At 38.2% G+C, this 72,089-nt stretch overlaps 2 protein-coding genes across 3 annotated transcripts; both read left to right on the top strand.

The window, feature by feature from the left end:
- The first annotated feature begins 22,161 nt into the window (after positions 1–22,161).
- LOC149199434 (uncharacterized) lies at positions 22,162–26,403 on the top strand. 2 transcript variants are annotated; one of them, XM_089402429.1, is made up of 4 exons: positions 22,162–22,851; positions 22,960–24,057; positions 24,193–24,540; positions 24,643–26,403. In XM_089402429.1, the coding sequence occupies exons 2-4, from the start codon at positions 23,794–23,796 to the stop codon at positions 26,014–26,016; spliced, it is 1,986 nt and encodes a 661-aa protein (XP_089258555.1). In that variant the 5' UTR covers positions 22,162–22,851; positions 22,960–23,793; the 3' UTR covers positions 26,017–26,403. The 2 variants fall into 2 exon arrangements, with proteins under 2 accessions (XP_089258555.1, XP_089258556.1); XM_089402430.1 differs by lacking the exon at positions 22,162–22,851 and having other exon boundaries at positions 22,880–24,057.
- On the top strand, positions 22,353–23,326 carry LOC149199435 (disease resistance protein Roq1-like). The gene is made up of 3 exons (XM_089400572.1): positions 22,353–22,574; positions 22,712–22,851; positions 22,960–23,326. The coding sequence occupies exons 1-3, from the start codon at positions 22,353–22,355 to the stop codon at positions 23,324–23,326; spliced, it is 729 nt and encodes a 242-aa protein (XP_089256698.1).
- Positions 26,404–72,089: the final 45,686 nt, after the last annotated feature.

Raw genomic sequence — 72,089 nt, forward strand, 5'->3', positions numbered from 1 at the left:
CGAGACCCTCATACAATGTTATGCTCTTAACCTGCAAAATAATACTCAAATACAGAATATGCGAAGAAAAAGATACCCAGAACACAGAATAGCAATGATTTTATTATTCAGAGAGCAATGTTCACATGCCTCTTCGAGGGGGCAACCTCCAATAGAGCAGAGCTCGATTACAAAAATAAGACACAATGCTCCTCGCAGGGAGTCTCTATCCTTTATATATGACTCATACATGTAATACCACGGGCCAATACCGTGGGTTTTATTAATACCATCTATCTAATACTACGGCCCATTTGCAACTAACTGTGGTCCCGTCATTAATTGCAGGTTAACCACTTACAAATATTAATATGGGCTTTATTGACTCTTGACTATGACGTGATCCCATGACATAAATAAGGGGGTTAGGGTGGGACCCTAACATGCCCTCCCCCTTAAGACTAGCCTTGTCCTCAAGGCTGAAGCTGCGGAAACTGTTGAAGAATAGTGGCTGGTTCCCAAGTTGCATCTTCCGGAGAGGTGTCTTTCCATTTGACGAGGACTTCCTTAATCATGCGGCCGCGCAGGTGCTTGTCTCGTGTATCTAGAACCTGTTCGGGTTGAAGCCAGATTGACCCTTCTTTGTCCAATTCAGGTAGACTGGTTTGAACTCGGTAATTGTTCCCAATCACTTTCTTGAGGCACGATACATGGAAAACTGGATGGATTTTTGCCGTAGGTGGCAAAGCCAACTTGTAAGCCACTTCTCCAATGCGCTGAAGTACTTGGAATGGTCCGTAGAATTTTGGAGAGAGCTTTTGACAACCCTTGTCTTTGAGTGATGTTTGCTTATATGGTTGCAGCCTCAAAAAGACCTGATCCCCTTCTTGAAATTGGCACTCTGAGCGATGTTGGTCGGCCTGTTGCTTCATGCGGTTCTGAGCTTGATGAAGATTCTCTCTAAGATGGGCGAGCATGGTTGCGTGGTGTTGTAGGAGTTGATCCACTGCTTGTACTTTGGAGCACCCCTTGAGATAAGAAGTAGGGGAAGACGGAAGTTGACCATAGACTGCTTCATAGGGAATCATTTTGGTGGTGGCATGATAGTTGGTATTATACCACCATTCAGCCAGAGGTAACCACTGTACCCAAAGGTGTTGCTTTTTTGAAGTGAAACACCTAAGGTAGGTTTCTAGACATTTTTTGATGGCTTCAGTTTGACCATCTGTTTGCGGATGATATGAAGTACTGAGTTTGAGTTGAGTGCCTTGTATTCTGAAGAGTTCCTGCCAAAAATTACTGGTGAAGATCGGGTCGCGGTCGGACACAATAGAAGTGGGCATGCCATGCAATTTGAAGATCTGATCCATGAAAGATTGAGCAACCAAAGTTGGTGTAAACGGGTGGGGTAGGGCGCAGAAATGAGCATACTTCGACAGTCGGTCCACCACCACCATGATGACTGACTTGTTCCCTGACTTTGGAAGACCTGTAATGAAATCCATAGAAACCTCCGTCCAAATTGATGCCGGAATGGGCAATGGTTGTAATGAGCCTGGTGTGTTGACGGTTTCCCCTTTGTGGCGTTGACAGACATCACATTCTGCTACGAAAGTAAGGATGTCCTGTTTCATGCCTGTCCAAAAAAATGATCTTCTGGTGCGAGCATACGTCTTCTGAAAGCCCGAATGTCCTGCAATGGGAGATGAGTGCAATTCTGCCAAAATGCGACTTTTGAGGGTGGATGTTGGTGATATTACAACTCTGTCCTTGTAGCGAAGAATATCATTCTGCCACGAGTAGCCCTTGTTGGAATTAGGATCTACCTGCAATTGAGAAATGAGTTGGGAGAGCCCAGGGTGTGAAAACCATTCCCTGCGAGCCTCTTCAATCCAGTCTGGAATGGGGAGGGAAATTGTGAGCAGAGTACTTTCCTCCTCAAATTGGCGAGATAATGCATCTGATACACTGTTATCTTTCCCTTTCTTTTAAATGATCTCATAATCATATCCCAGCATTTTGGCTAACCATTTATTTTGTTGTGGGGAGGATAGGCATTGCTCCAAAAAATATTTAAGACTGTGATGATCTGTGCGGATTTGGAAACGTCGCCCCAATAAGTAAGGTCGCCAGGTCTCGACTGCATGTAAGATGGCCATCATTTACTTCTCGTAGGTAGATTGGCCCGGATTCCTCCCACTGAGTTGTTGGCTTGTGAAGGCCAATGGTCGCCCTTCCTGCATTAAGACCACCCCAATACCTGTACCCGAAGCATCACATTCAATGACAAAGGATTTGGTGAAGTCAGGTAGTGCTAAGACTGGAGTGGAACACATGGCATTTTTTAGAGCGGTAAATGCCTGTTGTGCTTCCTCGTTCCAGAAGAAGGAATTTTTCTTTAGGAGTTGAGTGAGGGGCTTCGCTATGCGGCCATAGTTGCGGATAAATTTACGATAATAGCCTGTGAGACCCAAAAATCCTCTCAAGCTCTTCAAGGTCTTAGGTTGAGGCCATTCTTGCATTGCCTGGATCTTTTTGGGGTCCACCTTGACACCTTCACGCCCCACAATGTGGCCCAAATACTCAACTTCTTCCATGCCAAACGAACACTTAGACATCTTGAAAAATAATTTATGCTTGTGGAGCAGTTGCAAGAGTAGATATACATGCTGAAGATGTGCCGCCCAAGTGCCACTATAGATGAGGATGTCATCGAAGAAGACAAGGACAAATTTTCTGAGATATGGTTTGAGAATGTGATTCATAAGGCTCTGAAAAGTAGAGGGGGCATTACAGAGACCAAATGGCATGACCAGGAACTCATAATGGCCTTCATGAGTTCTGAAAGCCGTCTTGGGAATGTCGACTTCCTTCATGCGAATTTGGTGGTAGCCTGAGCGAAGATCCAACTTAGTGAAGAATTGAGCCCCATTGAGTTCGTCCAGCAAATCGTCAACCACCGGGATGAGAAATTTATCTTTGACTGTCAACTTATTGAGGGCCCTGAAGTCGGGACACATCCGCCACTTCCCATCTTTCTTGAGGACCATGACCACTGGGGATGAATAAGGACTAATGCTGGGACGAATGACACCTGCTTCCAACAATTCCTTGATGATTTTTTCTATTTCATTCTTTTGGGTGAAAGGATATCTGTATGGCCGCACATTTGGGGGTTGGGCCCCTGGAACCAAGATGATGCTATGATCATGTTCCCCTCGCGAGGGTGGAAGCTCATGAGGCTTGTCAAAGACCGTCCGATGGTTATTTAAAATCTGTTGCATCTTAGGATGAATTGGTAGAGACAGGGTTTCGACTACCTGGATGGCATTAAATTGAGCGACCACTCCATGATGGCCCTTTTTTAACAATTTTTCCATCCTATGCGAGCTGATGATAGAGGGGGCTCCCGCCTGGAGTCCACGGAGGGTATGTGTGGAGTTGTTCTGCTTAAAACTCATATATAACTCCTGGAAATCCATTGTGATTGGCCCAAGAGTGCAGAGCCATTCAGCGCCTAGGACAATGTCGCAACCCCCCATGTGTATGGCAAACATGTGGGTTTTCAACTGATAATCCCCCATTTGAAGTTTGACATTTTCACAGCGGCCTTCACATTTCATTGTGCCCCCATCTGCAATTTGGACTTGGAAGTTAGAGACTGCCTGTACAAAACAATGCACTGCTTCTGCGATTTTTTGATGGATGAAATTATGGGTACTTCCACTATCAATCAAGACTACTACTGGGCGATGTTTAAGAAAACCCCTGATTTTGAGAGTTTGAGGGGAAGAAATTCCTGCCAATGCATTTAGCGAAATAACTGGTTCGTCAGATACAATCTCCTTTTGGTTGTCTTCTTCGATCGACTCCGGTTCCTCAAGTGGTCGATCTTCCTCGGTGGAGCTGTAGTCAGTGGCATCTATTTGAAAAATCTTGGGCTCCTTGCATTTATGACCCGGGAATATTTTTCATCACAATAGTAACATAGTCCTTGCTTCCTTCTTTCGGCCATTTCCGCAGGTGACACCTTTTGAATCTTAAGTGTCTGAGTGATGTTGGGAGCCTGTGGGGCACGACCTTTAGCGGGGAAATTGGGGCGGCTGTATTGGGTTTCTAATGCACGTTCCACCTTACGAGCTACCTGGCAAGCCTCTGTCCACGTGGGAGGGTGGTGGAGTAGAACTTGAGCTTTGATGGCTTCTTTAAGACCACTGATAAAACATTTCGTGTAGAACTCATCTGTGAGACCCTTAGTGTGGAAGGCTAAGGCTTCAAAAGCGGTAATATATTCTTCCAGTGTACCCGTTTGTCGGAGCTTAGTGAGACGCCCCAAAAAAGAGTCTTCCTGTTCAAAGCGATTTCGAAGAGCTTTGGTAAATTGGTCCCAATTCTGAAAAGGTCCATTGCAACGCTGATGCCATTCCCCCCATTGCCATCGTTCATTGTCCAAGTACATGGTCCCCACCATAAGCTTAGTCCAATCATCTAGGATATGATTCAATTTGAAATACTGCTCCATTTGTGCTAGCCATGCGGACGTGTGAGAACCGTCAAATTTATGCATATCCAACTTGGGAGGTCGCTGACTGGGTGGTGGATGGGTGTGCCAGACGTGAGGAGAGTGGCTCGACTCACCCTCATGGTATTCATGGCCATTATACGCCTCCTCGTGGGCTGGTTCCTTGCCCTTCGAGAGTGCTTGCTGTACCTGGAGACTTAGTCCGCTAATCTCACGTTGGAGGGAGCTCATATTTGCTTCAAGTTTGTCCAGCCTTTCATTGGCCATCGCTTGAGCTCTAGTTTCTACCATACACCAACTTGATGAAAAAATTGGGACCGCCTAAATTTTTTTTTACTAATAAATTGAATGGTACCACCTTGCTCAGCTCGTCGTCCTGATGCTGATGGGCTAGATCACCAATAAGCGCCTCGGAAGATCTCAGACTTTTTTTTTTGGAAAACTCCTAACGGAGTTTTACTCCTTGATCAATACTGCAGTCGCCAAATCCTCAAAATGTCAATGCTGCCAAAAGTCCTGCGAAAAGTATACCCCGGTATAGGAACCCTTCACAACAACTCCGATCTGGTGGATCTGAGAGATCTGAATGGTGGAACAACTGCTGCTGCGGATCTGATGGAGCTGCGGGACTGATGTCTGCTGCTGCGGCACGTCTTTGCACACGCGGATCTGGAATAGATGATGTGTGATCCCCCGATAGAAAAGGGAACTATGGTCTAGAGGAGTGTCAGGTGCTACAGATCGCAATATACATAAGGGTCTGACAGTAGTACTCGGCCCAATGTTTCATGGCTCTAACTAAGGAGGATCGACCGTACCCTTAGCCATACAACCCGACTACCCTATCGTACGGGCGAGTAATCTCTCCGAGTGCTGTTCTCGTTGTACTGTAGCCACAAGACGGCCGAAGGTTTATCTATGGCGAGGTTTCAAGGGAGCCTAAGGGGCTTCCTATATACACAGAGGGTACGTGGAAGACAGTCCGTGCGCGGTTCTGTCTAATGCGCTACTGCTCGAAGGGGTACCCACAGGGGTTACAAGGGAGTCTAACAGACGTGACCACCTCTTGTATTTCCTGCGTGCATGCCTCCCCAAATCCGCAGGTTTATGCGCTTAACGACAGATCCCGTGGTTTAAAGACGCCGTGGTTTAAAGACGTCTCTAGCCAATTTTTTTTTGCTAAAAATTGGAGATCCCACCGAGCCCTGGAAAGTGCTCTGATACCACTTGTTATGCTCTTAACCTGCAAAATAATACTCAAATACAGAATATGCGAAGAAAAAGATACCGAGAACACAGAATAGCAATGATTTTATTATTCAGAGAGCATTGTTCACATGCCTCTTCGAGGGGGAAACCTCCAATAGAGCAGAGCTCGATTACAAAAATAAGACAAAATGCTCCTCGCAGGGAGTCTCTATCCTTTATATATGACTCATACATGCAATACCACGGGCCAATACCGTGGGTTTTATTAATACCATCTATCTAATACTATGACCCATTTGCAACTAACTGTGGTCCCGTCATTAATTGCGGGTTAACCACTTACAAATATTAATATGGGCTTTATTGACTCTTGAATATGACGTGATCCCATGACATAAATAAGGGGGTTAGGGTGGGACCCTAACATACAATCTCACCTCTTTCTCATCATCATCTAGAGATATTCCTTCCTCTGGCTTGCAAATAACTTCATCTGCTTCTCCTACTTCTTCAAGCATTTTCCTCTGAACAATTTTGCCTGTGACATCTTCAATTCTTATCCTTGACTCAAAGAATTTGAGTTCCTTTGTCCATAAGGCAATCTCCTTTTTCTTCCACCTCATCTATAATGAGTGCCAAATCACCTTCTTTCCTTTTAGTGGAAAGGTCCATCCTCTTTTCTGGTCTTCTGGTTCTTGTAGCAGCTCTGTCAATATCTCCAATCTTGCTTTCATGTCAACAAGTTGCTTGTCAAGCTCCTCTTGACTCATCCTCTTCATGCCTTTTGTCTTGGCATCCTTTCCTCTATAGTGGCTTTCTTCAGAACCTCTGCAATGATCTTCCATCATCTTTGTCTTCATCTTCTCTTCATGAGCTCCTCACTCTACTGCAACAGCAAGTCCTCCTTACTACAATCTTACCTCACTAAGCTCTCCTCACTCAGTCTTTTGGTAAGCATGGTCCTCTATCTGGAACCTTCTCTTGAGCAACATCTTTGCTCCTTCTAGGCTTCTGCAAGCTCTCACTCTCCCTTGTCAGGTTCACTACCACTTCAGAGTGCTATCTTTGCTCTGATTTTCCCTTTGTCGGCTACTGAAAACCTTCAATCACAGTTTATCAACTCAGTTAAAAGAAAATATCATCATTCATATATATATATATCTTTTATGATCCATGCAGGATCATGTCCATCTGCATTTTGCATGGATTGTCTCAAATTATTTGCTTTCTGCAAATTCTTTCTTTGAGAGTAAAACTCTTCTCCTCTCTGTTCTGCTATGTGTTCAGATTTAAAATCTCCCTTGAGAATGAAATTCTCAGCTCTCTCTCCTATCTTTCATCTCTATTATCTTTGATCTCTATTTTCCTTGGCCAGTTGCCCTCTGCAACTTTTCCTTGGGAGTATTAATCACATCCTATCTTTGCTATCTTACTTCCTTGCTACTGTCAACTTCTGCCCTTTTCTAAGACCTGCTTTCTCCCTGTGCAACCTTTGAACCCTTGCACACAAAACACGATTGTTTGTCTTTTTGTCCTGCCAGTCTTTCTGATTACTAGCTCTGTCACCTTGGCTGGTCACACTCTTCTTTCTTCGCACGTAAAAACTCCTTTCCGCAAGAAATATTTTCCCGCTCTGATACCAAAAATGATGCCAAGCCTATGGCTTGGTACCTTAGGATCGAAACAGGTGTATCTGATACTCATTTGCTGCTACAACCGTCACTTCTAATTCGGTCTTGTATCTAATTTAAACCCTGCATACATATCAACTCCTCATCAAATAAACCCTTGGCCCTACTACAATCAATGTTTCACTGATCCCGCACACCAATGATATGGTATCAGCCTTTGCGAATACGCCCAGGTTTCCTCTTAGCTTGGCAAAGTTTGGAAAAGCATGCTTGGCCCAGAGGTTGGTCAAGAAACCCCAAATGCGAGCCTGAGTACCTCAGTTTCAAAAATTGCTCTCAGCACGACCTCAAACAACCTACCAATTTGTGCCCTGGTCTAATAATTCGACTGCTTTTCCAGACTGCGGCAACCGCTTTGATTCCTCAGATGGATTCAGAGGTCCATGGCATTCCTTTGTCTCGCTTTGCGTAAGGCGCTGCATCCAACTATGTACCCCCAAATGAGGGCCACCATAGTGACCAACAATACAATATCGACCACTCTCTAGTCTATTTTCAGGTTTTCCAACAGCCCCAGTTTACAGGAATTGCAACTGTAGCACAACTGTGTCTGGTCGTTATTCTAGAGCAAGTAATCAAAATCCGCACCTTGGTTTATGGGGCTTATCCAATATGTTGGATTCACAAATGTATATCCACATTCTGTTGGCAGTTTATAACATCCAGACTGCAACCACAAGACAATATCGAAACACACTAATACGTTGGAAATTAATTTCTGTGCATATATATAAATCGATACATAATTACAAAATGAGACTCATTGTGTCTACTCAGCTTGATCTTCTAATTTAATGGCCTCTGATCCATCATATGCCCTAGGATTACAAAACAATAACTAAAATCTAATCTCTCCCCCCCTCTATTACATTCTTCGAATATATCTTCTATACCCAGGATTCTGAAACGGTTATGATTCAGTTCCACCTTTTCCTCAACTAGATCTTGATATCCCCAATGACCCACAAACCTCTAACTAACACCTAAATTAGTATTTCTTATCCCTACAAAATCTCACCAAACTAGATCTAATCAGGTTCTCAAACATTCGAGAACACTTACAATTCAAAACCTATTAATAACTTATAAAAAATACATTTAATCAACCCTAGGAAACCAACTTCCTAGTAATACGAGCAACCCCCTAAGTTAACATAGATATAATTTGGTACTTGAGCCAATGCTCTTGCATCACACATGTCATTTCAAGGGTGTAGCTTGTTATCACTAGAGTCTTTTGGCCATGTCCTTCTTTACCTTTTTTCATGAATTACTTTATTTTTAATATTTAGGCCTTTTTACATTTCTCTCTTAACATTATTATTTTATTACTTCATGTCCATTTAAAATAATCAACATAAATTTCAAAGTAAATAAATGACAATTTATTATCAAATTCTTGGCTTTCTTCATTGTGAACTTGATTATTTGTCATTGTCTACCCATATTATGTTTTGGAGTTTTCTAGTGGTTTTTTCTTAGAATCCTACAAGGATTGTTTTGAATCACAACTTTGAGCTGTAAAGTCTCCACAATATGAGTGTTCCAAGAGTTTTTCAAGATGTTGAATCGATATATGTAGTAAAAAACTCATGTTAAATAACAAAATATCATGATTTAATCAAAAACATTTTGTGGGATTTCATCCCAAAACTTCAAAAAGTATAATAGTTAGAGAATGTCTTATTATTTACTATTTATGTCCAGAACAATATGTCTGGACCACCTTTCCTGAACAAATATTATTTTAATATTTCTTTCATTCCCACTTCCAAACTATATATTATTTTAATATTCACCTTATGTTGGTGCAAATATCTTTTTCACAACACTTTTCACTGCCATTACTTACACTTCCACAATTTTCCAGTGATAACCAATTTGCACCAACATTTTTTTGCATTGCGCAAATTACATAGTCCATACTGCGTCTATTTTCTAACTATGCAAGTCGAGGGTGTAGGTTTTGAAGAACTTTCCCACAAAGATGTACTCCCTCATGGATCATCCAACAAAGACTTACCTTTACATGGATCATTCTACAAAGACATACTTAGTATAATTTCTAAGGTGGAGGAGACTTATCATAGTATTAAAACAATAATATGGATATCTTTATGTTAATGAAGTAAGTAATTATTATTGCCATGAAAGGATAAAGTAAGAGCTTATCTCATAAGCATAAATTCCACAGAAACTCTCACATGATAAAACAATAAATTTATATCTAAACATAATTCCTTCTTTTAGGCAATGGATAACTCTTGCCCACCAAAAATATAGGAGAAACAATAAAATTTCTATCAAATGAGGGAGAATGTCTCAACAAATACCTATTAAAATATTTCTATGCGAAATACATCAAATTTGATCAACTCTTCCAATTAGATAATTGATGAGAAATTAAGGCTAATACTTTATTTTACATTTTATATTCATCTATGTAACTTTACTCCTATCTAGGTGAAAGAGAATACAAATTACACCACCAAGAATTCTAGAGACATTTAAGCATCATGTTACATCTAGTGCTTGCATACATGATAATTTTGAGGTTGGAGAATCCAAAAAAAGGCTCTTACACTTTGTGACAACTAAAAACTCTTTAAGTTTTCCAACTTAAACATGTATTATGTGCCATGGTTGTACCAACAACTACATGCTATACATTAATTTTATAATAGATTTATAGGCTTCATGATTTCATTGATTATTTCTTTAATGAGTTATTCAGATGTTCTATGAAGACTTTTCTAATCGAATCTTCAATATGATACATTGATATTTCTAGGATTTCTCTTGTTTTAAGAATAAATTACATATTTATATTCAATTTCCTTCCAAATTCAATATTCAACTATTCACCTAAGATCAAATTACAACTCAGCACTAGTTATAAAACACTAAATAACAATGTAATTTCATTAATAGACAAAGGTTTATACACTTATTTGAACAAAAGTAGTATGTTGGAAACTGAAGAAGCTAGAGCCACTCTCTACACAACTGTAGGAACAACTAGACTACAAATTTCTTTCCACTAGCCACCATTGAGCTAGATTTGATGGCTTAGGAGGAATCTTATCTCAGAGTTCTATAGATGGAAATTAGGTTAAAGGACATGAAGGATACTCTCCTTCATACACAAAGATTCCTAGGTTGTCTTTCAACCACAGAGCCAGGTCTTGTTATCTCTCATCATGTGACCAATTTGGATCTACAGAGCATAAGGGAGCCATTTTTAGTGTTTTTGTGCATATATTAAACAATATTTCTTAACATTTTCATTTGGAATTCTAGCTTAGGTTGATAAATTCATCATTGAATTCCATCACTAATCCGGTAGTCCATAATTTCACATAGGTTTGTGTGACTTAGATGATTCTTTGTAACCCCCAAGCAAAGGCACATTTTCAACCCACATGTGTTTTTGGTTTTTATTCAAAAGTTCTAATGGTTCACTGGCATACACCTCTCTCTCTCTCTCTCTCTCTCTCTTGCACACATTTCACTTACACTACTCACCACTATCCTCTACCCTGCTCTGCCCCACACATGCTCCCAACATGAGAATTTGGGGTTCCTTCTTGACCCATGTGGTCCCTTAGAAGTCTCCACATTGGGTATGGAGCCCCTACTCCTAGAGTAGCTTAGTAAGACTTCCATAATTCCTTCCCACAATTTCTAGTAGTTGGGTGGTTCAGATATCAAACCATAATTTTAGTACATTGAATTTAGGTAAGGTAGGAAACTTCCTAGATCCCCCTTACAACCGTTAACTCGAGCACTAAGAGTCATGCTAGGTGGTCTCTTCTTTAGTTTTAGCAATATATTTAATAAAAAATAATATTTACATCAAATGAATTTTGTTAAAATACCCACATTGACCATTCTAGCATTATCTATCTTAATTACATATCACAAAACATGGGTTTTAAAAAAGGGTATATATGTGCTCACCCTTAACTCCATCTTTTTCAACTATGAGTTTTATTTCCATTTTTATAAGTTCTAGATTTATTATATGTCTACACTATATTATCATATCTTATCTTAAGACAAACCTAGTGTCCTACAAGGCAAAGTCCTAGTTACTTTTTCCTACAAGGCAGATTCATCTAGTTACTTTGTTGAACTTGATTTGTTACTCTATGTCTTAAATGCTTTGTATGTTCTAGTTTCCCAACTAACAGGTAAGATTACTATTTTTCTGAGCTCTTTAATTAAGGGGGTGTTTTGAACTCATCTCTCAACACTCATTGGTCTGGTTTTCTCAAGGAGGTAAATCAACCATGTAGCCTCTATACTTTTGTTCTAATTATATATTTCATGTTTCAAAATAAAATAGAAATGAAGCTCTTAAAGAAATAATAATAATAATAATTCATTTAAGTGTAGTTTGTGTGCTCATTTTACTATGAAGGCATATAGTTACTACCCTAGTATTTTTTGTGAAATTTACATCATAATAACTTATGTTAAACTTAAATCTAGTAGAGTTATGATAGTTGGTATTATGAATCACTATTCAATGTAGAAGAATATGAAAATTCTCAACTAAATATGAATAGTCATCTAGATTTTAAGATACCTCTTAAAAGATGAATTTAAATGCCATAATTCATGTACTTAAATGTGTATTTATATGAACTATTTTGGGGTGGTTGAGTTTGAATTTTTTTGAAACATTTATTTGTGATTGTTAGCTTAGAAAAAAAAAAAAAAAAAAAAAAATTAGAAATGAAAATTTATCTTAAAATATAAAAACCTTAACAAAGCTTACTAATTCTTAATATACAAATTCTAAAATACTTCAAATTATTTTAATAAAAATATTTAAAATTTTAATAATTTTATATAACTTTTATAAAAAAATTACAATTTTAAAAATAAATTAATTTCAAAATCTCTATTCTAACTATTTCTCAAATATGGTTACTATTCAATTATAAATATTCTTCCTCAAATAAATAATAATTTAATAATACAAAATAACATATCTTAATAAATTAGGTTTTCAATATTCCCGGTGAAGGGGTGTATTTCCTATTAATTTCTTTGATCCTTAATGTAAAGAAATGGGTGTATTCCCCGTTAATTTTTTCTAAGCAACCTGTTAATGCAACACTTTTTAATTGGAAAATTTGTAATCATATTAATTTGGTTGACCTGTGTGAGGGCTTGTCAGTTGTGAAGCTGTAGTCCATAAGATTCATGCTTTTTTCGAGTTCACCATTTTGTCGGCTTCTGCCTTTTACGCGTATCCTGCTTTCTGGAATGATGCACACGTCTGGGCATACGTATGCAGGTCAAGTTGCACTGCAAGCATGGAAAAGTAAAATGAAAGAGCGCAGAGCATTATGGGTCCCACACTCGAAGGCATAATGACTCCAGCCTGTCTATGATTAGCCATGTGGACCCCACACGCAAAGCAGATAAGATTGACCCCACACGATTGACGCATATAAGATAAAATATTTTCCATTTTCTACAAGGAGACGTTATGTAATCTCTGTACTCGCCACTTTCGAGGTTAACCATTTTGTCAGGTTCAGCGTTTTCCACGTAGTGTGCTTTCTGGGATGATGCACACGTCTCCATTGCACACGTTTCCTGTTTATGATTAGCAATGTGGACCCCACACGCAAAGCAGATAAGATTGACCCCACACGATTGACGCACATAAGATAAAGTATTTTCGTTATTCTACAAGGAGGCTTTATGTAATCTCATAATTTAATTACATCTTATAAGTATTGGTTTTCCAAAGAATAGAGTGGTTAGTTATTTTTTTAAGTAGTTTGGTTTTATATCAATGAAGTAAACATTCTTAGCAATGGTGTTGAAGAGAGATTCGATACAGGCTGGAAGAGTATTTAATTAATGGAAAGACCTGTGAGCAATTTTGAAACCAACGTTTCGGACTAGCTAGGTGAGTCCATCATCAGGGTAATGAGATCTTCATTTTGAATGTAAAACCAATTTATTTAATTAATTAATTAAAATAAATTTATTAAATTGATTTTATTTAGTTTATATTAATCTTATTTTTAATATTAGATCAAATCAATCTACTATTAAAAAATTACTTTTAATATAGGTTAAAATTATTAATTAAATTAAAATTTAAAATCAAAATTAAAAATTTATTTATCCATTTATTAATAAAGTGTTGAAATCTAGCCGACCTCTCCAAACCTAGGTTATCTATCCATCCTTCTATTAATAGGTTCTCATTTTCTTGACTCTCTCTTTCTCAAAATGCAGATCTCATTACCCTGATGATGGACTCACCTAGCTAGTCCGAAACGTTGGTTTCAAAATTGCTCACAGGTCTTTCCATTAATTAAATATTCTTAGCAATGATGAGAGGTTTCAGAGAAAAAGATAAAAGGTTGGGAGGGGAAATGATCTTTGTTATTGTTGGTGGTTAACATCATTAATGATTTACTATTGGGAAATTTTGTAGTAATTTATTTTGAGTATATTGATTGTCATTAGAAAGGCAATTTGGTTGAAGCTTGTATATGGAGGAGAGAGTTCCATGATTGCAAGTAAGAATTTTAACTTTTATTTTTTGATTCGAGTAATTATCTTAAATGTTGTATTGACCTTGTAGCGAAGACTAAATTTTGACTTATATCTATCAAGTTTAAGTTGGAGTACATGCATGGTGGTTAGCATTAATGACTTACCATTGGGAAATTTCGTAGTAATCCATTTTGAGCATATTGATTGTCAGCAGAAAAACAATCTAGTTGAAGCTTGTATATGGAGGGGAGAGTTGCATGATTGCAAGTAGGAATTTTAACTTTTATTTTTTGATTCGAGTAATCATCTTAAATGTTGTATTGACCTTGTAGCGAAGAGGAAATTTTGACTTATATCTATCAAGTTTAAGCTGGAGTACATGCATGCAATCTGCAGTTTTATGCTTGATTTTTATTTTTTGAGTATTTTTTTTTTGTTTTTAATTTATTTGAGTATGCATGCCCTCCATGTCGATGATCATTTGACATAAAATATTGTATGTTGTTTGTTGAGCTTGTAAATTTGTTTGCCTCATTGTCTTAGCTGTCAACTGAACTACAAAAGTTGGTGCTAAAAAATACTTTCAATTGAATGCAAATAGTCATAAAGAGTTTTGCTTTTGCTCAAAGGAACTTACAGTTTAGAAGGATTGTAGAAGAATTCCCCAACCGAGTTGAATTATTCTTGCGAGAATTTCTGCATAGTAAAAAATGTCAAATTAATATCACTGTTACATATAAAAATAAGAGGTTAAAACTCACTTTAATACTATTGAAGTTGAAATATATTTCTTAGAAGTCTAAACAATATTGAAGTTGAAATATATGTCTTATAAACTTAATGAATGTGAGATTAAAATGAATATAGATTAATTCATTTGTTTTGTAAATAAATTCACTATTCTATTATTATTACGGATAATTTCATAATTGATTAAAGATGACAAATTTTTATTTTTTAAAATTATATCAATTAAAATCATTCAATTCAATTCAATTCATAATGAATAAATAAGTAAAAATATATTTTAAAATGAAACAATTAACAATTTCATTGGGCTAGCTTAGCTTTCTATTCATCCATTTTTATAGTTATCCATTGATTCAATTAAGTAATTAAGTTAAGTTTTTTTTTAGAGGAAATTATGCTATATTCTCATTTTGATTGTGCTATTTTCATAATGTGTTGGGATTGCACTTTTGATAAGTAATTAAGTTATGCTCACTTGCATGGCCTTGGCTTGGGATTGCCAACCTCATGGCGTATGAGATGCACTATGGGTGGAGGGTGAAATGATAGAAGGGTTCTGGAGTCTGGACGTTTCTAAGGACTGGCTCTTCGCCCATCTTGCCTCCAACACTGATAGTAAATGGAAAATGGAAATGAATGAGGAGGATGACGGCATCAACAATTCAATTCACGACAGCAACTAGTGTTATAGTATGTCAATTTTTTTTTGTTAACAAATCTTTACTGTGAACAGGTTTTGGGCAGCGTTGACATGGCTTGCCTCGTGAGAGGTCATGGACGTGGAAGATGGGACTGGGAACCCATAAAGGATAAGGACCCGAGCACGTTAGAGCCTCGCAAAGGGAGGAAGTTGGTAGAGCATCTTATCAGTGAAGCTGCTGCGGCATATTGTAAAGGCATGGATGAAGGCATCCAGAATCTGTTAGAAGAATGAGAAGAGGAAATTAAGCAGGGCAGTGAGACGGAGGAGGATATGGAAAATTGGAGGACACTCATCTAGGATCCTGGGAACACTAGAGGAAGGATAACACAATTTAAGCAGACGTTATACCTCTACTGGCTAATGAAAAGCTTGTTGGGTAAGGCCATGGAACAAATCTCGGTGGGTATGGCAGTTTCTCTCCAAGGGATGCCGAGCTACAAACAAGATCTGTAGAAAATTCAGTTCCAACTCCACAAGCATGATATTAGGTTGGACAAAATCGAAAGACACATTCCATGCATCGTGGAACTATCGGGGATGCCTAGAAGCAAATTTTAAAATAATTAATAGCACACATACCTACAACCTTTGCATTAACTACATGTATCCACAACTTCATGGAAATCAACGAGGTGATACACCAACACTCATTTCGAAGAGAGAGACATGCCCACTTCTACACCGTCATTAGGGAAGGTACAGTAACACATTAAAATAATAACCAAGTTTCTTTTAAAATGATATTAATATAAAAATCCATATTAAAAATATATTTCTTTTAATTATTAAATTATTAAATTAAAAATATAATCCTTTTAAAGTGGTTAACAATTCCTAATGCATTTAAATATCTTCTCATAATTTAATTACATCATGTAAGTATTGGTTTCCCAAGAATAAAGTGGTTCGCAATTTTTTTTAAAAATAAGTAGTGTGATTTCATATCGAGGAAGTAAACATTCTTAGCAATGATGAGACATTTTGGAAAAATTGACAAAGGTTTGAAGGGGAATTGATATTTGTTATTTCTAGTGGTTAATATTAGACTTGCCGTTGGGAAATTTCTTAATAATTTGTTTTGAGCATGCCTTTGGGAAATTTTTTAATAATGTGTTTTGAGCATATTGACTGTCAGCAGAAAATCAATGTGATTGAAGCTTGAATATGGAGGGGGCAGTTACATGTTTGTAAGTAGGAATTTTAACTTTTATCTTTTGAATCGGCTAATCATCTTAAATGGTGTATTGACCTTGTAGCTAAGATAACATTTTGACCTATATCTACCAAGTTTAAGCTGGAGTACATGCATTCCTCCTGCAGTTCTATGCTAGTTTTTTTTTTTGAGTGTTTTTTTGTGTTTTTTTGTGTTTTTTGTGTTTTTTGTGTTTTTTTTTGTCGCGGGGGGTTATTATTATTTATTTAATTTATTTACTTTATTTCTTATTTCTTATTATTATAATTATTATTTTTTCTTCAGCATGCATGCCCTCCATGCTGATGACCATTTGACATAAAAGATTGTATGTTGTTTGTTGTGCTTGGTAATTTGTTTGTGTTGTAAATTTGTCTGCCTACTGAATTACAAAAGTTAGTGCTAAAAAATCCTTTCAATTGAATGCAAATTGTCATAAAGAGTTTTGATTTAGCTCAAAGGCACTTACAATTTAGAGGGATTGTAGAAGAATTCCCCAGTCATGTTGAATTATTATTACCAGAATTTCTGCGTAGTAAAAAATGTCAAATTAATAGAACTTTGACATATAGAAATAATAGGTTGAAACTCACTTTAAATACTATTGAAGTTGAAATATATTTCATAGAAGTTTAAATAATATTGAAGTTGAAATATATTTCTTAGAAACTTAATGAATGTGAGTTTAAAATGAATATAGATTAATTCATTTGTTTTATAAATAAATTCAATATTATATTAATATTATGGATAATTTCAAAATTTATGAAAGATGACAATTTTTTTATATAAATTAAAATCATTCCATTCAATTCATACTGAATAAACAAGTAAAAATATATTTCAAAATGAAACAGTGAACAATTTTATTGGGTAACTTAGCTTTCTATTTAAGTAATTAAGTTAAGCTTTTTATTTATTTGAGGAAATTACCCTCTATTCTCAATTTGATTGTGCTATTTTCATATTGACACTACAAAGTTAATGAATTAATGACTTCGATATTGTAGTTTTCATTTTTTTATTAAATAATTTTATATTCTCTTGAAAAATTAATAACATTGGAATGTTAAATTCAAATATACATATATCTTTGAAATTATCACAATTTAACAATTTTATCGCGTCTTTTTACACATTTTAGAACGGTGATTAATTTTAAAATACCTATTCTCATTATTCTTCAAATATTCTTACTATTCAATTATAACTTTTCATTTTATCAAGTAAATAATAGTTAATAATACAAATTAGAGTTATGGATGAGGTTTCCAACCTTACCCTGCTTAACGTGAAAGGTGTGTATTTCCCATTAATTTTTACTAACTATTCTGTTCCGTATGTAACACTTTTAGTTGGAAAATTTATACAGATATCAATTTGTTTGACACGTGTGAGGGGTCGTCCAATTGAATAGATGCGTGTCAAGCTGTGGTCCATAAGATTCACAGTAGAGAATATGCTTTCGAGGTCAACCATTTTGTCGGGTTCTCCTTTTTCCAAGTGGTGTGCTTTCTGGGATGATGTTTATGTCTACATCTCCTTCACGCGTTGTTTACGACATGTGGAAGGTGCAGGTGAGCCCTCTGAGCTGCACGGGAAGATGGACAAGCAAGCATTGTGGGTCCCATACGCAAATTACTTTATTTTTTATATTACTTTATTTTTTATATTTTGGCCTTTTTACATTTCTCCCCTAACATTATTATTTTATTACTGCATGTCCATTTAAAATAATCAACATAAATTTTAAAGTAAATAAATGATAATTTTTTCATCGTGAATTTGATTATTTGTCATTGTCTATCCATTGTATGTTTTGAAGTTTTCTAGTGGATTTTTCTTAGAATCCTACAAGGATTGGTTTGAATCATAAGTGTGAGCTGTAAACTCTCCACAATATGAGTGTTCCAAGGGTTTTTCAAGATGTTGAATCTATATATGTAGTCAAAAACTCATTTTAAATAACAAAATATCATGATTTAATCGAAAACATTTTGTGGGATTCCATCCCAAAACTTAGAAAAGTATAATAATTAGAGAGTGCCTTATTATTTATTATTAATGTCCAAAACAATATGTTTGGACCACCTTTCCCGAACAAATATTATTTTAATATTTCTTTCATTCCCACTTCCAAACTATATAATATTTTAATATTCACCTTATGTTGGTGCAAATATATTTTTTCACAACACTTTTCACTGTGATTACTTACACTTAGACAATTTTCCAGTGATAACCAATTTGCACCGACATTTTTTTTGCATTGTGCAAATTACATAGTCCATACTTAGTCTATTTTCTATCTATGCAAGCTGAGGGTGTAGGTTTTGAAGAACTTTCGCACAAAGATGTACTCCCTCATGGATCATCCAACAAAGACTTACCTTTGCATGGATCATTCTACAAAGGCATACTTAGTATAATTTCTAAGGTGGAGAAGACTTGTCATAGTATTAAAACAATAATATGAATATATTTAAGTTAATGAAGCAAGTAATTATTATTTTCATAAAAGGATAAAGTAAGAGCTTATCTCATAAGCATAAATTCCATAGAAACTCTTACATGATTAAACAATAAATTTATATCTAAACATAATTCCTTCTTTCAGGCAATGTATAACTCTTGCCTACCAAAAATATTGGAGAAAGAATAAGATTTCTATTGAATGAGGGAGAATGTCTCAACAAATACCTATTAAAATATTTCTATGTGAAATACATCAAATTTGATCAACTCTTCCAATTAGATAATTGATGAGAAATTAAGGCTAATACTTTATTTTACATTTTATATTCATCTATGTATCTATACTCCTATCTAGGTGAAAGAGAAGACAAATTACACCACCAAGAATTGTAGAGAGATTTAAGCATCATGTTACATCTAGTGCCTGCATACATAATAATTTTGAGGTTCAAGAATCCAAAAAAAGGCTCTTACACTTTGTGACAACTAAAAACTCTTTAAGTTTTCCAACTTAAACATGTATTATGTTCCATGGTTGTACCAACAACTACATAGTATACATTAATTTTATAATAGATTCATAGGCTTCATGAGTTCATTGATGATTTCTTTAATTAGTTATTCAGATGTTCTATGAAGACTTTCTAATCGAATCTTCAATATGATACATTGATATTTCTAGGATTTCTCTTGTTTTAAGAATAAATTACATATTTATATTGAATTTCCTTCCAAATTCAATATTCAACTATTCACCTAAGATCAAATTCCAACTCAACACTAGTTATAAAACACTAAATAACAATATCATTTCATTAATAGACAAAAGTTTATACACTTATTTGAAGAAAAGTAGTATGTTGGAAACTGATGAAGCTAGAGCCACTCTCTACACAACTGTAGGCACAACTAGACTACAAATTTCTTTCCACTAGCCACCATTGAGCTAAATTTGATGGCTTATGAGGAAGCTTCTCACAGAGTTCTACAGATGGAAATTAGGTTAAAGGACATGAAGGATACTCTCCTTCATACGAAAAGATTCCTATGTTTTCTTTCAACCACAGATCCATGCCTTGTTATCTCTCATCGTGTGACCACTTTGGGTCTACAGAGCATAAGGGAGCCATTTTTAGTGTTTTTTGTGCATATATTCAACAATATTTCTTAACATTTTCATTTGGAATTCTAGCTTAGGCTGATAAATTCATCATTGAATTCCATCACTAATCGGGTAGTCCATAATTTCACATAGGTTTGTGTGACTTAAATGATTCTTTATCATCCCCAAGCAAAGTCACATTTTCAACCCACATGTGTTTCTAGTTTTTATTCAAAAATTCTAATGGTTCACTAACATACACCCCTCTCTCTCTCTCTCTCTCTCGCACACATTTTGCTTACACTTGTCACCACTATCCTCTACCTTGCTCTCCCCCACACACACTCCCAAGATGAGAATTTAGGGTTCCTCCTCAAGCTACGTGGTCCCTTAGAAGTCTCCACATTGGGTATGGAGCCCCTACTCCTAGAGTAGCTTAGTAAGTCTTCCATAATTCCTTCCCACAATTGCTAGTAGTTGGGTGGTTAAAATATCAAACCAGAATTTTAGTACATTGAATTCAGGTAAGGTAGGAAACTTCCTAGATCCCCCTTACAGCTAGCTGTTCCCTGAAGCATTAAGAGTCATGCTGGGTTGTCTCTTCTTTAGTTTTGGCAATATATTTAATAAAAAATAATAATTACATCAAATCAATTTTGTTAAAATACCCACAGTGACCATTCTAGCATTATTTGTCTTAATTACATATCAAAACACAGGGTTTAAAAAGGGGTGTTATATATGTGCTCACCCTTAACTCCATCTTTTTCAACTGTGAGTTTTATTTCCATTTTTATAAGTTCTAGATTTACTATAAGTCTACACTATATTATCATATCTTATGTTAAGACAAACCTAGTTTCCTACAAGGCAATGTCCTAGTTACTTTTTCCTACAAGGCACTCATCTAATTAGTTTCTTGAACTTGATTTGTTACTCTATGTCTTAAATGCTTTGTATGTCCCAGTTTCCCAACTAACAAGTAAGATTAGTATTTTTCCAAACTCTTTAAATAAGGGGATGTTTTGAACCCATTTCTCAAAACTCAGTGGTTTGGTTTTCTCAAGGTAAATCAACCATGTAGCCTCTATCGTTTTGTTCTAACTATGTATTTTATGTTTCAAAATAAAATAGAAATGAAGCTCTTAAAGAATAATAATAATCATAATAATTTATTTAAGTGCAGTTTGTGTGCCCATGTTACTATGAAGCCATATAGTTACCAATCTAGTAATTTTTGTGAAATTTGCATCATAATAACTTATGTTAAACTTAAATGTAATAGGATTATGATAGATGGTATTATGAATTACTATTCATTTTAGAAGAATATGAAAAGTCTCAACTGAATATGAATAGTCATTTAGATTTTAAGAGACCTCTTAAAAGATGAATTTAAATGCCATAATTCATGTACTTACATGTGTATTTATATGAATTATTTTGGGGTGGTTGTATGGGATGGTTGAGTTTGAATTCTCTTGAGGCATTTATTTGTGATATTTTTATTTGTGACAATTAGCTTAAGAATAAGAGAAATTTTAAAGATAAAAACTAATATTAGAATGTAGAAACTTTTAATATGCCAATTCTAAAATACTTAGAATTATTTTAATAAAATATTTAAAATTTTAATAATTTTATATAATCTTTATAAATAAATATACGATCCCACGCGCAATGAGATCAAGATTCGATCCTGTAGACCATTAACAATGTGGACCCCACACGCAAACGAGAAAACATCTTTATATCAATTTCATTGATTTGAATAGATGGGTGTCAAGCTGTAGTCCATAAGATTCACAAGTGGAGAGAACATGCTTTCGAGTTCACCATTTTGTCGCCTTCTGCTTTTTACGCGTATTGGGCTTTCTGGGATGATGCACACGTCTCGGACTCCAGCCTGTCTATGATTACCAATGTGGACCCCACACTCAAAGGTGATAACATTGACACGGTTCTCATGGCCTTCGCAAATAAAATATTTTCCTTATTCTATTACCCTCTGCCTCTACAAGGAGACTTTATGTAATCTCTGCACTCTCCACTTTCTTGCACCTCATAAAGTCGTCATCTCCCTCTGCATTGACCATCCAGAGCTTTTCAGTTCGTATAATCGTCGAACAATCGCCATAGCATACCTAACGCCTGCATCCTCGATCACCCAAACCCCCTGTGAAATCGAAGAAATTGAAATGGAAAATCAGAGATCTTCGGATGGTGCTTCCTCCTCTTCCACCGCTGCTGTTGATAAATACGATGTGTTTATCAACCATCGTGGGGAAGTGAAGAAGAGCTTTGCCGGCCATCTCTACCATGCTCTTCATTTACGTGGATTGAGACAGGATTTGCAGGAAGGACTACCTTTTCCTTCTCAATTAGAAGCTGTTATTAGAAACGCCTCCGTCCACGTTGCCGTCTTTTCACCAAAATATGCAGGCTCATGCGACAGTCTGGGGCTCCAATTATCCCTGTCTTCTACCATATCAACCCCGCTGATCTCAGGTGGACAGATCACAACAAAACTAAAGGTTATGGTCTCAGCTTGCACCAGCTGGAAACGAAGACAACATTGGACCCTCGAACACAAGAAGAGAAGCTACGATATGATCCCGCTACTATTCAGAAGTGGAGAGATGCTCTTTCCTCTGTTGCAGACATAAGTGGGTTTGATCTGGACGACAAGTATGACGGGTAAGACCTCCAAACCCCTCTCTATGTATACACTATATATGATACTTTGCCCTATGCTTTCATTTATTTATTTATTTTATGTTGGTGTTTTTGTGGGAGAATATCTAGTGACGAGGCGCACATGATAGATGAGATCGTTGAATGTGTGGGTAAAATGATTAGAAAACCAGGATTGTATGTGGCCAAACATCCCACTGGTTTAAATGACAAAGTCACAGATTTTGAAGCTACAGTTTTGAAGCAACAGCAGGCTGGAAAAATCCAGGTTGCGGGCATAGTCGGCCTTGGTGGAATGTGGAAGACAACGTTGGCTTTAGAACTCTTCAATAGAATGAGTTCCAAGTACAATAAGTCCTTTTTTTTATCCGATGTCAGAGAAAAGGCTCATAAAACCTCATTACATTCGGTGCAAAAGGAGCTTCTGAGGGGCCTGACTCAGGGCCTGCCTGAAATAGAATTGGATATGAAGGTATAGGGAAGTTTGAAAAGCATCTCAAATCTGCTCATGTCTTGTTAATTTTAGATGACATAGATCATGATGATCAGCTAGAGGCACTTCTACCGGTTAAAGATGTCTTAAGTCCGGATAGCTTTATTTTAATTACATCTCGGTATAAAGATGTGCTGGAAAGGTCAGGAGTGGAAGAGTTGTGCATTTATAAGTTAACAGGCCTTCCCAGACAACACTCGCAACAGCTCTTTTGTTCATTAGCCTTTTGTCAAACCAATCCACTCCATGGATTTGAAGATCTTGTAGATCAGTTTCTTCAAGTATGCGATGGACTGCCTTTAGCTTTGAAAGTGCTTGGGGCACTTCTCTTTGGAAAACCTGAATGTTATTGGGAGGCTAAACTTAATGAATCAAAAGTTCTAGTGAAAGTTTCACCTGATATAAAGAACAGATTAAAAATCAGTTACGACGCCCTCAGCGAACAGGAGCAGATGATCTTTTTAGATATCACCTTTTTCTTCATAGGAGAAAGCAAAACAAGTGCCATAGCAGTTTGGGACGCGTCAGGCTGGAACGGTTTGCTGCGGCTTACAGATTTAGAGGGCAAATGTCTAGTTGAAGTAGATGATAAAAATGTGATACATATGCACGATCAACTGCGAGACATGGGAAGACAGATTGCAGAGGAAGAAACGCCGCGCCGTCTTTGGCGTCCCACCGGGAACATTGATGATTGGTTGCACAACTACTCCTCTGTAAGTCCTCAATCATTCAAACTTTTTAAATAGTTAACCTTTTTCAATTTCTCCATCGTTTTTCACCTTCAAAATATTTAAACTTAACCGTAGCAATCTGTGTACAGTTTCTTAATTCTCCATCCGAATGAACAGGTTTTAAGCAAAGCACGCGGAATTTGGCTGCTCCCTGAGGGGCATAGCACCAAACCAGTGGGGACGAGCTCAAAAGTGTTGGGGAAGCTGCGGGTGATTGAGCCTAGCAATAGGCAGGACAAAAAACGTTATCGTTTTCTTGGTTGTGATGTCATGAATTTTCAACTTGTTGAGACTGAAGGACATCTGTTAGATCGTATATTACGGGTGCATTCGCCAAATCTCTCATGGCTTTCTTGGCGTCATTGTCCCTACACTTGTCTACCATCCTGGATTAATATTGAGAATTTAAGGGTTTTGAAAGTGAAGGGCGCTGTATTGAGAACATTATGGCAAGACATATCGCAGGTAAATCTAAACTTTTTGTCTATGGATATTGCATAAAAGGGTCTTCAATTATTTCTCACGGTTTTCCCATCTTTCTTACACTCGAAATGCTTGATCTTGCAGGCACCTTTGCAGTTGCAGGAATTGGATCTGTCTTGGTGCAGTCGATTGGAGAGGCTGCCAGATTCTTTCGGCAGCTTGTCGAACCTCCATAGCTTGGACCTGGGTTCGTGCCAGAATTTGAAGAGGCTGCCAGATTCTTTCGGCAGCTTGTCGAACCTCCACAGCTTGGACCTGAGTGCGTGCTACAAATTGGAGAGGCTGCCAGATTCTTTCGGCAGCTTGTCGAACCTCCGCAGCTTGGACCTGCATTCGTCCAACAAATTGGAGAGGCTGCCAGATTCTTTCGGCAGCTTGTCGAACCTCCGCAGCTTGGACCTGCATTCGTCCAACAAATTGGAGAGGCTGCCAGATTCTTTCGGCAGCTTGTCGAACCTCCGCAGCTTGGACCTGCGTTGGTGCGAGAAATTGGAGAGGCTGCCAGATTCTTTCGGCAGGTTGTCGAACCTCCGCAGCTTGGACCTGCTTTGGTGCTACAAATTGGAGAGGCTGCCAGATTCTTTCGGCAGGTTGTCGAACCTCCACAGCTTGGACCTGCATTCGTACAAGAAATTGGAGAGGCTGCCAGATTCTTTCGGCAGCTTGTCGAACCTCCACAGCTTGGACCTGAGATCGTGCGAGAAATTGGAGAGTCTGCAAGATTCTTTCGGCAGCTTGTCGAACCTCCACAGCTTGGACCTGGGCTGGTGCAGAAAATTGGAGAGGCTGCCAGAGTCTTTCGGCAGCTTGTCGAACCTCCCCAGCTTGAACCTGCGTTGGTGCGAGAAATTGGAGAGGCTGCCAGAGTCTTTCGGCAGCTTGTCGAACCTCCACAGCTTGGACCTGCTTTTTTGCGAGAAATTGGAGAGGCTGCCAGATTCTTTCGGCAGCTTGTCGAACCTCCACAGGTTGGACCTGGGTTATTGCGAGAAATTGGAGAGTCTGCCAGATTCTTTCGGCAGCTTGTCGAACCTCCACAGCTTGGACCTGGGTTGGTGCCAGAAATTGGAGAGGCTGCCAGATTCTTTCGGCAGCTTGTCGAACCTCCACAGCTTGGACCTGGATTGGTGCCAGAAATTGGAGAGGCTGCCAGATTCTTTCTGCAGCTTGTCGAACCTCCACAGCTTGGACCTGTCTGAGTGCTCTCAATTGGAGAGGCTGCCAGATTCTTTCGGCAGCTTGTCGAACCTCCACAGCTTGAACCTGAGATCGTGCGAGAAATTGGAGAGGCTGCCAGATTCTTTCGGCAGCTTGTCGAACCTCCACAGCTTGGACCTGGGTTGTTGCCAGGAATTGGAGAGGCTGCCAGATTCTTTCGGCAGCTTGTCGAACCTCCACAGCTTGGACCTGGGTTGGTGCCAGAAATTGGAGAGTCTGCCAGATTCTTTCGGGAATTGAAGAAGCCTTGGATATTTTAATGCTTCCTGTTGTGCTAATTTAACAATCTCAAGCGAAGCATTTGGAAATATAAGAACCCTCGAGCATATAGATCTTTCCGGCTGTGAAAAAGTTAGTATGGCCCTCGCAACTGGGGCATCGAATGTCCCTGAAAGTAGTGAAGTTGACCGGCACAAATTTGAAGAATGAATTGGTGGACAGGGTGATTGCTGAACTCCCCAGTGATTTAGAAGTTCTGTGGATAGGACACCCTTTGCTGGAGACGGTGATGCCTTCGCTGGGTCACTTACGGAAGTTGAAGGAATTGCTTCTCCAGTGTGTTAATCTGAAAAGTAATTGTTCTTTTTAATCTGAGAAGTAAAGCAGTGTAGTAAATGTTCTTTTAAATGATTATATTTTTATTAAATATGGCAATTATTTATATGCTTTTAATTTTAAATATTAAGATTATAACATTAACCATATTTTTTCTAATTAAAATATTAATTAAAATAATACATTTTAAATTAAATTGATTTCTTTAGAGTTTTTAAAAAAAACTTGTTTTCTCATATTTAAAACTTTTAAAAATAAATATGAAATTAGTGTAATTTAAATAATAATTATATATAATTATAAATATAAATACTTATTTAGTTTATTAGTATTTTTTTAAATTTAAAATTAAACATTTTTTATATTATATTTCGTAAAAAAAATAAAAATATTTATATTAATAAAAATATTTATTAGAGAAAAAAAGTTAACAAATATAAATAAAAATTACACATATTCTTCAATATTTTTTTAATAAATAAATATAATTATACATTAATTTTTTTTAATTTAAAAGTTTTTAATTATATTCCCTAAAAAAATTAGAAATATTTATGAAAAAGGCCTATGAAAAATTAAATATATATTTTAATTAGTGATGATGATGATGATGGTTAACGTCCACTCAGACCAAACTTTGGTCTATCGGATCTAAAGAAACAAATTATTTAGTTTGATTTAAGATTTTATTTCTATGCTCAAAAAGCTTGGAGAGAAGCCTCCCAAGCTCACTATAATTTTGACATCGTAAAAGGCTAGGAAGGTCAGTATTGCGACAAAGATTATGAAACTGAGATTTAATGTGGTTGTACGCGGGGCACCCTAAGAGGAAGTGGTTTTCATCCTCAATGTTCCTATTATCACAGAGATGACAAATTCTTTCCGTCCATGGTGTTTTAGGAACTGTCCAATGACTTGTTTCACTATGGAGCTCATGAGAGTTCGTTCTAAACTTTGCTAAATTAATTTTCTTCTTTGAGCTAGCTAAAATAGAGAGATAATTTTGATCTTCTAGAGTGGGGTTGATGACCTTCTTATAATAACTCAATTTTCTTTTAGCCGCTAAATCTTTCTCACACCGCATTTTTTCTTTGAACTTAGAAGTAACAATATTTTTAATGTTATTAATGTTTTGCAGTGCATTGTTCTTGTTGATCTCCCAATGGTTTATCCAGGCCCTCGTGTCTTTATACCACCCCCGTTTGAGCCTTAGATGGTTTTGGCTGGAATTTAAAGCTAGCTTGGGAAGTCTATGATCTCCTATGTTATTGAGCTTGTGCTTGTACAACAGAAGCCTAGTCATAGCTAGGCTTTCGATAGGGGAAAGACTTACTTCTATAAGGAAAATAGGGTAGGGTGTATTGCTTTTAATTTTCAGGTTATATGTTATAAAGCGCTTCTAGATTTGCTCAATCTTTCTCCAGGATTCTCTAGAGATGCTGCAACCCCAAACCTCACATCCATATAAGATAATAGGAGTGACTAAAGTTTCAAAGAGGAACTTCTTTTTATCCCACATTACGAGGTTTGCCATTTTACAATTATTTTCAAGACCAAAGTAAGCTTTCCACCCCCCATTAATCCTTTTCTCAATGCTATAGTTCCAGTTGAGCTTGTGATGAATATCAATTCCTAGGTACTTGTAAGAATATACTTCCTCCAAGTTATTATTGTCATACATAAAATTAGCGTAGGTGTCCTTCTTGGATTTGATAATCATAACTTTTGTTTTGTCAGTGTTAACAGTCATACCTATGGTAGAGCAGAAATCCTTAAGAAGCCTGAGCTGCTTATCAAGATCAGATGGACACCTTGCGAGGAGAACAATATCATCAGCATAGAGAAGAATGATGATGACTAGCCTAGCTAAGATCGTGCCAGCACATCCTGCTTCCTCTAAATAACCTTCGAGCTTGTCAATGTAAATGCCAAATAGGGTAGGGGAGAGGGGGCAACCTTGTTTAACTCCAATATTACACTTAATATCTTTTGACCACCCCTCATTGCTTTCTAGCTTGGCAATTACATTCTCGTATAATCTAATAGCAACATCTCTCAACTCAAAAGGAACCTTTAGCTCTTCTAATCTATTCCAAAGGTTGTTTCTAGGAACCATATCAAAAGCCTTTCTAAATTCCACAAAGCAACAAAAGAGATTGGATTTATCATTACGACATTCCTCCACAATGATTCTAAGCATAACGAGGTGGTCTGTTGTTGAGTGATGCCTTCTAAAACCCGCTTGGCCTTTAGCCTGCTTATCTTCACTTTCAAGCCATATGCTCAACTTCTTTTCCAAAATACTACCATATAACTTAGCTAAGAGAGGGTTGATCATAATTGTCCGATAATTAAAGGGGTTATTTGTATCCCCAATTTTAAAAATAGGGATAATGAGGCTCTCAGTCCATAACTTAAGGAACCCTTGCTTGACTACTTGATTGAAAAGCTTGTGGATGTGTGGGATGAGAACAGGGCCTCCAATTTTAAGATTTCTGCCTGGTAACCTTCAATGTCCTTAGCTTTCCCATTAGCCAGGCGTTTAACCCCAAAATCAATGTCTTCTAGAGAGAAGACTTCTTTTGTTGTGGGCAGGGTTTCAAAGTTATTCATGATATTTGGAGATTCATAGAGCTTTTTAAGATAGGAATTCCAATCGTGTAAAGCAATTTTATTATTATCTTTAGATTTCCTAGTCAGGATCTGCCTCCAAAATTTCTTAGGAGCTACCTTAGAGAGGTGTAAGAGATTCTCTTGTCTTTTACGAATGTACTGCCTCTTTTTTCTTTTAGTTAGGGCTTTGTATATTTTTATCTGGTCCATTTTAAGAGATTCATCAACAACTTCCTTAATAGCTCTCCTCGCATTTTTACAGTCTTTGTCATACCATGGGTTGGTTTTGCTATTTCTTTTATTATTTGAAACTTCAATTGAGAACTTATTAATAGAATATGAGAGGGTTGTAGTAAAATTATGGTAGAGGTCTTCTATGTTGCCTATGCTAGATAAAGGAAGCAAATTAGTTTTTAATTCTTTTAGAAAGAGATCGTTTTTATTTCTATCAAATATTAAATTCTTTTGGCTATAAGTATTATTTTCTATGGGATCCCTATGCATGACAAAGTTGAGAGTTATAAGTAAAGGCCTATGATCAGAGTCAGGCTCGTGGTCGTTTAAGATGTCAAGATTTATTATTTCGTTGTATAAAGGGAGATCGGAAATAACATAGTCTACCACGCTACTACCAAGCCCATGGATGCAAGTCATCTGGCTAGAATTGGGCCACTTCTTTAGACCATTGCAAATTATGAGATCCTAAGCACTACAAAGCTTGACTAGCTCCGACTAGTATAAACATATGTTTTCCTTATTTGCAACAAAAATGTATTATAAATTTGGATAATTTATTAACTTAATTATATCAATTAATAAATATTTTTTAATAAATAAATATAAATATACATTATAGATATATATTTTTTTAATTTAAATATTTTTTACATTATATTCCCCAAAAAATTATAAATATTTATAAAAAAAACCTTTCAAAAAAAATAAACATATATGTTGATGTTTGCAACAAAAATGTATTATAAATTTGGATAATTTATTAATTTAATTATGTCAATTAAAGAGTATATTAACACAAGAAAGAAAGCCAATTGAGCTATTTCAAAGGGTTATATAGGCATTGAATTAATTTTATTATTAATATGTTTTTAAATGTTATATATCAATTCGATATTAAACATTAAGAAATTATTAATTCTTTAGAAGTCAACTATTAATAAAATATGCTCTCTCTCTCTCTCTCAATATGCATATTGAAATATTTTATTTATAACCCACTTTAAATTTTTTTCCATATTAAGTGGTGAAGAAATTGCATATTCTTTTTTGTTATTACTATTATTTAATTTTTTAATGTAAATACTATTTTATTATTTTTAAATGTAACATTAAGAGACGTCTCCGCTATACTAGGATGTAGAGTGTCTCTCGACCCAATTAGAGATGAGAGAGAGGAAAGGTATCTTCTAGGGTTGGTCTCTTGATTGGTTACTATATGTTTTTCATTTAGCATTGAGATATCATAAACAATTTTGTGTATGATGTCTTGTTGTAGAATATTGCGTTAGTTAGCATTTCTTTTACCATCTAGTAAACATAAGTAGTCTGGTATAGTTGTGTTTCTAAACTCTTAAAAAAGGATGGGCCTTGAAACCACACTTCTATTTCCTTTTAAATATATTTTCCAATCATCTAATGTTTTTCCTCAACTCTTTGATCCAATTATACTGATGGAGCTTTTGTAAACTCGAGGACCTTCGAATAGAATAACTCTTTTGTTGCTAAGATTTCCCTTCAACTTACGATGTATAATTTGAATGCCACTAAGCATAATTCTTCTCAAGGGAGATCATGAACCTCTTGTTTTGGCCTGCTTTGCCTATGTAAGTCCACTTTGTCATTATGCCTTCATGTAGACATTAGTGTCAAAGGAATTTGACTCAAAAGACCAAGATGGAGTAGGTTATCCCCTCTATAATTTGACTTAGAACACTAAGTTGGAGTAGGATATCCATTAGTGTCAAAGGAATTTGACTCGAAAGACCAAGATGGAGTAGGTTATCACCTCTATAATTTGACTTAGAAGACTAAGTTGGAGTAGGGTATCCCTTCTATTATCTAGAGTAGAAAAATGGTCGCTATCACCTCTCCATAAGAGCCTCAAATCCAACTCCTTACCCAAGCTCCCCAACCAAGAACCATTTGGTGCTCGATTTGGTTGGCTATGAATCACACCTCTCATGTTTAGTGGCTTGATACCACCAAACACCTAGAGAACCTAGATTAGGTTGAGAAATTTACCATGATTCAAAGTATGCTTAAAGAATATTGAATGTAAATCATCTTCCGGATTCATCTCACATTAGGTTTTTGTTATGATCAACGTTTCGAACCAGCAACGTTTCGAACCACCGTTGCTAGTTCGAAACATTGATCATAACAAAAACCTAATGTGAGAAGAATCCAGAAGATGATTTACACAAGTATGAAGATCACAAAAACCTGAAATATGGAATATCGAATGGTCAATATTATTTTTGTACCCTGGATCCTTTATTGAATATCATTCATAGGAAATGATTAATTCTCTTGGTACCTCTCTATATCACCACCTTTGTTGTTTTTCCCCATTACTGGAACCTAGGTTAGGGTCTTAGAATCACTAACACTACCAATCCAAATACAACAACAAACTACTTTTCACAGCGGAATACAAACAAGAGTAAATCAACACGTGCACAAATATAAACAACCTTTTTACAATTTTCAACAAGCCTACTTTGTTATATTAACAAACTGTAATATAACTATCTAGGGCCCCCGTACCAAGGATACTGACCCTCATACATCCACTAGTACAAGAATACAGGAACAAGATACACTAATGGTCTAAATGATGTAATGCACAATCCTAGCTCCTCTTGTCTTATCCTGAACACAACTACGAGTCCTTTTGCTCCCAATTTGTAGCACTACCTCTATTAATGGTTGTTGGCTTGTTGGGACCTCACCCAGGTTCAAAGTTAATTTAGCCAAACAAATCCTATTACTACTGGCCCTTTCGACAATAGTCCGCGGAGCGCGGACTGAGGTCTCACCCGAAGTAGTATGGGAGGGTGCTACAACCAGGTTTCTACACCCTAGAGATGTCTGATGAGTTCGACTAGTCCGCAGTTTGACCCTGTGCGCAGGTTGCTTCTCGCACTTTCTCTTTCCTCTCAACTTGATATCCTGCCTTCGCGCAACCCTACTCAAGGGTTGAGCGTCGCGTTCTGCGTTATTACCCAAGACCTTACTTGTATTCCAATGTTAGTTAATTATCTTTGCCTACTTGAGGGCTTTAAGTTATACTTAACAACATAAACCATTCATACAGGTGCACGCAGTAAATAAACAGTGTATTTGCAAATTATATCAATCATGCATTAACCCAAGAACAGATACACAGAATTATAACAAAACTTCTCTTTATTGATTCCTTCCATGGTTACAAACTCGACTCGCCCTACGCACTCAGCTGCAGGGGTCCGCACACTAAGTTGCGAATTACTAGGTCTCTGCGTACTCAGCTGCAGAGCATTCTCCTACTCTACGACCCAAAGACACACTTTAACCTGCGACCCAATCACTTAGACTTTCTCATGCTTCTCTTCTATTCCCTATTCTCCATTTTTTCCTTCTTACACTTAGAGCCTCGCTCTATTTATACAATCCCATGGTCTACGGACCATGGGTAGGTCTATCCAGTCGACATTACATTACAAAAATAGGGTGGACAACCTTGTGACTCTATCATACTTTCATGCCCTGCGCCCACAATTCGCGGAGCTTTACAACAAGATTCGGTCAAAACTTGGGCTTTAAGCCCCAAAATATGCCTTGGGGGGATTCCATGCCCAACAGGCCCTCAACACAAACATTGTGACTTGCCCTTGAGTCACTCTATCAGTGCAGCGATCTTTGTGTGGAGGCCCTCCAACTGTTCTCGAACTGTGCAGAGGTCAGTAGCGCACTGAGCTGCTGCTTGCTGGATCTGTTGCATACGTTGTTCTGAGACCTTTGTATCAGAAGTGCTTCTCTGCGTCTGTGCCAGTATCCCCTGAATTTTTTATAGTCCCGCGCCTTTGTCCGGATCCTTGGAGTGTGAAGACTGTGCGTCTATTGGCTAGTTAGATAATCGGACCACCCGTGTAGGGATTCAAGCGACTGCCATTCACTTTGCCTGGGAAAGGTTCTCTATTTAGTTTGACTAGTTAGATCGTGCCTCCATCTGTGACCTCCTTAACAATGTATGGTCCCAGACAATGCATTCTAAACTTTCCCAAGAATATATCAAACTTATTGTTATACAACAATACTAAATCATTTACCTTGAAGGTGCGCAATTTAATATGGCTATCGTGTTAGGCCTTCTCATGTTACTTTTGTAGCTGTTATTGAAAGCCAGCCAGGAACCGTTCCTCCTCAAGTTCTTCCAATTGTGCGAGCCTTTCTTCCAAGGCTTCACGGTCCATCATACCTGTGAACGCTGCTATGCATAGACTAGGTACAATATACTCCATTGGCATGACAGCTTCCATGCCATAAACTAACCGGAAAGGTGTTTGTCCCGTCAGTTTCTTGCACGTTTTCCTATAAGCCCATAGTACTGTAGGTACGCACAGGTTCCAATCGCTTCACTGCACGTTGCATACTTTGGTTAGCGCAGTCTCCAGTATTTTGTTGAATGCTTCTACTATCCCATTGTCTTGTGGGTGATACGGTGTGATTTTATGATGATACACTTGGAACTCTTTTGTGAGCGCGCTGATGGTTTCGTTCAGGAAATGTGTACCACGATAACTCAATAAAATTTTCAGACAGTCAAATCGAGTCAACACATGTTCAAACAAAAACTTTGCAGCCATAGTGGTCATTCAGTGTTTGACCGGCTGCGCTTCCGCCCAACGAGTCAGGTATTCCGTTGCAATGATGATGTATCACGCGTCTGTTTTTCCCTAAGGTTTGATAGGTCCTACAAAGTTGATTGCCCACTTTACGAAGGGTTGCAGTGTCATTTGTGGATTCAAATACATCTCATCCCTCTACGATGGTTTATTGATCCTTTGGCATATGTCGCAAGCCTTATAGTGTGATTTTGAATCCTGATGAAGGGTTGGCCACCACAACCCTGCACAGAGAATATTTTGTGCAGTCCCTCGTCTTGCATAGTGTCCAATTGCAGCACCCCCATGTGCTTCCCCGAGGATCTGACTTCGTTCAAATTCAGGTACGTACCTTCGCAATATCTAATCATTTCCCATTTTGTATAGGTGACCCGCGATGACAGAAAAATGCGCTGCATGCACCACCAATTCCTTCTTCTTTTGGATGGAGTATTCCTTCAGCGCAGTCCCTGTCGTCAGAAAGTGGATTATATCTTCAAAGTGTCCATCCACGATGCACACAACAAAGAGTTGTGCGTTAGGTAAACCTTCCTCCAAACTAGTAGGTTCCTCACCCGTCTTAATACGTGACAAGTGATCTGGTCCTGCATTCAGGCGTCTAGGTTTTACCATGACCTCAAAGTCATATTCTTGGAACAATAAGAGCCACCTACATATGTGCCCCCTAACACAGGCTTATTGACCAAGTATTTTAGCATGAAATGGTCTGTATACATCTTGAAATGTCCTCCTAGGAAATAGTGCTAGTATTTTTGGAGTGCGTACAGCATAGCCAATCCCTTGCGCTCAGTTGTGGAATAGTTCTTTTTCGCTTTGGACAACCTGTGACTTGCAAATGTGATAGGGTGATCTAAGCCCTCTCAGTCCTCTTATGTGAGCACCGCTCCCAACACTATACATGACGCATCAACATGGACATGAAACTCCACATCTGTTACACTAAAAAATGTCACCATGACTATTTACAGTTAGTATGGCTCAATCAACAGTCATGCTACCCTCTTAGGCAAGTCTTATGCCTCTGCTATCCATCTCAAACTCAAAGAAGAGAGAAAGTCTTGTAAAAAAATGTGTTTATCTCTGGGGACGCAGATTCTCTCAAGCCTTACCTGCGGGGACGCTCACAATGTTCACAAAGGCTGCGTCCTTGGACGCTCTGTATGTTAAGGGACAGGTGCGTCCTTCTGTAAAAGGAAAAATGCGCAAGTTTCATCTTAAAAAAGTTACTTGTGGTTACTTCTAGAACTTTCTAGAGGTCGGTTTGATGAAATGGATGCACCTCCAGTTGGTTCATGTATCCCTATTAAGGAGGAACTTATCCCATCAATAAGGGAGCTATCCCACCCAAAGAGGGGGATTATCCCATTGATGGTGGACCTGAATAACCTCTTTACAGCACTATAAATAAAGGCATTGAGCCAGAAGGAGGAGAGGTTGAAGCTATACATTTTCTTTGGGTAAATGCTGCAGGAATTAGGACTCCCATTTAGAACCTTGTGAGGAGAGATTGTCTTTGCTTGATTCTACTTGGAAGTGGGTGAGCTTTGTCAAAGTAGAGGAAAACCCTTGATGGACCCTGGGAGGAACTTGCACAACACCAAGGCCAGGTTGTAAGAGTTTCTTTGTTTCGTTATTAATACAAACTGGTTTATTTTTCTCAATAGCTTGTGTTAATGAGTTATTTCATGTGTTCCTTGGTCTGCATGTTGAATATATGTTTTATTATATGAAATGCAAGTGCTTGGTAATTGTTTGATTGTTTGTGGTTGCAGGAATTGATGTGAAGGAGGAGCTCATCCGGATCGGCAAGGACGGACTACAACAACAGCGTTTTGGAATAAGGTAAGCCTAAACACTTGTAGTTTTCATGTTTTAAAAGGTGTATTTAGAGAAAGATTACTCCATTTTGTCTTGTTTGTCGCTAGAAAGTTTAGACTCCTAGGGAGGTCAGTTGTGTCCGCACAAACGAATTTTCCGCCACGACAACATCCCATTTTGGGAAGACCAGGATTGGAGCGGAGGCCAATTTCTCTTTTAGGACATCCAGGCTCTTCATGCAATCATCATTCCAGCAGAAAGTGACATCTTTTTTTAATAGTTTATCCATTGGTGCAGTGATCTGGGCATATCTTTTGATGAACTTCCTATAGTACCCTGTATGTCCCAAGGTAGCGCGTAACTGTTTAACACTTCGTGGTGCTCTCAAATTCAGAATTACTGCAATATTCGCAGGATCTACCATTAGTCCCTGTTTGCAGACCACATGTCCTAGTAAGTTCCCAAAGGGAACGAGGAATGTACCCTTCTTAAGGTTCAGCGCAATTTGGTGTCATCGGCAAGTATCCAGCATCAAGCTAAGCTCACTACATGGTGCTTAACCAATCCAAATACAATCCAAGCATCTAGATAGACCTCTGAGAATTTGTGGATATATTCTTTGAAGGCGGCTACAACTATGCCCGAAAAGATGGCTAGCGCATTCTTTAACCCAAACGGCATGACGGTGTATTAAAAGCAGCCCCACTCCATCGTGAAGGTGGTCTTGCTCCTATCTTCTGGCACGATTTTGATCTGGTGGTACCCTGAGAACCCATCGGTGAAGAATATGCTTCTTGTCCATCGAAATTTTCCAATACTTCATCTGTGAACGGGGCCGGGAATGGGTCGTGTACACAAGCGTCATTCAACTTCCTGAGGTCCACGCATATTCTTATCTCGCCCTTCTGCTTTTTCTCCTGTACTACCATAGGGCTTACCCAGTTGGATTCTTCCATTGGCTCAATAATTCCAGCTGCGAGCATTTTGTCTAGTTCTACGCAAACCTTTTCCTTGTACTTCGGATTCAAGCAGTAAGGCCTCTACTTAACCGGCTTCGCGTCGAGTTTGAGGGTGATCTTCATCATCCCTAAATCACCAACGATCCCCTTTAAGTTCGTAATCTTGGTCAGGAATAAGTCTTGGTACTCGCGGAGTAACTCAGCGACCTTATCCACTGTGGCATCATCCCAATAGTCGTCGAGCATTGCATACTTCGGTTCGGCCTCCATCCCAATGTTTACCTGCGTCATTTTTACCGGCGCGGTGATGTCAAGATCTTCAATCAATGGTCCTTGAATCTCACGATAGCCTTCATTTTTTGGAATGTTAACTTTTCGTGGATCTTCAACGTCTTCCTCGATGTTTACGTTGTAACAATCTAGCGCACAGCTTAGCTAGGTCGCCCATTTCGGCTGACGCACTTCCATTGGCTCCTGAGGTATTTTGAAGATAGCTTCTTTTACTGCTTGTAGCGCATCATCAATAGAATCCCACCAAAGATCCTCAAACGTGAAGGTTAACAGGAATCCTTCGCACAGGATATTCCATTCGCTCGTGCCATGGCGGAGCTCCGTTTCTATATACCAATTCATGGGTATAATATCCAGGGTATGACAGAATATGTGCACCCACTCAGGTTGTGACTCTTCCCTGTAGACTTTGGTCCATTTTGTGAGGTGTGCATGTGGATCATCCTGTCCGTCATATTTGTCTGTTAACTGCATCTGAGGCTTCCCAAACCGCATGCGTATCATCCTTCTACATTCGTGCCAGTCCTCAAAACTTCTTTGGTGCGTACCCCACCATCATGTGAGCATAGCGCACAGTACCCATTTCAGAGCATCGAAACGCTATTGTTCTGGTACTTCTCTTTCAAATTTGTTCAAGAAATCATCCACCTCGCTCAGCCAATCATACGTAGGCAGATCTCTTACCTTTGTTGCCATGCAACACAGTGACCTTGTCATCATGTAACAGTTGAGCGTGGTTACCTCGTGTAACCGATTCTGCCATCATTCTATCTCTTCATCAGAATCTGATGTGCAGGAGCTTTCAGGCTCCCATGATATTCGACCATCCACAGTTGGATTTACCCAATCTTGCTCTTGCGCGGTTATCTTGTAGATGCAGTCTAGATCATCATTGCTATAAATGCGAGTTGCCTCTCAAGAATTCCAAAGTCCATAGGGCATCTGAAGCACCTGGAAAGGATCGTCATTCATTCTTCCTTCCTTGCTAAATTTTCAGAAGAATTCGGTCATCTGAACTCCTTGAGGGCCTTGGTGTTACGCACGCCTTCATTGAAATCATTACCAAACTCTTTTGGTAAAACGAGGAACCTCCATCACATGTATTTGTGCTTTCAATTGGAGAGGCTGCTAGATTCCTTAGGCAACTTGATGAACCTCCACAGCTTGGACCTGCAAGATTGCCATAAATTGGAGAGGCTGCCAGATTCCTTCCACAGCTTGTCAAACCTCCACAGCTTGGACCTGAGTGGGTGCAGAAAATTGGAGACGCTGCCAAATTCCTTCGGCAGCTTGAGGAACCTCTACCACATAGAACTGCATGGACCTACATGGGTGTGAGAAATTGGAGAGGCTGCCAGATTCCTTTGGCAGCTTAAGGAACCTCTACCACATAGACTTGCATGGGTGCGAGCAATTAGGGAGGTTTCCAAATTCCTTCGGCAACTTGAGGAACCTCTATCACATAGACCTACATGAGTGCTATCAATTGGAGAGGCTGTCATATTCCTTTGGCAGCTTGTCGAACCTGTTAGTGCCTAAATCTACCTCAGGCTGAGAAAGGCAGGTCTAGGGTAACATCAAACCACGCTTAACCTGGTAGCTAGCCCTACCAGGTCGAGAGAGGGCTTTCTCCTTGTCAATCTCAATGAAAATTTATCAAGGAAGGCTTGAGATGACTGATATAAAAAATAATTTTAGGCTAGGTATGTTTGCTCAGAGAATTTTGATTGATTTAAATGGTTGGTTGCTAGATCAGATGGGGAAGGCAGCTTTGGGTCGGAGAAATCAACACAGATTTGCAGAGGTTTCTATGGGGTGAGGTAGGCAAGTGTTTTAGCACTTTGAAATGAGTGTAATGGTGAGTCTAAAGACTGGTGAGGAGTTGGAGAGGGAATGAAAATGTCATGAGTCCTCTTCAAACAATAGAAAACATGTAAAACTAAATAAACCCCAAGGCAGAGCACTGAAACATCAATGAATTCTACCTTTTACACTTGATTCATTTAGTTATGCAGAATAAGAGAGATGATGGCACACATAAACATAAGATCAACTGAATAACTGAGAAGGAAACTATGCTAATTCACATTACCACAAGAATCCCACAAAATGCTGCAAAACCTTGGTTTATTTCCTTGCCAAACTGCAGAAGTGATGTACAATAGTGCTCAATGCATCCACAAGAGTCCAACCTTGACAAATGACTAAGAAAGTACAAGATATAGGCATAAAACTACCTATGCTAGCCATCAGGGGTCGAATCCATGAGTCAAGGAGTTGTTTCAACAAGATCTAAATAAGGAACTGAAAAATAGGCAGTGGAACAGCTTGCCTCTAAAACTATGGAAACTGATTCATTCATCCTCAAACAAACTCTAACTGATGTATCTACCTCCTTAGGTCATTTTTCATCATTTTTACATCATGATACATCAAGTTACATAATATTAAATAATGAATTTATCAAAGAGAGAAGAAAAAGTCAAACTGGTAGAAAACTAGGTGAAATTATGAGCAAACAGGCAAAACTAGCAAATTTTTCTCCTATGCGTAGCGCCACTGATTCTATGTGTAGCACTTTTTCCAGGCCAATTTTGGAAGGCTTCCCAAAGTCCAAATCAGGTGCAGAATAGCTCATTGGAAAGCTTGGTGAGTCTAATTTCTAGGACAACTTGAATTTTTTTGATTTAGAGTCCATTTGATCCTCCAAAAATGAAATCTCCCAAGACTACTTCCTGTGTGGCAAAAAAGTGGCAGAAAGGGCACTTTTTGGGTGTTTTTGGCACTTTTGGAGGTCCAGAACTTGTCAAAATTTCTTGGCCATTTCTGCGCAGGCATAACTTTTCATGCTGATTCCAAAAATGCAAACCATTTTTGCAAATGTATGCCCCCAACAAAAGCGTAGCGCCGGTGGCGCTACGCACCTGTTGAAAAAACTTGTTTTTTGCATTAAAAATTTCAAAAATGACAAAAATTGCTCCAAATTTCTTGAAATTTGGCATGAGTGATCCTTGTTAGGTGATTTGCTGGGCCAATGATGCTTCAGCCAAGATCTTGAGTTTATCTTTCTCTTTCTTGTTCCTCGAGACTCTTCTTGGCTTGGCTTTTAACCTCTTTATCCTTGCATTACAAATCTTGTTCCGGGTTAGGTAGTGGTAGGCTAAGTGACGAAGCATTTTCTTCTCTTTGTTTTCCTTCTCAAGAAACCTCTCCAATTGCATGTTCATCTTCTCCAACCAAGACTCCTTGTCATTCTCTATCTTTTGTTCAATGGAAGTCAAAGTGACATGGTCCTCTTTGTCATTTTGCCTCTTCAGTTTCAACATTTCTAGCTCCATTAGGCTTTGCTTATCCTCCAACTGTTTGTTCTCTTTCTTGTTCGTCATCTATATCATCCTCGTGCATCTTCTCTTTTCCTTTGCTTTGCTGCTTATGTCTCTCCATGGAACTATCACTGAGTGTCTCTTCCTCATAGTCATATTCACTGTCTCTTTCCATTGTTTTCCCTTGGTTTTGAAAAATGTGATTATATATGAATGGTTTGTGGATAATAGTATGGAATAGGATGGAGGAATGGAATGGGCAGAGTGTATGGGGGAGGGAGTGTGGAAATGTATGTGTGAACAGGGTTTAGGGATGTGAGTAGGGTTTAGGGAGTGAGTAGGATAAAGTGTGTAGGGTTTTAGGGAGAGTGTGTAGGGTTTGGGAAATTTGTATGTGAAAGTGGGATTTAGGGAGAATATATGAGGGAATGATGTTTGGGGAATTTATATAAGGGAATGGGGTTTAGGGAACAACAAATGGATGAGGGAACTTTAAAAGTTATGAGACAGTTTAGTGAAAACTAGGGTTTGACTTCATGAGTAAAAGAGTCACCAAAGATTGATGCAAAACCATTTTCAACAAGAAGGATTGATTTACTTACTTGCCAAGAGGTAACTTGAGAGATTTGAAGAAAATTTAGTGATTATGGAGTGTTTTGGGGCTTGGCTACCAGGTGCGTAGCGCCAGTGCAAATTAACAAAGGAAAACCTTTCCAGGTGCATAGCGCCTTTTTTCATACTAGTTTTGGAGGCCTTCCCTGTGTCCAAATTGGTCGCGGGATAACTCGTTGGAAATATTATCGAGTCTAATTTCTAGAACATCTTCAAGTTTCCAATTTGTAGGTCATTTGCCCTATCAAAAGTCAAATCTCCCAAGACTATTCAAAATGTGCAAAATGAGGCCGCCTAAATGCAAAGTGTTGTTGCAGTCAAGTTTTGAAGGTCTTCCTCAACTCCAAATTGAGCTCATGATAGCTCATTGGAAATATCTCTCTATTTAGATATCATTTAAATCATCAAGCAAGTCATTTGGTCAACCAGGCTAGGAGAAATCTTGATTTTCCCAAGGTCACTTTAGAGGTGCAGCAACCCTCCTGAGGTAACTTTATTTTTGACATTTCCCTAAAACCATGAAGCCTATGTAAAAAATGAAGGAGGTTTTTCTTCCTTGGCATATTTTGGACAAAAGCCTCTCTCATGTTTTCCAAATTCATTTTTCCTTGCTCATAAACATCATTTGAGTAAAATCTATCTCGATGTGTGGAAGAGGGGATTTGTCAAAATGAAGTGAAATGAAGGGGATAAGGGGCTTCTAAATTCTTGAGAAAATTTTGGGAAGTAGAGAGGGATGTTAGGAAACAAGGGAGAGTGGAACTTCAAAGATTGAGTGAGGGGAAGGGGTCCAAAGGGGAAAAACACAAGCCTAGCCTAGAAAATTGTCAAATTGTAGCAAGAAACTAGGGTTTGTGGGAAAATGAGGAATTTGAGGGATATCAGTGATGGGAAGTGTTTAATAAGGTACACTAAGGATAGGGGAAGGTGTATGAACATAAAAACACAATGTTTGTTGATGATTTGACCATCCAAGATAAATTACCTTCAAAACTCTAGGAGAGGGAAATGAGCCTTACCCAAGTACAATTGAAGCACGAACAAAGTGTAAAATGACCCATTGGAACCTGAAATGATGATGAAAAATCTTTGAATGATGGTACACTCAGCTGAATGGTAACATGGATTGACACTTGGAAAACCCTGGAAGGAGTGAAAACAAACCCTAGACCTAATACCTAGAGACCAAATTTTACTTGAAGACTCACTGAAATGACAAAATTTGAATTTGACACCCTAAGACCACTTTGTAACAGCATGTTTGATCATTGGAGGAAGGCTTCAAAGACTGACATGGATGGTTGTTATCGGGAAATCTAGTGTCTATGCAGATCTACTAGTCCCACTGAGGCTGGTAGCTACCTTAGAAACAAACAAACTAAAACCACTTTCGTTTTCCTTTATGAGAAGTAGATAAGAGGGGAACAAAGGAGACCAACCTCTGTCTTGCGCTTGGTTCCTTGCTTGATTCCTCTCCCTTCTGATAGATCTTTGCCACTTGCTTCCTCGTCTACCCAGCTTCAAAGAGCACCTGTAGAATCAAAGCAGCATAACACTATCCAAGAACAGAGATCTACTATCATAAACAATATAGGACCAGATATATATTGACCACACAAATGCATAAATCATCAATCATACAAGAATGTGGAGGAAAACTTGAATAGCTCACTACAACAAAACCCTGTTATTAGCATCCCTTTTTGCTTCCTTTTTTGCGTCTAGAGCCCATTTTTGGTGCTATTTGTGTCCATTTATCAAATATGGTGCAAAACTTGATGCAAAGTTTGCACTGAGTTTTGCACCAAGTCTTACATCAAGTTTAGCACCAGGTATTGTAATAGGTTTTGCACCAGATTTTACACCAAGTTTTACGCCAGGTTTTATGCCAAGTTTTGTGCCATCCTTTGCACCATGTTTTGCATCAAGTTTGGCACCTAATTTTGTTTCACCAACCTTTTCATCCTCTATTGCATCCACTTTTTGCGCCTACACTTGCATCAACTTTTGCATCATCTCTTGCATCCTCTTTTGCATCATTTTTTAAATCATTTTTTGCATCCATTTTTGCATCCCCTTTGTGTCAAGTTTTGCATCGAGGTTTATGTCTAGTTTTGCATCTACTTTTGTTGCATTGACTTTTACATCTTGTTTTGCATCCATATTTACATACTCCTTTTCATCTGTTATTGTGTCCACTATTGCATCCATTTTTCTTGTGCCATAATTTGCAACTAGTTTGACACCTCCCTTTACACCCTTTTTTGTTTCTAAATTTGCATCCACGATTGCATCCTCATATACATCTAGGTTTTCATCAACTTTTACATCTATTTTTAATCCCTTTTTATATCCACTTTTGCATCAAGATTTGCATCAGGTTTTGTGTCTCGTATTGCATCTACTTTTGCATAGAATTTTGTTACATCAACTTTTGCATCCTATTTTACATCCATTGTTGCACCCATGTTTACGCCCACTTTTACATCCCTTTTTGCATCTTATTTTTCATCTTCATTTGCTTCTTTTTTTGCATCTATCATTACATCCACTTTTGTTGTGACACAATTTGTGCCATGTTTTGTACTTACTGTTGTACCCATGTTTGCTTCCAATTTTGCATCCATCTTCGCATCCTCTTTTGCATAAAATATTGCATCTATTTTTGCATCCACTTTTGTGTTGGGTTTTGCGTCTCATTTTGTATCTTCTTTTGCATGTACTTCCATTGCATCCATATTTTGCATCCAATTTTGTTTCTCATGTTGCACCCATGTTTGCATCCACTTTTACATCCCTTATAGCATCTTGTCTTGCATCTAAGTTTGCATCTTTTTTTGTGTCTATTATTACATCCACTTTCTCATCCATTTTTTCTATGCTATGATTTGTGCCATATCTTATTCCTATTGTTGCAACCCACATTTTCTTCCACTATTGCATCCACATTTGCATCCTCTTTTGTGTCCAAGTTTGCATCAAATATTGTTTATATTTTTCCATCCCATTTTGAATCTACTTTTACATCCACTTTTGATTCGTCTAACTTTGCAACTAATTTTGTGTTCACTATTGCACCCATGTTTGGCCCATGTTCACATCCCTTTTTTCATCCAAGTTTTCCTCTTTTTTGCATTCAAGTTTGTGTCTTTTTTGTTTTACATTCATTGTTGTATCCACATTTGTTTCACCACAATTCATGCTAAGTTTTATGCCTACTATTGTGCCCATGTTTTCTTCCACTTTTTCATCCATGTTTGAATCCTATTTTGTGTTCAAGTTTGCATCAACTATTGCATCTACTTTTTCATCCACTTTTGTGTCAATTTTTCTGTCTTGTTCTGCATCTACTTATGTTGTGTCCACTCTTCATCCAAATTTACGTCTATTTTTACCCCCATTTTTTTTGTTCACTTTTGCATCCCTTTTCCAACACACATCATATTTTTTGCATTGATGATATTTCTTATGACATTGAAAATTATGAACAACTGATGACAATGTCAATAATTATAACGATGATGATAATGAAGATGATGACGATGACATGAATTGCAATTGTTATGATAATGACAATGATGATAAAGACGATGGGAGTTACAATGACAATGATGATGATGATGCTAATGACCTTGGCCATTCTTCCCAATTTTTAAATGTTTTCATGGTCATAATCATAATAATTATCTTTGGCATCATCTTCCAAGTCATCATCATCTGATCATCATTATCATTATTTTCATCTTGGTCATCATCAACAACAATAATGGCATGAATGATGATTATGATGTTCATGATGAAGATGACAACATTTATGATAAAAATTATATTAGTTATGATGATGGGGATGCTGACAATTATAATGACGATGATAATAGTAGTGATGATGATGATCATCGATCATCTCTAAAAAATAAAGTTGTTATTTCTCTTGCATATATCATGTGTCCTAACAACCCTTTTTGAGCACTCGTAACATTTTTTAGGTTGATGATATTTCTTATGATACCTATAATTATGAACAATTGACGACAATGTCCATAATGATGATGATGATGATGATGATGATGATGAAGACATGAATGGTGATTATGACGATAATGAAATGATGACAATAATGATGACGGTGATGGTGGTGATGATGGCGATAATGAAGATGATGACCCTCCCTCTAAACTAGGGAGGTACTCATAATGAGACAAAAAAGTACTCTCAAGTTGAAATATTCATATAAGAAGGGATTTGGATTGATAAGCATCAATGATGATTTACATCATCATAGCCAACATTGTCAAAATAGTAAGGCCTTGACTAACAAGTTTATCTCTCCATTAGATCAGAGCACAATGTTGGGAGGCATAAATTTGGACACCACTGCCTCTCTAGGAACTTACCCCACCAGGATGTTCACCAGGTATGTCCTCACATGATCATTTCTTAATCCACTATCATAATATTTGACACCAGGAAATGTCAATCCTCATGACTATTCTTATCTCAGATTAATGTACTTGACTTATGGCGATTAATGTTGGAAATAATACCGAGAGGGGGGGTGAATCAGTATTATCAGATCAGTAAAAACTTTCCAATTTCATGCTCAGAAACATATACGCTACTTCAATTAAGTGAACCCGCATGTACACGCGACTGTGTCTAATGCAACTAGCGTATACCTAGAGATCTTATAATTCAGTTAGCTTAATCTTCAGTAAATGCATCAGAACATTATTAAGCATATTAACAGTAAATAGGTGCAGTATAACAGAACAGAACATCACACAAGAGCCACACACATGAACACCATGATATAAGGTGGAAACCCAATGTGGGTGAAAACCACCTGCTGCAATTCGTCTCTTTCTTCTTTAATGAGAAACTTCTTTTACAATGTACTGGTGCAGTCCTTTACCAGTACGCAGGCTACAACCTGCAGAGGGCTACAACCCTCTCTCGTTTTCCAACTACTTCTGGAAGGGAGATACAACCCCCTCAGCTCTTGTACTAGTTGATCCATTTACTAGTACGTAGGTGCTGACCCTACAACCTTTAGGGACCACGTTTCATCAATTTTCAGACTGGATCCAAGAGTACAAAATAAACATTACTACAATACAATCATCAACTTAAACTTGCATCATAATTCATTAAACAACCCAATACTTAATCACTGAAACCCTGTCATCAAGTACACAGAACCAAAACCAGAGCCTAGAACTCTGCAACAACCACCAGAACCAGCAGCAACCTGAAATATCAAATCTTATTATGCATACGCTACTTCACTGTACCAAAACCGCGTGTATACGCGCTTTCACCAAAGGCAACTCGCGTGCAGATCTAGAAATAGATTCTTATGCCTTCGCTGTCAGATCCGACCCTTGCCAAACGTCCCGAACAGATAACCAGCAATACCAGATCCTCTCACTTCGTCAGACACACAATACATATCCCTTTGCCTAATGATCTTCTCCTTATATAGCCTTAGGCCCTTCACAATACCACGGGCCAAAACCATAGCAACACAATACCGTCAACCTCGAAACTAGGGATCAACACGTCCGTCGAGACACCAAGGTCCAAAACCATAGGCACAACTTCCAAGGCCTAACTGCCACGGACCAAAGGTACTTTTCACATGTACGCGCTTTTACTGAAGCCAACCTGCATGTACACGCTGATTCTCCTTGATGAACCTGCGTATATCTCTTTCTTGTCCTGCTGTACTGAGATCTGTCCTCTGATTAAGTTGCCATCACCTGTACCAACCTTTGAGAACCTGTACCAACCTCTGAGTGAGTTGCCATCAAGGACAACACTTGAAACATAATGCCAACAATTAATCCTAGTCAAAGTCCAAATTCTCAAAGAATATTGGTCCCAGATGTTTATCCAATCCACCATTCTCCCTAATAGTGTATTTACTAGGCTTACGATTGTTATTCCTGGCCATAGTACCTGACACATGGATAATATGGTGTCTACCCTCACTCCCTCTCAACCACAGAGGAGACATCCACAAGCATAAGATTTTCTCAAGAATACCCATCATTTTCATAAAGAATAACATCATTAATTTTTTTTCATCGCATGACGCCTTTATGATTAAGCATAGTACCTGACACATGGATAATATGGTGTCTACCCTCACTCCCTCTCAACCAGAGAGGAGACATCCACAAGCATAAGATTTTCTCAAGAATACCCATCATTTTCATAAAGAATAACATCATTAATTTTTTTCATCGCATGACGCCTTTATGATTAAGCATTCATAGATTTGCGGAAAAATATTTCCCCTTTTGTCATTTGTGATGAAATAAAATAAAAAAGTGAAAGCCAAAATCATTAAAGATACATTACACTGATTTATCTAAGTCTAAACTCTAAGGTTGAAGTAAAAATTTTATAAATCTTATATCTATGAGTTGTGCCAAACTTATGAAAACCTTATTCCCTAAGTCCTATATATAAGAAAATGAAAAAGAAAGAAAGATAAGGCCCAATGAATGGTAACTCATGTATTCACTCCCTCTTTGGAAAATATATGAATATACACACTCCTAGTAACACTTGATCACATGTTTGTGATGGTTAAGTCATGAAGTCCTCTTTTTTCCTTGCATTTTCACTTCATCATTTAAGCACCTAATTGAGGATCTAGGGAATCTTTGTTGCCTAAGGGTTTCATGTCTACTCTTGGTTTACTTATGTCACACTACTGTCAATTTATGTGACGGAGTGAAATACATAAGTTTGTGGAGTTATTAGAACAGTGCATTAATTTAATCACCACACACACATGTATTACATCTCATTGATCTACATGTGTGGGTTGGAGACTCATTGCTTGACAACTTTAATGGAGACTACTTTATGGCTTTAATGGTATAGCTTACAAAATATCTTGTTAAACATTGTGATTCATCCTTTCTTTTCCTAGAGACACTTGATAATATTGAAGTCACTCCCAATAATCCATGGAGATGGGGAGTATAAATTACTTGTGCTATAAATAGAATTGAGAAATAAAGGTTTTCCATTTGCAATATTGGATTCATAGACATTGGATACATGGTAGTGGCCCTCGATGTCAATTAACTAAAATTGTATTGTCATAATGCAAAAAGAGGTAAACATATTGGTAACCTTGATGTCTTGATCATTTCAAATAATAACCATTCCACCCAAGTATCTCTAAGCATCAATCGCTACTACTTGGAAATTCCTCCCCCATTTTCTAATTATACGAGGTAGAACCTCACTTAATATTTTTTTTTCTTATATCAACATTATTGATGGGTGCTTTGCGTACCATTTTTCTTTTAGGAGTCTTTGTTTTGAGCCCCCTCATGTTCCATGAGGCTATTTTCATCGAGAATTTACACAGAAAGGAAGTATAATGTGACTAAAAAAAAACATGTCTCAAGATTTAAATGCTTGGACAATTCCACTTCATGACTCCTATATTTCCTTAACTTGGGACTGAATGGTGAACTTAATGGCCTTAAGGGAAATTGACCAATGAAAATATAAAAAAGAGGTGACTTTTGACTTTATCACATACAATTTAATATACTAAAAAAAATATCCATAACAATTTCATCAATCAATGAATCATTAAAAAAAGAAATCCAAAACAATTTCATCAAGCAATGAATCATTGCATTATATCCGATGTGGGAAAACGGAAGAATTGAGAAGGCCTATATTGCAAAGAGACTGGATAGATTTCTTATTCATGCCAGCTTAATCGATGTGATGGGCATGCCTTTTTCAACGATAGAGAGGGTTTTCATCTCAGATCATCATCTGATTATGCTTGGATGGAGGGATAATGGATTCAGGAAGGGATACTCCTTCAAATTTAACAGGACTCATTTGGAGGACCCTGAGTTCGATGAGCTCATTAAAAATGCCTAGAGTGAGATGCTATCGTCTAATCCATGCTCGTATTTAATGACTTTCAGGGACAAAATGGATCATATCCGTAGAGTGGTTAAAAAGTGGCAATTCAACAAAAGACAATCAAACAAAACCGAGCTCCAGAAAATTCAATTGGAATTGGATCAAGCAGCGAAAGCTATGGCTGCTCATCAACTATCTTTCCAGATGAGGATTCATATAAAGGATTTACAGAGGAGGAAAACAGAGTTACTGAAACAGGAGGAAATGTTCTGGAGGTTGAAGAGCAGGGCGCTGTGGCTTAGAGAAGGTGACAGGAATACGAAATTTTTTCATAACTTTGCAAACTCTAGAAGGGAGAAGAATTCCATTTGGAAAATAAGTGATGGAAAAGGTGGTTTTATATATTCTCAACAGGAAATTTCAAAGGAGGCAGTAAGTTTTTTTGAGAAGCAGTATAAGAGATCAGAAAACAACAGTTTCCAGGATATTTTATGGGGCATTGAAGTGTTTCCTCAGATGTTTGATGAGGCCTTAAATGATCAGATTTTTCAACCAGTTTCTGAGGAGGAGTTGCTAAGAACAATGAAACTTTTTAAAAGGGACAAATGCCCTGGCCCGGATGGCTGGTCAATAGAGTTTTACATCCATTTTTTTGATCTAATCAAAATAGACTTGTTAAAGATGGTAGAAGCAACGAGGATGTCAGGTTGCATCAACAAAAAAATATCCTCCACAAATATTGATCTCATTCCAAAAAAAGGGAATGCAGAATCGTTCATGGAGTTCCAACGGATTTCAGTGTGTAATATCTCCTATAAATTCATATAAAAAATAATTGCTGAAAGAATTAAAGGAGTCCTATCGTCATCTTTATCATCATACCAGCATGCATTCCTTCAAGGGAGAAATATCTTAGATGCGGTGGCAACAACTCAAGAAGGCCTTTTTGCTATTCATTCAAAAAAGAAGGACGCAGTCATTGTCAAGATCGATCTTCGCAAAGCATATGATTGTTTGGATTGGGGCTTCATCAGATGTTTGCTTGCGAAGATCGGTTTGAGGATCGGCATGATAAACTGGATCATGGCATGCGTGGATAAGGTGCATTATGTGGTTGTCATAAATGGGCTTCCATCAACTTTCTACCCTGCATCCAGGGGCCTTTGCCAGGGATGTCCTTTATCCCCGCTGCTTTTCATATTATCTATGAACTCCCTTAGTTTACATATAAACAAGGCTGTACAGGAAAATAGATGCCGGCCGTTGCACATATGCAGAAATGTTACGATCTCTCATAATCTGTTCGTGGATGACATCATATTGTTTGGGATTTTATGCAGAATTACATGGATTTCTTACTATGAAATTCTCAAAAATTTCTAGAGGGCAACGGGGATGCTGATAAATTGTTCGAAATCTATTATTTATCATAATGACATTCAACAAGAAGATATAGACTGGTTATGTACTCTTTTTGGTATTGAGGCTCGATCCATCAGTGGGGGAATCAAATATCTAGGGTTTTTATTGAAAGCAAATGCTTACTCATCGACGGATTGGTAATGGATCCCAGAGCGATATTACAAGAAAATATCAGTATGGGAGTACAGATGTCTCTCTTTTGCAGGTAGAGTTATATTGGCTCAGTCTCTATTAAATCAATTGGCTGTCTTCTGGGCTCATTTGTTCTTCCTCCCCTCAAGCATAATCAAAACAATGAATAAGCTCACTGCTAGTTTCATTTGGGGAGGTCAGGCAGGAAAGAGTAAATATCATCTCACGAAATTATCCCATATTTCTCTGCCGAAGGAGATGGGAGGATGGGGTCTTCTGGATTTACGATCCTTTGGTATGGCTCTCTTATGCAAAACATTATGGAGGGGTGTTTTTAAAGTCGGGCCCTGGAGTAGAGCTATACAATCGAAGTATCTAGGTAGAGAGGATATATCCTTCTGGTACAGGAAAGAAAGGATTGGCCCATCCTATGGATTGTCAATCTGGTAAGTCTCCGTAAAATGGAAAAAAAAATCTGAAGAATTTGATATGGCGTTTTCAATCTGGGAAAAAGATCCTTATTGGAAAAGATGCTTTCCTAAGTGGCATGGAGGAGATTATTGTCCCGGAATCCTTTCTCGCTTTCCTCCATAGAAGAGGTATTTTTTCTGGGATGGTTTAATTACTGGGTGGCTGGGTCCAATTCCTCTGTGGTGCGATGTGGATAGTTTGCAAATGCCGGATGACATGGCTGCTCAATGGGACCATCTCAGGATTAAGCTCAGGAACAGCGGCATTTTTCGCACATCGGAACATGACGCTTTAATTTGGAAAAATGCAAAAGGGATTCAGTCCATCCGGGTAAAGGATGTGTATCAGAGATTGATCAAGCAAAAACAATCTTCCCACTTTTTCATTTTCCCTACTGCTTTCTGGAAAGTGAGATGCCCATCCAAAATGGTTTTTTTCTCATGGTTGTTATTTCACAATAAAACCCTGTCGTGGGAGAATTTAAGAAAGAAGGGGTGGCAGGGACCGAGCTACTGTCCCATCTGCAAGTCCGCAACAGAGGATAATCATCACTTATTCATAAGTTGTTCAGGTACTTAGAAGTTGTGGTCATCTCTGGAGATCTTCTTCGGCATACAATTTCTGTTACAAGATTCTATAAAGGAAGCTTTCTTTTGGTACAGCGAGCAATCAGAGTCATGCAGGACAATATTCATCATCTCTATGTGGAGTATTTGGAAATGGCGCAATAGTCTCATATTCAAAGGTAAAAGCCCATCCCTCCAGGAAATCCTCCTTGATATCTCTTCTCTTTACGAAGCTATCCCTATTCCTCCCCTCAAGCATAAGAAACAGGTTGGTATGGATCCTTATCCGGAAATATCATCTATGTCGAGGGCATTTTTTGATGGCGCTGAGCAAAACGGATCATGTGGCTGTGGTTTTTATATTGTAGTAGATAAAGACACAAAGTTTTTAATCTTTTGGAATGGGGGAAGAGGCTCCAACAATTTGGCCGAGGCAATGGCCCTCGCTGGCCTTTTATACTTCTGTCTTTTTCTTAATCTTCAGGGTGTTTCTATCTATGGCGATTCAAAGATCATGGTGGAATATGTCAAAGGAAATAATTCCATCTCCAGTCCTCACCTCTTTGGTTGGCTAGACAGGATAAAGTTCTACTGGAATCTTCTTAAGGATGGCTCAATCCAACACATCTACAGGGATAAAAATGCGCAGGCTGATGCTCTGTCGAAGAAGGGTCTTCTTTAAGCTCCTGGTCATTGGCATCTACAGGTCTCCGTGAAAAGCGATATCTACTTCATTCAGGATTTTTATCCTTCTGACTATTAATTTCTTGCTTGCAGGTCTTTAAATCTTTTTAGTGCTTTGATGCTCCAGCCTTATATAGCCTCAGGCCTATTAGTCTTATGAGGCGGTTTTTCCTCAGGAACACATCTTATAGCTTCATATTTTTTGTGGCCGATAGGCTTTGGCTATCCGCATTGTTTTTTGATGCGGTATATCTCCACATGTGGCCGATCTGCTTATGCGGATCCTTTTCTTTGGTTCTAGTCTACAGTCTCTTCAGTCTTTTTTCAGTTGGTGGGAGTTCCGGTTTTTTTAAGCCGTGTCTACCCAGTATTATGTCTATGGTTTTATTTGCTGATCCAGAACTCTTTCCGGGGTCATATGCTTTGTTCTAAATCATGTATATGGGGTTTTTTATATATCTTATATAAATACATAGTGCTTTTTCGTCCTGAAAAAAAAAAATAAAAAAAAAATAAAATAAAAATAAAAATTTGGGAACGTTTTGCTAAACCATGCTTAAAAACCAACATATGTAATATTAATATTTAACAATAATATGGATAATAACACATTTTGATAAATTAAATAACATATTATCAAGCCTAAAAAATGTCACTAACAGAAAACTATAAGCATGCAACTAATGGAAGTGACCACTCAAGGCCACCATAAGATAATTAATCTATTAAGACCAAGATTAATGGGGACAAAGATCTACAAAGGACAAAGGAAAACCTATTTTAACTTTATTGTTTTATTAGCCTGGTTCAAGATGAGCATTTCAAGATATCATGAAGAACATAATTAGTTTTATTGCATTAAGAAAACCAAACACATTCTATAACTTAGCAAGGAAGAGATGTATAACACCCATCTCAGCGACACAACACATGGAATTAAGTTACTTTTTTATATATAATTTAAACTCCTATCATAAAATCACAAATTTATCATGAATGGAATGTTTAAAATCCATTTTTATAAAAACAAAATATAATTTTTCTTATAGAAAAAAAATACCAAAAACTAAATATATTTTTTTAGAAAATAAAAAAATTACTAAAACTAAATATATATTAAAAAAAAACTAAAACATAAGCAAACTAGAATTTGAATTTGACACTCTTGTTCACTTTTGGAAACTCATATGGTGGAATGTGATCTCTTTATCCTCATCTTTAGCTTTTTCCTAAAAAATAAAAGCATACAAAAGCGGGAAAGAGCCATAAAGCATGGGGAAGCTTTTTCCTAAGCACAAAAGCATCTAAAAAGTGGAAAAGGCCATTTTTATATGAGGAAACATTATTCACCCAAAAGATTTTGCCCAAATTGAACTAATGAGGAATTTGGGAAATCTTCATAGCCTTCACTTTCCTATATATTGGAGGCTTGGCCATTGAAAAAATGATGGGAATTCTTGTATTGTCACGTTGCTAAGATCTATCTTGAGAGGGAGAGTTTTGGAGCTAGGAGTTGGGGGAGGTGCTATTGCAACTACATCTATTTGTTGTAACTTTCCTCCAACTCCTTTATTAATATAGATCAATTGTTCTTCCTTCCATATGTTTCTATTCATTATTTACTTCTTCTATTTAACTAATGGATGCATGGGATTTTGGTTTATATTTATTTATTCAATAATATTTATATGTTTCTGATAGTTTCGATTATCAAGATATTATGCTATGAAGGTTGCTTTATTCTCTCTCTTATGTGTAGGACCAAGCTTTGGAGCTAGCTAGGAGTGCTTCCTAGCTATACTAAAAACTCCAAGAAGACCTGCATGCGAGGACTCACAAGAATTCCTTCTCTTTTACTTAATCTATACTCTATAGCTTGATCTACTAAGAATCCTAAGCCTTAGAACAACCTTTCTCTTAATTGGTTTGTCCTAGGTTTCCAGGATAAATTGAGAGGGTTTTATTTTCATCTAACCATGCATTAAATCCTACAATAAAATGATATTTAGAAACTTTAATATATTTCACTATGTAAATGAAATTAGTAAAATGAACCCATAGAAGGGGTCATAAATGGAAATAAAAGTAAAACTCTAAACAAGAAGCCAAAAGTGGATTTAACCATGGATGCAAAATTGGGAGTAAAATTGGATGTTAAACTAGCCATCAAAACAAGATGCAAACAATGACACAAAAAAGGGTTTTAAAGTAAAATTAAAAAAGGGTGCAACACTAGACACAAAGAAGGGAACAAAATAGGGCATATGAAAGGATACCAAATTGGGTGCAAACAAGGATGCAAAAATGGACACCAAAATGAGGATGCAAAGAATGGTGTAAAATTATGATGCAAAAAAGATGTAAGAAAAGACACAAAACAAGATGAAAAATGGGACTAAAAAAGGGTGAAACCAAGGATGTAAAAAATGATGCATAACTGGATGAAAATTCAAACTAAAATCTAGGTGCAAAATGAGATGCAAATGTGGACACAAAATGTGGCAGAAAGAAGGATGCAAATTTGGATGCCAAAAAGGAATCAAAATTATATACCAAAAAGGATGCAAATTTGGACATAAAAAATGGTGCAAAATTGAACACAAAAGAAGAAAAAATGGTGCAAAAATGGACATAAAAATGGCTCAAATTTGGATGCAAATTGAGATGTAAAATGAGGTGCAACAAATCATTCAAAACTTGGTGCAAAAACAAATGCAAAATTAGACGAAAAAATGGCTCAAAATTGAACGTAACAATAGACACAAAATGGGATGCAAAGGTGGATGCAACATATGTTTCAACATAGGATGCAAATTTAGATGCTCAAAAGGATGCAAGAAATGGAGTTAAAAATGATGTTAAATTGGATGCAACAAATGATGCAAAATTATATGCAAAATATGGTGCAAAATAGGATGCAAAAAAGAGAGATAAATAAAACGCAAAAGTGGACGCAAAAAAATGGTGCAAAAATGCATGCAAAATTTGGCACTAAATCAGATTCAACATATGGTGAAAAATTGGATGGAAAAAATGATGTAAAAAAAGGCAAAAAAACTGGCACAAAAATAGATGTAAAAATAAGTACAAAATTAGAAGCAAAAAATGGCATAAGACCAGACGCAAAAATTGGCACAAACTGGATGTAAAAAAAGGCACTAAATCAGATGCCAAAGATGGTGTAAAACTTGATGCAAATTATGACATAAAACTAGAAGCAAAGAATGCCACAAAAGAGGAAGCAAAAAATGATTAAAAAATGGATGCACAAAATGGCACAAAACTAGAAGCAAGACCTGTTATAAAACCAAATGAAAATCTTGGTGCAAAATATGATGCAAAAAATGATGGAAAATTTGGCATAAAAAAGGAGCAAAATGTGGTGCAAAAAAGGAAGCTTTAAAAATTGTACAATAGAGCCAGATTTAGCGCTAGGCTGCTCATCCCAATTGAGAAAAAAATGCACTAAAATTTGGTGCTAAATCTGGCACAAATTGTCTGTTTTGTTGTAGTGGCTTTATTAATAATCAAGAATAGCAAAGAGTATTACAACCAATTGTTCTGACCCAGTGTCATCCTCTCAGCAAGAAAGCCCTTCTTCACCTCATGAAAAGCTTAGATCACCCACCACTATGATGTTACACCAAGAAACCAGCAGCACTTCCTTACAAGATACAAAATTCCAGCCTCTGGATCTCTGGGATGAGGGATCCATATATAGATGTTTGCAAGGGGAGTGAGTCAGCTTCTGAGATTTGATTAGTGTCCTCTCTCTGATAGTTCTTGATTCCACATGGAGATTGATGATCTCTTACTCATCCCTGGGCGAATGCAGAGAGGCAAGTGTCACAGTAGAAGTTTCTAGAAGATTCCATGATCTTCCACCTCGCAAATTGACTCTGCCATTTGTCCACTCTCACCCATCGCACCCCATAGAAGGGCTTTACAGTATGCATCACACCTCTCGTGTGCATTTAGGTGGGATGTAGCGCACTTTGACCATGGAGTAGGTGAGATGGTCCAGTTTTGACCAGTTCTGAGTAGTTTTTCATGGAGAACTTCTGGGAGAAGCTGTAATTAGTTGACCTTGTTCTTTTAGGGGTCGGAACAACACTTTTAGGGACTTAGGAGCCCTTGGTTTATGGACATTTATGCTTGGGGTTGCAGTGCCCAAAAATGTCTATAACAGTTGCCCCCTAAAGCATGAGGTCGTTAATCTTTTGATGTCGGGTGAAATGCTTTATCATGAAGATCCAAAGTTTTTTCAAGCTAGAAGGAAACCTGTAATAAGATACAATACAATACATTATCTTCATAATATTTTCATGATCTAGCTGAGGCGGGCATTCCCATGCTCAGCTTTATAAATTCATTTTCATGTACATAAGACAGACAATTGTCTGAGTGCAGACTGATGATTCTGGTAGAGCCATCATCCCTTGGATTGGATGATTATCTGTGCAACAATGATGTACATTTGATATCTTTATTTTCCTGAATATATATCGCAGCCCGGATGGATGAAACTAGATCCGGGGTCTTCAATCTCGTTCGATCTTCACTCAAAGTACAAGTCGATCCATGTGAGAGATGTTCTGGAGTCGAACATGGAAAGACATCGCCTGATTACCAGCCAATGATGTAAGCTGTTAACAAGCGCGAGAGGAATCACCGATAATGATGATGACCCTCAAGGTACTACAGTACAATTCACGTGGTGTGAATAAGGGACTTGGCGTCGAACACCACGCAAAATCTTTCGGTCGAAGGCCATTGATGTAAACCTGTCACCAGAAGTGAGAAGCTTGCCATTGAGGCATGCAAGCTTCAAAGTACTGAAAGGGTTGTTCCTAGATCGACTTCCTGGATAATGAGCTGATGTCAACAAGAAGTGATCCGTCATAGGAGGGCCTTAGCGAATCCCACATCAATGATACGGAACGGAGCAAATGATTTTAATGGAGGTGAAAATGATCTGATGACATAAGGTTCAAGGTGGTGGTCATGAAAGAATGGAGCGTAAATGTATTGCAGTGGATGAGACACATGTGAATTCTCTGAGCGACTTCTCTTGAACGTATCGGCGACATAGACATGAGGATTGGTAACATTAACCCCAAATATGGATGGTGTGATGGACCAATGGTGATATGACCAGTGAACGGAACAACCCAACCCGACTCAGATGCGGAGTGAAAGTGTCATGTTCAAGAGCGACTTGCTACCAACAAAGTTTCTTCAAGTTTTCTTCCCAATTTTTCCTCAGTCATTGCTAACCAGTACCTCTTTATTTTTGTCAAGCTTGAGGAGGATAACATATGCTTGTTCTATAATTTTCCCTTCGGGAAAACCCATTGCTATGGTTTAACGAGCCTAGCGATAGTGAAACTCGTTCTTGTCTGTATGGACAAGTTTGTCGCTATTGGGTTTTAACGAGTTTAACGGCAAAGATAGCTCGGTCCTTTTCAATTTTAGAGAGTCTGAAAAGGGACGTAAAGAAAAATCCAACAATCCTTTTTCGTCATATAATCCCTTAAACCTGAAAGAGTATAAAATAATACAAAAGTGATGAATTTTCGGTAATTTTAACGAGCCGAACAAAACAGGCACTCGACCTTTTCGTGTAATAATCCCTCAGGTCCAAAAAGATTAAAATCTAAAGGAGGGATAACACCTCCGATCACTTTAACGAGCTGGAGAGGCCAATTGCTCGGCAATCTTTTCATATTTTACGAGTCAGATGAAAAGAGCTTAAAGGAGACTCGTTTTTCGAGGAACGAGTGATAAGTTCGGGTAGCAGCTAATTCCAGGTAAGGTTTGGAATTTTCCAATCATGGCAGTGTCACAAGGATGGCTAATAGGATCACTCTTCGCAACTGTTCCTCGAAAAGGGCAAACAATCAAATGGAGGTGAATGATCGGCCAATACAGAGTGGAGGTGATGATGAGAACACGACCAAGGCTTCAAAGGCTGATGATAATGCATTCACGATGGTTATTTACCAGAAATTGGTTCATTTTTTAATGAGCTTAAACTCTGGGGGAACATTTGCTCATTGCTTATGTTTATTTTTTAACGAGCTTGAATTCCGCGTTAAAACTGCTCGATCCAGTCGTATAATAAGGATGTCTCGTTTAAGATGGCATTTTTTCATAGCTTTGCCCCACATCCTTTCTTTATGAAAGTTAGGAAACGACCAATCCTACGAGTTTAAAGGGTTAGAGGACCTACAAATTTAAAAAATAAATGGTCGCTCTTCACTTGCATGCCAAAAGGTTTGCATGCCCCCAGGTATAGTGAAGTAGAGTTTCCAGGTTACCCCTCAATTTGCAGACAAAACATTTGTTTTATCGGGAAATGCCTACCTTCTAACAGAGGTATCTTATTCTGGTCTAACCCCATTTTCCTAAATGGATGGGTGTGTCGACCAGTCATATATCCTTTGCGGAAACCTACCCTATACCTGAAGTTTTCCTGCCGAAGTAAACCAGGGTGCATGCCCCCTGGGTTTCAGTCATGTCCTCTGAATCACTCGCGCTCATCAGGTGGACGGGCTGGGGATTGATGAGACATTCCTTGCATGAAAAGACCATTCAGGGATGGTATATGACTATTTGCTATGTGTGAACCAGGGAATGAAAGTTGGTCTTCGAGCTTGACCACTCTTCCTTCATGCGGAAAACACATTACTCTAAAGAGTGAGGAGACAATGGCTCCCATGCAATAAATATAGTCGCATCCAAGGAGTAGATTATAATCTAGGGGTCCTTGGACTACCATCACGTTCATGTGAACGGTTTTCCTTCTCAATGTTATCAGCACATTGGGAAGGATCCCTAATGGTCGACTGGTTCCTTTGTCAAAGCCTATTAGATTTCTCATCTCAGGCAAAAGCGATGGCGAACCAAGCGCTTTCCAAGCAGTTGAGGAAAGGATACTCACAGAAGCCCCTTCATCTATGATAGTTTCGGCTATGAACATTCTATATATTTGAGCAATGATTCGGAATGGTACGCTAGCCGATAAGCGGGGTTTGCCGAGTAGATTCCAATCGAAGGAAACAACTATATTGCTTGGGGGTGGGACCGAATAGATGGTCGGTGTTGAGATTGCAACAAGATGATGGAGCTTAGTGAAAAGAGTCGCCTTCACTAAGTGGGCTCGCAGGCTATTTTTGGCGCAAGTCTATTTTTAGACATATGGATCATGTCTATGTTTATGGATGATTGATCAAGTTGGGAAAAATAGATGGACTTCTATTTTTGATGAAAGTGTGAGTGATCACAGTGTGAGTGATCAAGTCTATTTTTAGACTGGCTGTCAAAAATAGAAAAGTCAAATATTATTATCTCACAATAATATTTGGACTATAAACTTAATCTTATTCTCTTGGAGCACTTCAGTTTGAGCTACGGAAGTGGCACATGCAGCTGTCAGAAGGAAATTCGTTTTTCTTATGAGTCAGTTGAGTTGTTGCATGCATGACTTCAGTTAGAACTCAAGTGAGTTGAGTTTAGTGGACTGGAGGTACAGTTGATGGAGTTGTGTTCAGTTTAACTTAGTTAAACTGGTTGTAGTTAGTCTAACTGCAGATAGACTAATGATGAGTTGTTAAACTAATTATTAACTCATAATACAACTAAAGAATACATCAGTTAACTCAGTTGCATGTCAGTGCATGTTCAGTTCAACAGGGACAAGTGGTAGAGAATCAGATTGCTATCAGTTGTGACTATAGTTGTGCATCAGATCTTGCACAATCAAGGGATTGAGTATGCCAATGAGTTTGCTCACGTATTTGGCCCGCATTTTAGCCTTTTCTCACGTCCAACAAAGTGTGAGTGACTATTTTGCAGGTGAAAATCGAGTTTGGGAAGCTATTCTCATCAGTTCTTGAGCAGGTATTGAGCAGGGGAGGCAGGCAAGCAGTGGAAGAGATTTGGAGATCAGATCTGAGCTGTATTGTGTGTAACAGAGGTGGAGATACTTGTGAGAAGTATTATGCTGTGTAATGTTACATGACTCAATCATTAATATACAGATAGTGTGGGGTTTTTAGCGAGATGCTTTCCCCGTGATACATACTATGTTAATGTGTGAATGCTCTTGATGTTTTATTGTTATTGATGCTGCTATATTCTTGATCAACGTAGAGGAGCTTATGTATTGTGTATGTTTTCCGCATTAGTACATGATCAGGATAATCTCCATTGAATATGTGTTAAATTATTCAAAATTTCTACATGGTATCAGAGCTAGATAATTGTAGTCAAAGTTTCTACAGTCGGATATGATTCTGACGAACTTCCTTCCTGCAGTAAAGGAATAGGTAGACTGCCCCCATGTTTGTCGGAGTCTGTGCTTACGAAGAGAATTTGAACGGTGTCGTTCTGGTTCTCTCCAGTGATTGTATCATCTGAGGATGGACCTTCTGAAGGCAAGACGAGGTCAACTGCCGCCTCGACCTTTTGACTTTCATCTGGTGTGGATTCAGAGGGTTCATCTTCAATTATAGGTGCTTCAGCCAACCACAATGGTGTGTCAGCCGGATTTTCAACTAGTGACGGACTTGGCAAGAGTTTCTTATATCCAGGCAGAAGTCGTAACGGTGAAATCGGACGGTCGTCCAAAACTCTTTTAGCTTCGTCTAAGAAGGGACAACAGTGGACGGCGTGATCGCCTTCACACAGTTTACAAGGAAATTTACATTTTGCTTTTTGTCCAAGGGCTTCACTTTCACTAGTTGACGGTGTATGCTCAACATGATCGTCAGAGGTTGATGACACCGGATTGTGCAAACGGGGAGACCAGTCCCTTAAGATCCGAGGGATGCAAGGACAATCTCGATGATAGTGGTCTCCTTTGCAAATGACACATGGTGATTTAGGCCTGGACGGTGCAGTGTGTGGATTTTCGCTAGATGACGCCTGGTCACCCCTTTTCACCTTTGGCTCCTTTTTCTTCTTCTCTTTCTTCTTCTTCTCCTTCTTCTTCTTAGTTACTTGATTTTTGGCTTTACCAACTTCATCAAGCGAAGAGGAAGGAGGAGATGGAGAATTGGACGAAGTAGAAGGTTTAGGGGTAACTCTGGTACCATTTAGTTGCTGACTTGATTGTTCAGGAATCACGGTATTCTAAACGACAGAGGTCGAGAAGAGCCATACAGGCAAGCCGATTATCAACCCTGGAAGAGACAATGTGGCCATATGGGGTGCACCAATATCTCCCCAAGAGGAGAAAGGACTAGGATTTCCTCCAAGGGGAAATCCTTGGTTGGTGGACTCCATTTTTCTCAACCTAAGACCAATGTAGGAAAGGTGTTGTTTATTCCGATTAAAATAAATTTTAGACGCTTTGACACAACTTGTTTTTTCAAGTTTTAAGAGTCGAGAAAAAACAAAAGATGACTCTAGTCGCCTTCGATTTTTAATGAGCTTGAAGTGACAAGTGCTCAGATGGACCTTTTCCTTTAAGGAGTCTGAAAAGGAACAAAAGAGACTACTCTGGAAATCTAGACAGAGGGATTACCAAACCATCGCAAAACTGCAGAATACTTTTTATGGTACGGCAGTCAATCTTCCCGAATGCTGTGTTCAGTGCATTGCGATCGATAGGGCTGCAGACACGGCTTCCTATGGATAAAGGATAAAGCCTATTGTGGTCTCCCAATATATACTCGACGGTACGTGGGAGCACAAGTCCGTACTGGAACTTATCGTCTCAAAGTGGAGGAATCACCCAACCAGCAATGAAAACAACAGTTACCAGGCTTTACGACGCCAGAATACGTCTCTAGCCTAGACTTCTAAATGTTGTGCATTAGGTTCCAAAGCATTTTTAGATTCATTAAATTTATTTTACAGTTGATCTTGCTTAAGAAATTTTCCTTTCAGGTTCACCGCGTGATGTAGATATACAATTCCTAAAATGCAATCTAAGATGATAAACAATCGTTTAATCTTCTTTTTGCAATGAAAATCCTAGCTACTAAGGAAAGAGAGACAATATTCTTTCAACATAGAGCAGAGAGCACACACTATATGCATTGTCCTAAATCAAACCAACAAACAGTCTAAATGCAAATGCACATGCATGTATTTGTTTTCAGCCTTCTTAATGTGTGAATGATAAAAAGAAAGCTAAGCACAAATCTGAATTATTTTTCAAAGCGACATTACTAACAAGTTTCTTTTCAAAACAAAATGAAGACAATGACGACACTTTGTTATTTGGAATTGAAAACTTGCTTTCGACACTTGAAAAACCACTAATTCAAATCAAATACAAGAGTAATAGTGTAATTGACTATCAAGAACAGTTGGATTCTCTTCTATGACTGAAAACGACACTTGTGACACTTCCAAATCAAGAAACGACAGTTCAATTACGCTACTTCTTTGTAAAAGAGAACCGAAAATGGCTCAAAATACATAAAAAAATTTACAGTTCTTTGCACAATGGAGGTGGAATAATGGCAAGGAAGGGGATTTCCAACAGAGGTATACTGACTACAGACAACAAAACTCCTGAATAGAGCTGAAAAGAGTGAAGAAAAACCAAAGTCTGGAGGCAAAATTAGCCTTTTCTGATCAGTGCACCTGTTACACAGGGATTCCAGTATGCATCCCACCTACAACACACGGGAAGTGCGATGCATACTGATATCCTTGAAGAGAGGGTGCGATGGTACAGTGCGAGACTTTTGATCCAGTTCTTGATCACAGTTTGCAGCACAGTTCAGGGATTTAGGCCGAGCAAGTGATAATCAGTAAATAAATCACAGGGGTAGATATAAGGAGGTTACTAGAGCCACCACAAGGGCAATTAGAGAGCTTGTAAATCAATTGTTCAATTCATAAACAAAACCCAGAGATAGACTGAAGCAGCATTGATCTACTTTGCACTTGCATAGCAAATGCAGTTCAAAGGCTAGCTGGCTTGACTTCAAGCTCCGTCTGTAATTTTATAAAGCAAACAAATATAGACAAACAAACAATCTATTCGCTCCCCAGCGGAGTCGCCATTTTGTTATCGGGAAATCTAGTGTCTATGTGGAGCTGCTAGTCCCACCAAGGCTGGTAGCTACCTTAGAAACAAACAAACTAAAACCACTTTTGTTTTCCTTTATGAGAAGTAGGTAAGAGGGGAACAAAGGAGACCAACCTCTGTCTTGCGCTTGGTTCCTCGCTTGATTCCTCTCCCTTCTGATAGATCTTTGCCACTTGCTTCCTCGTCTACCCAGCTTCAAAGAGCACCTGTAGAATCAAAGAAGCATAACACTATCGAAGAACAGAGATCTACTATCATAAACAATATAGGACCAGATATATATTGACCACACAAATGCATAAATCATCAATCATACAAGAATGTGGAGGAAAACTTGAATAGATTTATTAATAATCAAGAATAGCAAAGAGGATTACAACCAATTGTTCTGACCCAGCGTCATCCTCTCAGCAAGAAAGCCCTTCTTCACCTCATGAAAAGCTTAGATCACCCAACACTATGATGTTACACCAAGAAACCAGCAGCACTTCCTTACAAGATACAAAATTCCAGCCTCTGGATCTCTGGGATGAGGGATCCATATATAGATGTTTGCAAGGGGAGTGAGTTAGCTTCTGAGATTTGATTAGTGTCCTCTCTCTGATAGTTCTTGATTCCACATGGAGATTGATGATCTCTTACTCATCCCTGGGCGAATGCAGAGGGGCAAGTGTCACAGGAGAAGTTTCTAGAAGATTCCATGATCTTCCACCTCGCAAATTGACTCTGCCATTTGTCCACTCTCGCCCATCACACCCCATAGAAGGGCTTTTTAGTATGCATCGCACCTCCCGTGTGCATTTAGGTGGGATGCAGCGCACTTTGACCATGGAGCAGGTGAGATGGTCCAGTTTTGGCCAGTTTTGAGTAGTTTTTCATGGAGAACTTCTGGGAGAAGCTGTAATCAGTTGACCTTGTTCTTTTAGGGGTCGGAACAACACTTTTAGGGACTTAGGAGCCCTTGGTTTATGGACATTTATTCTTGGGGTTGCAGTGCCCAAAAATGTCTATAACAATGGTAGCTCCTTGGAGGTGCCAAGAACCACAGATCTTTGGGAGAGCAGACCAGTGCCTTATCCATTCGGCATGGAATCAAAAACTCAAGCTGAAATTACATCACTGAATATTGATGACTCAAAAACACAAACTGACTTGAAACTCACTCAATACTAAAACACCACTGACAAACTGGAAAATATGCTCAAAATGGAGCTTATTCATTACAACCTACTCTAGATGTTCCATTCATCACCTGATCAAGTGAAATGAAACAACCAACGCAACCAAGTAAGCATTCTGGTTGTTATTTGCATTCTCCACAAGTGCTTTCTTATGAACAACAAGAGAGAACTACTGCAAGGCAACTCCCATGAAAACTTGTAAACAAATCCGTTGAATACTATGGATTCTCTATCCGGCTCCAAAAATACTGCATAAGGATCTTGAAATTCATGCACTCTGGGACTTAACTCATCCAATGGATTACTATTCTTCTCCTCGTACCATGAATGCAAACTTTCATTTGAGCTTTGTGACGAGACTCCTACTAAAAATGACAAAGAAACCAGCTGTCGGATCAAATTTGTATCAATACTTGTTTCAAGCTCATAGTTAGCTAGTGGAGAAAGACTTTGACTGTAGACATCATCCAACACATCAACTATTGGATGTGAAAAACTTGAAAATACTGTTGCAACCCATTTTCTATTGGTTCTGATGAGATTACATGATTCCCTACAGACTGCTCATTTGAAGATATACTATACAAATTTTCCCTAAAAAACTGAAATGATTCAAAACAAAATGGTACGGAATCATCTGGAATCATTTGACCATATGGTCCAGCTTCCAAGTCTTCATTTGCAACTTGAAAATCAATGGCATTCAGGGGCTGCAAATCTGGATATGACAAGTATTGAATAAGGATTTCATTGCCCTCTAGATGTTCAAGATCGAAACTTATCGACGGTTGATTTTTGATTGCATGAAAGTTGTCTCTGATGAACTGAAATGAAGCAAAACAAAAAGGCAAAGATCCTTCACTTACTTCAAAATTTGCTGCACTTTCCTCCTCACTTCCCTATCTGATATGTATCAGATAATCATTGTATTTGAGCTACTGAAAGTGAACTTCCTCCTCCCACAAACTAGCTGTTGATTTGTCTACAAGACTAGCTTCTGTTTGGAGAACATAATCATCATCATACTGATCAAACTGAGGCAAATCATCAATAAAAAATACATCATCAAGCATGCATGTCATATCAACAGATCTCTCTTCTCCAAGATGATCTATAAAACAATCACTATCATATCTATGACAACTGGGATAAGAAAGAAAATGTTTTGGATCAGCAACTTGTTCTTCTTCAATCAGCGAGCCATGATCTTGAACATCATACTCATTCCTTGTAGTGATCTTCTGCATCATCTCTTCCACTGCACTTACTAAAATGTCGATCTTTACCTCTAAAGATGTCGATTCCTTTGGATCTATGTTCTTCAACTCTTCTTCCTTCAACTTTGCCCTTCTAATCAGCAAATTAGCCTCTACATCTACTGCATTGTTTTTCATCTCTTCAAGTGTTACAAGGTTCCTTTCCCTCAGCTGAAACTCCATTTCCGGATCAAAGGCTTCCGGGTAGTGCAAGAGAGTGGATCCAGAAGGAGTTCTTATATTAATTGGCATTGAAAAGTAGACTTCATTAAATCTGGTAGAAAATTGTTGTACTGTCTCCCCTGACAGTCTTTTCAACTGGTTATACTCTTCTATAATCAAAAAAGGGTTCTGTCTGACCACCCATCTGTTGAGGAAAACTTTGACGAACTGCTGGAAATATGAGATGCTCGCATCAGACAGGGTTTTGAACCAACTCTTGACTTTGCTTTGCAAAGAAAGAGCAAAAATCCTAATACTAACATCTTCTTCATCAACTTCAAAAAGATCAAGAAAAGACTCAAAATTCAGTACATGTCTCTCAGCAATGATGTCGTTACAATCACCATCAAATCTTGGTAGATATAGGTCATGATTTTTAGCGAAAGCATGGGATATAGGAGGTAAAATCAGAGGCTAGTATCGATCTGGAATTTTACAAGGTATAGGGGTATGTACAGAAGGTGTAGAATCAGTCTTGGTCTCTTGAGGCTCATCATTTTGAAGATGGTCATCACAAGATTCAGAAGAAGGGTTGTGATCAAGATCAAAGGCATGCGAACATTTTGTATTCACAATCTTCACAGGAAGGAATCAAATGCAGGTCTTGGATATTTTCTCAAATACAATATACTTTGCAAAGCCTTCTTGACATTCTCGGGAAAAGAGAAGAAAGAATTTATAACAATGAACATAATGTCTTGGATGACATTCCAACTTGAATACTTGATCTTTCCATGTTGTCCTTTCATGTTTCTACTGGTCAGGTTCATCCTCCAGTGGAGTCCTTAGATGTGATCTCGAAACTGATTTGGAGTCGCCAGGTGAATGATTTCAACCTTGCTGTGTCTGATCGTTGTTCACCATCAACAATAAAATCTGGACTTGATTACATTTTGCTGAGGAACATAAAACTACATTCCCCAGTATAGTCGCCACTATGTTAGTGCCTAAATCTACCTCAAGCTGAGAAAGGTAGGTCTAGGGTAATATCAAGCCACGCATAACCTGGTAGCTAGCCCTACCAAGTTGGGAGAGGGCTCTCTCCTTTTCAATCTCAATGAAAATTTATCAAGGAAGGCTTGAGATGACTGGTATAAAACTAATTTTAGGCTAGGTATGTTTTCTTAGAGAATTTTGATTGATTTAAATGGTTGGTTGCTGAATCAGATGGGGAAGGCAGCTTTGGGTCCGGGAAATCAACACAGATTTGCAGAGGTTTCTGTGGGGTGAGGTAGGCAAGTGTTTTATCACTTTGAAATGAGTGTAATGGTGAGTCTAAAGACTTGTGAGGAGCTATAGATGGCATGCAAATGTCATGAGTCCTCTTCAAATAGTAGAAAAATTGTAAAACTAAATAAACCCCAAGGCAAAGCACTGAAACATCAATGAATTCTACTTTTACACTTGATTCATTTAGTTATGCAGAATAAGAGAGATGATGGCAGACATAAACATAAGATCAACTGAATAAATGAGAAGGAAACTATGCTAATTCACATTACCACAAGAATCCCACAAAATGTTGCAAAACCCTGGTTTATTTCCTTGCCAAACTACAAAAGTGATGTACAATAATGCTCAATGCATCCACAAGAGTCCAACCCTGACAAATGAGTAAGAAAGTACAAGATACAGGCATCAAACCACCTATGCTAGCCATTATGGGTTGAATCCATGAGTCAAGGAGCTATTTCAACAAGATCTAAACTAGGAATTGAAAAATAGGCAGTGGAACAGATTGCCTCTAAAACTATGGAAACTGATTCATTCATCCTTAAACAAACTCTAACTGATGTATCTACCTCCTTAGGTCATTTTTCATCATTTTTACATCATGGTACATCAAGTTACATCATATTACATAATGAATTTATCAAAGAGAGAAGAAAAAATCAAACTGGTAGAAAACTAGTTGAAATTCTGAGCAAACAAGCAAAACTGGCAAATTTTTCTCCTATGCGTAGCGCCACTGATTCTATGCATAGCACTTTTTCCAGGCCAATTTTGGAAGGCTTCCTGAAGTCGCAATCGGGTGTAGAATAGCTCACTGGAAATCTTGGTGAGTCTACTTTCCAGGACAACTTGAATTTTTTGATTTAGAGTCCATTTGCCCCTCCAAAAATGAAATCTCCCAAGACTGCTTCCTGTATGGCAAAAACGTGGCAGAGAGGGCACTTTTTGGGAGTTTTTGGCACTTTTGGAGGTCCAGAACTTGTCAAAATTTCTTGGCCATTTTTGAGAAGGCATAACTTTTCATGATGATTCCAAAAATGCAAACCTTTTTGTAAATGGATGCCCCCAACAAAAGCGTAGCGCTGGTGGCGCTATGCACCTGCTGAAAAAACCTGTTTTTTGCATTAAAAATTTCAAAAATGACAAAAATTACTCCAAATTTCTTGAAATTTGGCATGAGTGATCCTTGTTAGGTGCTTTGCTGGGCCAATGATGCTTCAGCCAAGATCTTGAGTTTAGCTTTCCCTTTCTTGTTCCTCGAGACTCTTCTTAGCTTGGCTTTTAGCCTCTTTATCCTTACATTACAAATCTTGTTCTGGGTTAGGTAGTGGTAGGCTAAGTGACGAAGCATTTTCTTCTATTTGTTTGCCTTCTCAAGCAACCTCTCCAAATGAATGTTCATCTCCTCCAACCAAGACTCCTTTTCATTCTCTATCTCTTGTTCAATGGAAGTCAAAGTGACATGGTCCTCTTTGTCATTTTGCCTCTTCAGTTTCAACATTTCTAGCTCCATTAGGCTTTGCTTATCCTCCAACCGTTTGTTCTCTTTCTTGTTAGTCATATATATCATTCTCATGCATCTTCTCTTTGCCTTTTCTTTGCTTCTTATGTCTCTCCATGGAACTATCACTAAGTGTCTCTTCCTCATAGTCATATTCACTGTCTCTTTCCATTGTTTTCCCTTGGTTTTGAAAAATGTGATTATATGTGAATAGTTTGTGGATAATAGTATGGAATAGGATGGAGGAATGGAATGGGCAGAGTGTATGGGGGAGGGAGTGTGGAAATGTATGTGTGAACAAGGTTTAGGGATGTGAGTAGGGTTTAGGGAGTGAGTAGGATAAAGTGTGTAGAGTTTTAGGGAGAGTGTGTAGGGTTTGGGAAATTTGTATGTGAAAGTGGGATTTAGGGAGAAAATATGAGGGAATGATGTTTGGGAAATTTATATAAGAGAATGAGGTTTAGGGAACAACAAATGGATGAGGGAACTTTAAAATTTATGAGACATTTTAGTGAAAACTAGGGTTTGACTTCATGAGTAAAAGAGTCACCAAAGATTGATGCAAAACCCTTTTCAACAAGAAGGATTGATTTACTTACTTGCCAAGAGGTAACTTGAGAGATTTGAAACAAATTGAGTGATTTTGGAGCGTTTTGGGGCTTGGCTGCCATGTGCGTAGCACCTACCAGGTGCGTAGTGCCAGTGCAAATTAACAAAGGAAAACCTTGCCAGGTGCGTAGCGCCTCCCAAGTGCGTAGCGCCTTTTTACAGACTAGTTTTGGAGGCCTTCCCAGTGTCCAAATTGGGTGTGGGATATCTCGTTAGAAAGATTATCGAATCTACTTTCCATAACATCTTTAATTTTTCAATTTGGAGGTCATTTTCCCTATCAAAAGTTAAATCTCCCAAGACTGGACAAAATGTGCAAAATGAGGCTGACTAAATGCAGAGTGCTGTTGCAGTCAACTATTGAAGGTCTTCCTCAACTCCAAATTGAGCTTATGATAACTCATTAGAAATCTCTCTCTGTCTAGATATCATTTAAATCATTAAGCAAGTCATTTGGTCAACCAGGCTAGGATAAATCTTGATTTTCCCAAGGCCACTTCAGAGGTGCAACAACCCTCCTGAGGCAACTTTATTTTTGACATTTCTCTAAAACCATGACACCTGTGTAAAAAATGAAGGATTTTTTTCTTACTTGACCTATTTTGGACAAAAACCTCTCTCACTTTTTCCAAATTCATTTTTCCTTGCTCAGAAACATCATTTGAGTAAACCCTATCCCGATGTGTGGAACAGGGGATTTGTCGAAATGAAGTGAAATGAAGGGGATAAGCGGCTTCTAAATTCTTGAGAAAATTTTAGGAAGTAGGGAGGGATGTTAGGAAATAGGGTAAGTGGAACTTCAAAGATTGAGTGAGGGGAAGGGGTCCAAAAGGGAAAAACACAGGCCTAGCCTAGAAAATTGTCAAATTGTAGCAAGAACTAGGGTTTTTGGGAAAATGAGGAATTTGAGGGATATCAGTGATGGGAAGTGTTTAATAAGGTACATTAAGGATAGGGGAAGGTGTATGAACATCAGAACACAAGTTTTGTGTATGATTTGACTATCCAAGAGAAATTACCTTCAAAACCCTAGGAGAGGGAAATGAGCCTTACCCAAGTACAACTAAAGCACGAACAAGGTGTAAAATGACCCATTGGAACCTGAAATGATGATGACAACACTTCGAATGATGGTACACTCAGCTGAATGGTGACATGAATCAAAACATGGAAAACTCTGGAAGGAGTGAAAATAAACCCTAGACCTAATACCTAGAGACCAAATTTTACTTGAAGACTCACTGAAATGACAAAATTTGACTTTGACACCCTAAGACCACTTTGTAAGAGCATGTTTGATCACTGGAGGAAGGCTTCGAAGACTGACACTAACAGAACCTCCACAACTTGGACGTTGGTTGGTGCAAGAAATTGGAGAGGCTGCCAGATTCTTTTGGCAGCTTGATGAACCTCCACAGCTTGGACCTGAGTGGGTGCTATCAATTGGAGAGGCTACCAGATTCCTTTGACAGCTTGACAGACCTCCAGTATGAAGCTGTTAGTGTCCATGAAATTGGAGAGACTGCCAGATTCCTTCGGTAGCTTGACGAACCTTCACAGTATGGACCTATATGGATGCACCAAATTGGAGAGGTTATCAGATTCCTTTGGCAGTTTGTCAAACCTCCACCAAGTGGACCTGCATGGGTGTTGTTAGTGTCAGTCTTTGTAGCCTTCCTCCAGTGATCAAACATGCTCTTGCAAAGTGATTTTAAGGTGTCAAGGTCAAATTTTGTCATTTCAGTGAGTCTTCAAGTAAAATTTGGTCACTAGGTATTAGGTCTAGGGTTTGCTTTTACTCTTGTCAAAGTTGTCCAAATTCCGGTCCATGTCACTATTCAGCTGAGTGTACCATCATTCAAAGGGTTTTCATCATCATGTTAGGTTCCAATGGGTCATTTTACACCTTGTTCATGCTTCAGTTGTGCCTAGGTAAGGTTCATTTCCCTCTCCTAGGGTTTTGAAGGCAATTTCTCTTGGATGGTCAAATCATCAACAAAACTTGTATCCTGATGTTCATACACCTTCCCCTATCCTTAACGTACCTTATTAAACACTTCTCATTACTGATATCCCTCAAATTCCTCATTTTCGCACAAACCCTAGTTTCTTGCTACAATTTGACAATTTTCTAGGCTAGGCCTGTGTTTTGACCTTTTGGACCCTTTCCCTTCACTCAATCTTTGAAATTCCACTTTCCTCTGCTTCCTAACATCCCTCCCTACTTTCCAAAATTCTCTCAAGAATTTATAAGCCCCTTATCCCCTTCATTTCGCTTCATTTCGACAAATCCCCTATTCCACACATCAGGATAGGTTTTACTTCAATGATGTTTCTGAGCAAGAAAAGATGAATTTGGGAAAAATGAGAGAGGTTTTTGTCCAAAATAGGCCAAGGAAGACAAAACTCCTTCATTGTTTACACAGGTATCATGGTTTTAGAGAAATGTAAAAAATACAGTTGCCTCAGGAGAATTGATGCACCTCTGAAGTGACCTTGGGAAAATCAAGCTTTCTCCTAGCTTGGTTGGCCAAATGACTTGTTTGATGATTCAAATGATAACTAGACACAAATATATTTCCAATGAGCCATCATGAGCTCAATTTGGAGTTGATGAAGACCTTCAAAAGGTGACTGCAACAACACTCTGCCTTGAGGCAGCCTCATTTGGAACATTTTGACCAGTCTTGGGATATTTGACTTTTGACAAGGCAAATGAACTCCAAAATAAAAAATTAAAGTTGGGTTGGAAATTAGACTCAGTAATATTTCCAATGAGCTATCCCGCGCTCAATTTGGACACCGGGAAGGCTTCCAAAAGTCTCCTACAAAAAGGTGTGGTGCACCTGGGTAGTGGCGTGGCGCACTCAGTGGTTCACACCTTTAACAAAGAAAAAGTGCCATCAGGTGCGCTGGAGACATGACCAATGGGTGTGGGACCGCAGGTAATACTAAAAGAAAGTGCGGAACTAGAAATTTTTGAGCAAAAATAGGTTTTTCTGC

The sequence above is a fragment of the Pinus tabuliformis genome, chromosome 2_1 (genome assembly GCF_031772625.1).
Source record: "Pinus tabuliformis cultivar Carrire ecotype Pingquan chromosome 2_1, CPIR1, whole genome shotgun sequence".
NCBI lineage: Eukaryota > Viridiplantae > Streptophyta > Pinopsida > Pinales > Pinaceae > Pinus > Pinus tabuliformis.

What these genes read in the sequence shown, in the direction of transcription:
- LOC149199435 (XM_089400572.1), top strand. Translation starts at nt 22,353, where the DNA reads ATGGAAAATCAGAGATCTTCGGATGGTGCTTCCTCCTCTTCCACCGCT. An exon ending in ACGCCTCCGTCCACGTTGCC is followed by an intron (nt 22,575 to 22,711) that starts GTCTTTTCACCA and finishes AGCTTGCACCAG; the next exon opens with CTGGAAACGAAGACAACATT. An exon ending in CTGGACGACAAGTATGACGG is followed by an intron (nt 22,852 to 22,959) that starts GTAAGACCTCCA and finishes GAGAATATCTAG; the next exon opens with TGACGAGGCGCACATGATAG.
- LOC149199434 (XM_089402429.1), top strand. Translation starts at nt 23,794, where the DNA reads ATGATCTTTTTAGATATCACCTTTTTCTTCATAGGAGAAAGCAAAACA. An exon ending in GGTTGCACAACTACTCCTCT is followed by an intron (nt 24,058 to 24,192) that starts GTAAGTCCTCAA and finishes CCGAATGAACAG; the next exon opens with GTTTTAAGCAAAGCACGCGG. An exon ending in TATGGCAAGACATATCGCAG is followed by an intron (nt 24,541 to 24,642) that starts GTAAATCTAAAC and finishes TTGATCTTGCAG; the next exon opens with GCACCTTTGCAGTTGCAGGA.